This window comes from Battus philenor, unplaced genomic scaffold (genome assembly GCF_028537555.1).
Source record: "Battus philenor isolate CCGP_79_NKW_IND1 unplaced genomic scaffold, ilBatPhil1.0.hap1 SCAF_5, whole genome shotgun sequence".
NCBI lineage: Eukaryota > Metazoa > Arthropoda > Insecta > Lepidoptera > Papilionidae > Battus > Battus philenor.
In genome coordinates this window covers 14,252,945-14,325,033 of record NW_027181715.1, presented here as the reverse complement: position 1 = coordinate 14,325,033, position 72,089 = coordinate 14,252,945, and the positions used below count along the sequence as shown (strand labels likewise).

The 72,089-nt window shown below is 32.0% G+C and overlaps 2 protein-coding genes and 4 non-coding genes across 6 annotated transcripts; 4 read left to right on the top strand and 2 right to left on the bottom strand.

Moving 5' to 3' along the window:
• Positions 1 to 21,562: 21,562 nt before the first annotated feature.
• LOC137929930 (cytochrome P450 6B5-like) lies at positions 21,563 to 23,053 on the bottom strand. The gene has a single exon (XM_068773069.1). It carries the CDS (start codon positions 23,051 to 23,053, stop codon positions 21,563 to 21,565), a length of 1,491 nt encoding a protein of 496 aa, XP_068629170.1.
• A 6,694-nt stretch (positions 23,054 to 29,747) lies between these two features.
• On the bottom strand, positions 29,748 to 31,777 carry LOC137929776 (cytochrome P450 6B5-like). The gene has a single exon (XM_068772882.1). It carries the CDS (start codon positions 31,709 to 31,711, stop codon positions 30,212 to 30,214), a length of 1,500 nt encoding a protein of 499 aa, XP_068628983.1. The 5' UTR covers positions 31,712 to 31,777; the 3' UTR covers positions 29,748 to 30,211.
• Positions 31,778 to 40,904: 9,127 nt separating this feature from the next.
• TRNAR-UCG (transfer RNA arginine (anticodon UCG)) lies at positions 40,905 to 40,977 on the top strand. Its single transcript has one exon. It is a non-coding gene; the product is annotated as a tRNA-Arg (tRNA).
• A 1,465-nt stretch (positions 40,978 to 42,442) lies between these two features.
• Positions 42,443 to 42,515, top strand: TRNAR-UCG (transfer RNA arginine (anticodon UCG)). Its single transcript has one exon. It is a non-coding gene; the product is annotated as a tRNA-Arg (tRNA).
• Positions 42,516 to 45,819: 3,304 nt separating this feature from the next.
• On the top strand, positions 45,820 to 45,892 carry TRNAR-UCG (transfer RNA arginine (anticodon UCG)). Its single transcript has one exon. It is a non-coding gene; the product is annotated as a tRNA-Arg (tRNA).
• Positions 45,893 to 53,389: 7,497 nt separating this feature from the next.
• TRNAR-UCG (transfer RNA arginine (anticodon UCG)) lies at positions 53,390 to 53,462 on the top strand. The gene has a single exon. It is a non-coding gene; the product is annotated as a tRNA-Arg (tRNA).
• Positions 53,463 to 72,089: the final 18,627 nt, after the last annotated feature.

The window sequence follows — 72,089 nt, the reverse complement described above, 5'->3', positions numbered from 1 at the left end:
AACCTGTAATTGCTTTATTTTTAAAATTCGATTCCGAAATCTCGAAATTAAAAAAAAAACAAGTGTACACGTTCATAATACATTTTACAAAGACAAACATATGACAGTATATGACATCATCCGTAAGAAACTAGTATGCTAGAAGGACTCTAAAATATTTGACCACAGTGATGTTTAAGAAAAAAGATTTCTTACAAAATTTTACAAGCGTTAAAACTCTTAAGAACATATATAAGAGACATAAAAAAATTATTTATGTAAAGAAATAAAAACATTCAATTAACTTTTAACTAACAAAAACTCTCATCCTAATTTAATATTTTTTTAAATTTCATATAACATATAACCTGCTTGAATTAAAAGGCTTGAAAAAGTTTCTATACCTTTTAAATAAAAAGATAAAACAGTTTGAGCGAACCAATTAGAATACAGATGCACAAGCACCGACCGATAGAGTGAACAAGCTAGATAGTGAACATTGTCTATTGCTTACAATAGTACATAGTTTCGTTAGGCAATTTAAATTCAAACTGAATTAAGAACAGTTAGTTAAAGAATTACTGGTTTTATATAAATAATAATACACAGGGTGACTTATTGTAGCTGTAAAAGCTCTTAATGGAGAAATAAGGTACACTCTTTATCAACCAAAAGGTTTTACATATATTCCAAGCATCCTGTATAAAGATATAACTCATAAATGTATTAAGTTATTTTTTTATATCGGCATGCGGAAGACATAACTTTCGGTAGTTAAAAATCTACACAGACAAATAGTAAACAATAACTACTATAAATAATTAAAAATCGAATTATTAAAAGTGTTTTCTCACTGCAATATCGTTACGTTATTTAACAGCAAATTACCCGTACATTTACCATTTAATAATTTTTATTTCTATAACCAATCATCCTGTATATTACGAATATACATAAAAAACACGATTTAATAAATAAAATACCACTTTATTAAGAATTTTACCTGTATAATTTATTGAGCGCCTGCAAATAATTAATAGCAAAAAGTTTTTTAAACATAATGTCCCAAAGTACCAGGCGATAAAGCATAATTATTACTTACAAAAAAGTTTTTTACTTCGCTTTCTTTTATCTAATTGTTTTTTTTTTACCGTATTGTTACGTTTTCTAATTAAAGTTTAGTTGAATGTTTTAAAACATTAGTTAACAGCAGTTAGTTAGGTTTATATTATTTTGATTAATATTTCTATACTAATAATTTCCTTTTTAATTTGCTTGTTTCATTTTTGCTTGTTTTTTTATCTGTATTTTATTGAATGTATAAATAATCTGTGAGACATCGTTGCGGCTATGTAAATCTACATATATTGTTTACTTATATTCGTTTCAATCACATTTTAATTTGATGTGGTCTGATTTTTCTTTGTACAATGTTGTATATAGCACATTTTTAATTTTGCGTCACCTATAAAAAAAAACATAACAGAACGATTGTTCATATGATAAATTTTAATAAGCTTTTGTTACTTATATCTAATAGATTCAGGCGTTACCTTGCAGAAGTCCATCATAAGTAAGAAAGGAGCTAATATATAGCTACTTCCGCTGTGCAGCAGTAGTTGTGCAATGAAGGTGTTTGGCACTGCTCGGTGTAACATTGCTCCTAAGGATGACCCGTGGAGGGGTGAAACACGTGTTGAGTGAATTAACGGTGGTAGTTGTGTAATTCAAATTGTTTGCCACACGCGCATTTATCAGCGGGCTGGCGAGCGGTGCCCTTCATAGCACGACTACTGCTGCATAGCGGAAGTAGCTATATATTTGGCCCTTTCTTACTTATGTGTACTGCAGGTACCTATATAAATAAATAAGTCATACCGTAAACAAATGTTAATGTTGTTTAAATTTAGTACAGGTTAGTCTTAAATCTATTATGTATAAAACTTTCCTTTATTATATAACTGTGAACAGGCAACATTACGTCAAAAGGGGAATTCCCTTTTTCGATGCGCCGCTGACAATGACGTAATGTTGCTGCCATAATACCGATTTAAATATAGAATTATATTACTGTGGAATTCCCCTTTTTGATGCGCCGCTAACTATGACGTGATGTTGCCCCTACAACTGTATGGTAGTATAATACATATATTTATCTAAGTTCTAGTAATAAAAGTTTACTTTCTTAGAAATATGTGAAAAAAATATAGTAACTTGATCTAGTTACGCAATGATTGCACGTGCTACATCATAAATCATGACATAGTCAATAATTTGAAAATTTTTCTTAAATATATCCTAAATAGTGATTGTAGGGAATTTGATATAATTTTAAAATGTAAGCTTATAAAACATGTGCTGAGCGTAATTCCGTTTTCTATTTCATATTTCGCAATCTTTATACGAATCAGCTGGAAACCGCGCCAGACGATCTCCCGGCAGCTGGCAATTTTGCGAGTTAATTCGAGGCTTTGTCAGAAATAGCGGAGAATAATATACAGTTTGAAACTTACACGGTCAAATTAAAGTGGGATTTCTTTACGAAATTGTGGGTTTACTGTCCTGGATAACGTTGACTTTCGTCCAATTGAATAAATACGGGATTGTTTTATTGTTTCTATCATTTATTATAAGGTCATTGACCTTATTACGTTTGACATTATTGTTTGTTGCAATTTCGAAAATTCTTAATTCAAAAATTAAATAGCCTTCTAAATTTGGATACACATATAGGTCCTTATTTATACTAAACTCTGGAGTATAAGGTCAAATATTTCCAATCAAGTAAAATAAATGTATATAGCCTTCAAGCACTCGTGATTCGCTACCTTCAAAGATATTTAGACTAGGCGCCCTCTGCATCCTTCATAAACATTTACATAATCTTTTTAAGTTATTTACACGTACTTTTGAATCATCAATTATATTTAAATTCATTGTAACTTTAGTGTAGTTACTTCGCAAGAGAGCTAGCACCAGCTCATAATGCTAATTTGTTGAAAAGTCGGCCAGAAAAATGACAGTTGGTCTTTTTAAACGAAATATGACATAGTTGATGTACATACGTGATAATATTAACCATGCAAATGTATCACTAATCTAATCATTACGATCAACTAAAAACTTTCCAATTTTATAATAACATTTATCTAATAAATTACCTACAATTTTAGATTTAAAACTAAGATATAGAAATTGTAAGATATTTTATGTAACGGTATTATATACGTGCACTCCTACCTATGAAGGCTTTGTTGACTTTTTAAAAACAAAATTTAGGCTTTACATCCCTATTTTTATATTCTGTAGTTATCGTGTATCTGTCTGTTTTTATTATCAACACTTTTTTATAAGGTTAAAGAGGTTTGCATTAATTTTTCTTGACTGAAACTTGCTATTGTAGGTCGCGAGTTCGGTACTTGGGATACAATGTTATATAATTCATGCTTTGTGTATTAATTATAAAGAATTGTCACTGCTCAGAAACAAGTTTCCTGTGATCGCCAAAGCGCCTGCTAAGTGTGGCGATTATGCTATATCCCCTAAGGATATTTTTGGGGAGTCCTATACCTCGCAGTGGGTGTCTGTGGGCTGAAACTACAACCTTACATGAACAAAAAACAAGTACAGGTACTGTATATAGCTGAGCTTTCTCAATTCCAGTGGATCTATTTAAGACCGCAACCAACCACAGCGAAACCAAACCAATCTGAAACACGAGAAGTAACCGAATGTCACTTTTAATTTTCTTAATTACGGGAGATTTTAATTAAAAACATTTAACTTTTATGAACACAATTATCACAAATAAAACAACATGAAATTGATTATGAACTGTACAAATTATTAAATTTGAAATATCTGCTCTATAGAGGGAAATACATGTTACAGGGAAATCGTATGAAATCGTGAAGTATACCTTTGAAGGCTTTGAATTATTAACTCTGATTTGTGAGTAAATATGTTACGCTATGTATACACCTCTATGACGTTACATTGATATCAAATTGTCATGTAATAAATTAAAGAAATTACTTCATGCTTCTTCTCCACAACCGTAACATCTTGTGAAGCAGAAAAGAGACTTAAAATAGATTTTAAAAATAAATAAATGATGAATTGACAATCATAAGAGTTCTGTTAAATGTTCCTCATTCAATAAACGAATTTAATCTTTATTTTTAAAGAGAAACTTGTAAAAAAAGAGTATAGTTTTAAAGATGTTTTGAGTTATAATAAAACTTACGAAACAATGACTCAACTACTGTTTTAATAATATTGTAAAGTGATTATAAAAACAGTCTAAATTTGTAGTGGGCTCTTTTCAAATCATGGTACGTTTAGATTGTAGTTTTTATTAAAATAGGCATCAATAGAATTATTTTCGTGGTATCTCTGAAAATGATCCTAATTGGACAATGATATTAATGAATTAATATAAAAACGCGTCATAAAAGTAGGGAATAAGAAGAGAGAGGAGTAAAACACGAAGAAATAAAATTTATAAGGAACTAAATCATATAAGTCGAGTTTTATTTTTAACCGGTCGGTTATCTTTGGAGAATGAAAGTTAGTGAACTTTATAAAATACTCGCAAAATGTCTGCCAACTCAATTACGCGATATCTCTACTTGCATTACAAATTCAATGTAATCTCTTTCTACAGACGTACTGAGCGACTCATTAAACCAGTCGTATCTCAACCAATCGTATTTAGAAAACAATAATTGATTTTATAAATCTATTATAACAAGGCTTTAGTTAGAATATCTAAATTAACGAACAATTACTAAGACAATTTAATATACGATAATTGTTTCTCTATTTAATTTCAAGACATAAAGCGCAGAACACATACTCGCTGGTGTCTTAAGGTTGTAGTACTGTGTATACAAAACCTTTTTAGTGCCATGCCCCACCACACCATTTCTAAAATTCTTATGCCCTCCTATGTAAGATACTATTTTTTTAGGGTTATACTAACGCTTTCAGAAGTGGAAGTAATGTAAGCCAGATAATACCTACCAACCAAGTCAGGGTTCTTTTTTTTTATGGTCCCCGCTGTTGGGGACCTCTCGTTCCCCTATCTCGTGTGGGACAGGGACTTTTTAATTCTAGTAATTTATTCATTTTTTTTTAATATTATCATTCTTCTATTATATCATCTTATCTGTCGTACTGTGTACCAAGTCAGGGTTCAGACCTCTCAAGCGAGATGTCTTCGATGATTGACACCTCTAGTCGAAGTCCACTCGTGGATATAATCATTCCATTGAGCGTCCACCAAAGAGCTAGGCAGCCTTCTAATTCGGTGAAGTTGTAGTATGTAGCGACCTGATCCGAGGTTCCCTAGGAAACCCTCGAGTATTTTAAAAGACGTGTTGGGGTTACAAATTTGGCGCCCTGCCCCCTCGCACTCGCGGGAGCACTTTTGGGCAGCAGTAACTTTCGAATTGCTCTCCTGTGAGGCGTGGGCGTTGGGAAGCACTGTTGTAGAGTGAATGCCTCTGATATTTTACTTATTAAATTCAACCATGAGATACGACAACTTATCTAACATGAGATACAATATTAATAAAAAGGTTAAAACGAGTGAAAACTTTAGTAAATGGAAATATAAAAGACAGTAACACATGCATCATAAGAGTAATTCATCATTGTCTAACCTGTATCAAAGAAAAAGTATAAATTTTTCATAAGGGCATCATAAGGTAAAAGTTTCGGCTTCAGTTATATGTAAATTTGGCGAAAAAAAAACTTCAGTCATTCTCGGTAACGTTGTCTGAGAAATAATAAGCTCATGCCTCCCTTGTTACTTTAAACTTTTTCACGAGTTCTCTCCTAGGAAAAATCCAAGGAATGTACCGCAGGATTTTTGGCAGTTTCAATTTAGCTAAGCAACAAAATTTATTTTCTAACTCTCGTAAACTATTGTCTATTAATCATACGAAATTCCATACGGGAATACTCGTAATGTACTTAAACTTTTTTTAGAAGATCTCTGTCGTTAGTGTGATGTAATAATAATTTTGAATTTCAAAATCGTCCCCATCTACTGGTTTTACCCTGCTTTCATGATACACGTAAAAGCATATATATTTAATAGTTATCTCAGTGGCATTTGATCTAGATTCAAAACAATTAAATTCGTATATTATCGCTAGCACACCAACAACTCTAAGCATTTTATTAAATTTTTAGATTGAGTTTTATTTCTTGTTACTACATGTGAACAACTGTGAAGAATGGACAAAAATTTTCAAAATAATCAAGCTGCTTATGGTATGACTAATTTATATAACACCTTTTTAAATTATTTATTTTATTTTTGTTTACATCAGTAGGCTTTTCTCGGGATTTTTCTCCGAGATGAAAAAGTCCGCAGACAAAATAAAGTCACCAATATATCTTAGCAAATCAGTAGAATTGCAGTGGGCACGTCACATAGCGCATCGCTGATGGCCGCTGGAGCATAAATGTTCTAAATTGAAGACCAGAGACTGGCAATTGCTGCGTAGTGTCCAATTACAAGGTGGACGAAAGAACTTGTTAAGTGTAATAAAAAAGCTTTAGTAAGAAAAGGACCAATATTTAGCAGAGTCAACTCTATGTTTGGCACTAATCGGTGTAACATAACTCCTTAAGATGCCCCGTGGAGGGGTGAAACACGTGTTGAGTAATTTAGCAGTGGCGGTTGTGTGATTCGCATTGTTTGCCGCATACGCATGTATCAGCGGGCTGGCGGGCGGTGCACTTTATTGCACGACTACCACTGCATGTGCGGAAGTGGCTAAATATTGGTCCTTTTCTTACTTAGGATGGACTTCAGCGCCTTCAACGCCTGATTCCATTAAAAAAAATAAAAAAGCCTGTAATAGAAATTACATAACAATTAATAATAAATAAATTGTTAAGTGAATGATAAAAGTAATAAACATAAAATTGAAGAACTAGGAGGAAGGCGGAGGAAGTTAGGAGATGTGTGGAAAGGATTTAAAGTTACTTTAAAGTAAATTACAGGACAGAATGAAAGACGTTGAGAAGGACGAAATAAAAACAAAAATAAAAATACTAAATAAACAAAGACGCTGCCCACCCATAGGGGTCGAACAAGGGACCCCAAAAAACGAGGTCAAAAAAGAAAGAGACCTTTTAAATGTCATTGGATGGCTAAATGATGTCCTGATTCAACCGGTTCCATTAAAAATCGTATGTATGTGCCTTACCTCCAGCCGTGGACTTCTTGATATTTCAATGATGATAATTTCATTTAAATCAAGTATTTAAATTAATTACGAACTTTTAGATGCTTAATATTAATTATTAGGCTGTATAAAAGTACGAAATAAAACTAATTTATTAAGAACCTTAAAATACGCCGGTCCACACGAAAGGTCAATGTCTGGGAGGAATGAAACAATCTGTACAATCCCGAAAGGGTCGAAATTAATTAAAATTACTTTTATTTTTTCATTCTCTATTAACTTTAAAAATGGTAGATAAAATTCAGTATGAATTAAATTTTATCATCTATAAAACTGTTGTTATGAATCGAAAAGAAGTGTGAAATTGTTTCTCGATTTTATTAAGTCAAAAATGTTAAATTTTGATTTGAGAAAATAAGACTTGTAATTTATATCTGAACAGTACAAGTCTATCAATAAATTACTTTTTTTAAACCAAATTTTATACAGAGGGTTTTTTATCCATTATAACGATAGTGATTTTTAAACTATTTTGCTATAAAATTTTTCAGAGTCTACAACGTATATATGTAGATAATAAGTCGTAAATTTCATGACAAGAATATGGTTTTTATTCAGCGGAAGGAAAAGCTGTTGTGCAATCGCAATAACTCGATCAACTCTGCGTATGTTCTAAAGGAGGTTTACAAGGGCATTTAGTTGTCCCAGGAGCATATTTTTCTGGATCACGTGAATATGGTTACAATATTTTATCTTTACGGCATAAGATTGTAATTCAATTATTTAAATTATATTATTCACTTTGGATTTGGATTTCTCATCTACGTACATCTAGTCCAACTTTTTTCAAAGAGATAGTGCGCTCCCTGATTAGGAGTCTTTACTCTGAGGAATATAACCTAAAATAGAGAAACATACTATACCTAACTCACACACAAGTCGATACAAAAAATCTCATACGCAAGACTACTCTCTGGCTCAGGGGCTAAAGAGTGAGGCGGTCATCATTGTCAGTCGAATAACAGACACTCTCGGGTTGTATAACAGTGTTCATTACGAGGTGCCCATCCTTACTCTGTGGAGAATCATCACGAACCAGAGAAATAACCTGTACCTAACTCGCAAACAAGCTGATAAACGAGTTCTCAGCAGTCAAGGCTATGGTACAGAGACAGGTTCAAGGACACTCACCATCCACGAGGCTCAGGGACTAAAGATCGAGGCGGTGATCGTAGTCCGTCGAACAACAGACACCCTCGGGCTGTATAACAGTGTCCATTATGCAGTGGTAGCAATATCAAGTCACACGAACTCGTGCGTGTATTACACGGACGAGACTCAAGTGCAATCGCAAGATTCATCGATGTGAATACGACAACCGCCGCACAGATACTGGCGTACAACCTGAGGATAGCAATATGGAGTAGGAACGAGGAAGTGGTCGCACGAAACGCAATTTTTAAAACTTGACATTGTTAGGATGTCGTTAAAATGTTTAATGGAATCAGGCGTTACCTCGCGGAAGTCCATCCTAAGTAAGAAAAGGACCGATATTTTGCCACTTCCGCACATGCAGTGGTGTTAGTAGCAGGAGTTATTGTTACACCGATTAGCACTCTGTGTTTGGCACTAATCGGTGTAACAATAACTCTTGAAGATGCCCCGTGGAGGGGTGAAACACGTGTTGAGTAATTTGGCGGTGGCGGTTGTGTGATTCGCATTGTTTGCCGCATACGCATTTATCAGCGGGCTGGCGGGTGGTGCACTTTGTTGCACGACTACCACTGCATGTGCGGAAGTGGCTAAATATTGGTCCTTTTCTTACCTATTAATGAAAACAATTTGAAGATTTTTCGTACTTAACCATACAAAAAAGTAAAGTTAATAATTAAAATTAAATCTATATTAGGCAGGTTCTAATAAAGTACGTAACGGAGCCACGCGATGTTTGCTTTCGATTTTAATAGAAAAAAAAGCGTTGATCTTTTTATGCAAAGCCTCGCTTTCCCTTTGTGAAAACTTTTTTAATTATGCCGTCCATACAAGACGTGCCGTCATGTTCTTTGATAAAAATCACTAAGAAATATTTCCAAAAAAATTTGCTACATTTTTCTTAAATAATCTACGATATTTTCGACTACTCAAATTCACAACAGATAATATATTTAAAAATTTTTTTTCACTCATAAATATATACAATCAATTTTTTTATATACGCCTTCATAATCTCCTGTGTAAATGCTTTAAAATGATATATCAAAGCTCGTTTGTCAGCGAAAAACTTAAAAACTATTGCATCTATTTACAATCATCTTGTATAAATTGTTCATTTCAAAACTCATTTGTAATTAAACAGGTACTACTGGAAATACAAATCATGCACAGACAGATAGACAATAAATATATTTTTTAAACAGTCATTCGTATTTTTCAAATGCTTTTTTAACTTTAAATTTTGAATAATGTGTTCCTTACATTTATTGAAGACAAATGAGCTAAACATTCACCCACTTAACCTTTACACTTACAACCTATCATCCAGTATAGAACCCGCCATTATTTTTTTCATTTAGACTTCATCGTATCTCGCCAGGAGTACCTCAAGTTGCCTTGTATACACCAATTAAATCAATTTATAATTATTATTTTCAGCTTGCATTAAATTACGTGCTACGACATACTAACTACCGCTACGTTTTATTGAAACGAAACAGAAGATTATATCATGCTACGAATGTGCTACGATACAGTTTAATTTAGCAGTTGCCTTGTATATACCAATTGAATCAATTTATAATTATTATTTTTAGCTGGCATTAAAATATTTGCTACGAGATATATTCTAACTACCGCTACGTTTTATTGAAACGACACAGAAGAATAAATCATGCTACGAATGTGCTACGATATAGTTAAATTTAGCAGTAACCTTGTATATACCAATTGAATCAATTTATAATTATTATTTTCAGCTAGCATTAAATTACGTGCTACGACATATATACTAACTACTGCTACGTTTTATTGAAACGACACAAAAGTTTAAATCATGCTACGAATGTGCTACGATATAGTTAAATTTAGCAATAACCTTGTATATATCAATTAAATCAATTTATAAATATTATTTACAGCTGGCATTAAATTACATGCTACGAGATATATACTAACTACTGCTACGTTTTATTGAAACGAAACTGAAGATTAAATCATGCTACGAATGTGCTACCATATAGTTAAATTTAGCAGTAACCTTGTATATACCAATTGAATCAATTTATAATTATTATTTTCAGCTAGCATTAAATTACTTGCTACGAGATATATACTAACTACTGCTACGTTTTATTGAAACGGAACAGAAGATTAAATTATGCTACAAATGCTACTATGTAGTTAAATTGAGATAAAAATTGTTTTTTTTATGAATTGAAGCAACGATTTCTTCCGATATATCATAAAACGGCAATCACAAAGAAATATTGTAAAGGAAAAAATCGAATAAACATCAAGGAAGAATATAAAAACGTTTCCTAACGTTTAGAACTCGATAGGAAGTTAAAACTTTTTCTTCCCTTATCACTGACATTTATGGGCCGAAATAAATTCGAATTCACCGTTAATACAGGAAAGGAAAAAGGAAATTAAGTTTATCTAATTCGACTTTATTACATTCTTTTTGTCTTTTAAAATAAAAATAGGGAAAACTTAATTTTACATCTCCATTGAAAAGCATTTAATAAGTTTTTATTACTTCAATTGAATAAATCATTTTATTTTATTTCAGAACTAACAAACACATATCGCCTCCTATATATACACAATTGGGAAAAAGCTTTCTATTAGAACGCATGGACCATTACACACATCACTTTAATATGTAGATTCGTGAATAAATTTATTCACTTCATTTTATAACCATTTTTGAATATTAATTTTTATTACTTATGTACATACATAGGTCGGAAGTAGCTTGAAAAGTGACTCTTTTTAAGTGGCATTAGGCGGGGAACATTGCTCGTGCAACCCTTGGACGTTGGGGCCGAGCTGTTAGGCTCATGGTTACTCAGAGAGTAATGGAGAGGGCTATGCTTAGATATAGAAATGAGGAGATCCGCATAAGAATCAAAATCACCGACGTAGCTCAAATAATGGCTCGCTTGAAGTGGCAGAGGCACATCGCTCGTGCAACTGATGGCGGTTGGAGCCGAATGGTTCTGGAGTGGTGACCTCGAACCGATAAACACAGTTCGGACACGACCCCCATTACGTAGACCGACGACATAGTCAAAGCCGCGGTTGCTCGCTGTGGATACGAGAGGTGCAAAAGAGATTATCGTGGCGACCTTAAGGGGTGCCTGGCAGTGGGCGTCTAAGTTGAAACGAAAAAGAAGAAGCTGTTTGTTATCCTCTGAAATAAATAAATATAAAACCTTTTTAAATAATGAACCTTGTACCTTGCAGAAGTCCATCCTAAGTAAGTAAAGGACCAATATTTAGCCACTTCTATTAGTGCACTAATCGGTGTAATATGGCTCCTGAAGATGCCCCGTGGAGGGGCGAAGCACGTGTTGAGTGATTTGACGGTGGCGGTTGTGTAATTCGCATTGTTTGTCGCATACGCGTTTATCGGCGTTCTGACGGGCGGTGCACTTTGTTGCATGACTACCACTGCATATGCGGAAGTGGCTAAATATCGGTCCTTTTCTTACTGAGGAATCAAGTGAAAACTCCCACTTGTTATAACAATAGATTCATTAAAAATCTTTGAAAGAGGTTTATGACTAGCAGTGGGCGTCTATCGACTGATATGATGTTGGGTTGTGTTATATTAGAAGATAGGGCTAAAAAGCCCACTAAGATATTATTCAAGTACTAAATTATTATTCCTTTCATTTTCGCTCTTTTTCAATTTCCTTTTGTTCTAATTGTTTTTCACAATTTGTGAGATACGGTCAACAATTGTTTCTTTACCGTTAAAAAAAGTTATTAAAACTTAAAACATTTGCATCAATAAACTAGACTTATAAGGTTTTGCAGGTAAGACTAAGAACTATCAAGCTGATTAAAAACATTTATGTGTGTATATTTTTATGTTGTTCTTCTGAATCGGCGAATTTAAAATTAGAATAATCAAGCGACGTCACTGCCAAGGGTTCTTGTCATTTAAATATTCGTCAATTGAATAATAAGCCTTTTCAGTCAATTTACTTTTAATTTTCCTTTTGAATTTAAATGGTAGTATTCCAATAATGTTTTTAGGAATTTAATTAAAAAATCTCTCTTTGCTGTTGAAACTTTGGTACAGCTAGTTTTACTCGGTGCTTTGTAAATACACTATGGACGGTCCATACTTTTTTTAATTTATTAAAATTATACGTACTGGATATTATAAATATATTCTAAGGCCACTGTAAGAATATTGACTTGATTGATATGATTATATATTTTTTGAGAACGTTGTAGCTTCGGGTTGCGGCGATAGATGGCGCTAGTAGTCGATTGCATGTCTTCTGGCATGACGCGAATAATCTTTCTCATAGACCAATGTATTAATTAATTCCACTTTCAATCAAGCGATCAAAAAAATTTGACAGTCATAAAAATCAAATCAAGTGCGATCATCGTGGCGATCAAATGTGAGGCAAAAATATGTCTTGCAATCGGCAAAAATGATCAAATAGGGTACTTGCCAATAATATGATATTTGTCATTTAGAAAAGATGAACTTTGTCTTATGTATAGAATTAACACGAATATAGTCCTAATAGGGAAGAAATAAATATCATCGATATTTATTTAAACCAATTAAAAATGAATCTGTACTAATGACAAGAAACTCGTAAAAATTCTTCATACAATTTTTATTTACTCCACATTTTACTAGTTTAAAATCAAATACCAATAAACTTTAAGCAACTTGTATTTAAAAATTTTAACTATCGAAAAATCAAAATCTCTCTTTTTTAGAAATTTATTTTAAGCTCCCACCGCCAACTTTAAAGTTTTAACAGTCTCTGTCTGTTCCCGTAGATAGACGTCGATTTTTCCCAACCTAAATTTCTAAAATCTGAAAGCGGAAAAATAAAAAGTTTATTAGCCCGAATTTGCAACAGAAAAACCAAAATAAGATATAATTAAATACGGTGCCTCTGACAAATAGATCAAATTGAAAACGATGGTTGTAAATATATGATACAAATGCGAAATTATTAAGACAGACGTTATCTTGTCTTAGCTATGTATAATCGATTTGTAACATAATAAATAAATGAAAAACATTTGGACCAACATTGTGTTTTCGTTATGCTTTCTGTTATATAAAATTAAATCTACGGGTCGTTGTAAGCCAAACATATACCAAGACGGTCTGCGAGCAAAATTTCAAGCGGGTTAAATAACTGACAAACTTGCGCGACGATTTTAAAAATCGCGTACTTAAGGTAACAAGCGAAAAATGTTATCGAACCACAAGCATGCGTACTTACTCGAACGTTTATCTGTCGCTTAAAAGCCGAAACTATTCAACATTTAATAATATATAACAAAAATGCTTGTCATATATTATATTTAAGAGTTGTAGTTAATATATTGTATTATTATAGGTATCTAAACTTTTAAAGGGTCAATGTTTATTTCATTTGTTAGCAAAAGATTTCAAGCTTTTGTGCGCTTTTTATTTATTTATTTACTCTACCTTACAAATATTGTAAAAGTAGACTTAATGCTTTTAGACAATTTCTACCAGTTAACCCAAATAACTAACCTCTTTTACTATTTTCAACCACCTGTATAAAATTATTACTACGCAATATGTTATATTAATTTATTTTTTCTAATGGAATAAGACAAATCAATGCCTTTACGTTTGCTGACATGGTGCGGTGCCAGGTATGTTGAAGACGGTTATCTTTTGGTTTTCCTTATGGTTTCAATATTTTACAATTGAGTTATTGAAAACGTAATTTGGAGGAATAAAAGTTAGAATTAATATAACATCATATAAGAATATTAACATAAAAAAAAATAAAGTATAATTGTAAGTATCAAAATAGTATATAATAATATAAAAAGCAAAAGAAAACAATGTATATTTAAAAGTAAAATGTGTGATAGAAAGAAAAAATAAATCGTTAGAATAATAAATACGTTGTGATGAAAACCCTGAACTGTGATAATTGAGGAGAAGATGGGAGGCGATGCAAAGATCTAAATAAAGAATAAATGAGAATGTTATATTTTGTGAGGTATGATGGAAAATTAATGAATGATAATATGAAGAACGATAGAAGAGAATGACAATGAAAAGAAAAAAAAATATTAAAGACCTAAAAGACCCATTCCTAAAAATAAGATAGGGTCTACTAGATGTCTCAAATATTGGAGTCATAAATAAAATATTTTACAATTTACTCAATTATTTGTCACAAAAATATTTGTATCATTTAATCAACAAAACCAGTATAGTAATCCTTAGATACTTAAAACACAATGATAACATGTTACGTAATAATAAAAAAGATTCCAAAAGCGACAGGAGTTTCGTGAAATATTTCCGTCACGATCGTTTCATCCCCCAATTATTTTTATCAATTGAAATAACATTTCATACGAATGTGTTCACATGAAGGTTAAATCTTGCGGAAATAGAAATGTATATTATAAGATCTTTTCTCTAAAAATTGTTTATAAGACGGTACCTTATATGAAGCCGTTGTAAATATATTATTTATATCATCATCTTCATTTTAGTCATAGGATGGATAGCTGAACATAAGGATAGATTCTCCCAATGATTTCTAATATGATCAGTAGGAAACGGACTGTATCCAGCTTCTTCAACCTTAACGAAATCGTTCATCCATCTTGTGGGTGGACATATGACGCATGCCTGTCGCTATCTGATGCTATCTGTTCTGCGTAAGAAAAGGACCAATATTTAGCCACTTCCGCACATGCAGTGGTAGTTGTGCAATGAAATGCACCGCCCGCCAGCCCGCTGATAAATGCGCATGCGGCAAACAATGCGAATCACACAACCGCCACCACCAAATCACTCAACACGTGTTTCACCCCTCCACGGGGCATCTTCAGGAGCTATGTTACACCGTATTAGTGCCAAACACAGACTCTGTGTGCCTGATTCCATTAAATATCTGTTCTGCGCTCTATGCCCTGCCCTATACTACTAACTACAATGAAAGTACCAAAGATTTTATATCGTCTGTCAATACTTAAGTACTATATTTCCCTTAAAATAATAATTGCGATTGTCAAAGCTAACATGGTAAACCGATAACATAATAAAGGTTGCAAGAAATCTTGGTGATCTTTAAGAAACACCTATGCCTTGCAGTGGGCGTACATCGGCTGAAGACAAGAAAAAGAAAGCATTAGATCCGGTATACAAGGCGTGGGTAAGCCTTCTACTAGTTGGATCGACGACTTGTTAAAATCGCGGGGACTCGATGAAAGCTGGCAACGCACGACCTGTCACCGTGGCGATCGCAAAAGAAGAAGGGCTTAAGTTACACTGCTGTACGTGGGCGGGTAAGGGTTCTCATTAACACCTCATCAATCATATTTATCGTGGCTATCTATGGAAGAAGCGTATGCCTTGCAGCGGGCGTCTACCATGATATGATGTTAAAAGCACTACCGTTTGTCGAAGTTAGTACTTGTACTTGCAACTTGCGACACTAAAGCACTAGCGTTTGTAAAAATACTTCCCCGTTGTTTGACGCTCTAATATCTATGTTAATTAGTTAATATCTCTATGTAAGAAAAGGACCAATATTTAGCCACTTCCGCACATGCAGTGGTATTCGTGCAACAAAGTGTACCGCCCGCCAGCCCGCTGATAAATGCACATGCGGCAAACAATGCGAATTACACAACTACCACCGTTAAATCACTCAACACCTGTTTCACCCCTCCACGGGGCATGTTCAGGAGTTATGTTACACCGATTAGTGCCAAACACAGAGTGCTACTGAGTGCAAGTGCTAAGTGGCTAAATATTGGTCCTTTTCTTACTTAGGATGGACTTCCGCAAAATAACTGATTCCATCAAATATTTAATATGTTATGTTAGCACTAGTTTTTGATTGTTAATATAACTTATGCCTATATACTAATTCTTACCAAATGAGACTTATCTCACTTTCTTGTTTTCAGCCCATAGACGCCCGCTTAGGCCTGATATAAAGATATCTTTGTCCTCATCGTCGTCGTTTCAGGACAGATGCCGACTGCAAGATGTAGGCAACCGTCAAAGATATTAATAAAAGGATGAACGGTAATCCCCACGCTTGGCAGGCGGGTTGACGATCACTGTGTGGTATTATGGTACACAGAGGACGCTGCTGTCTATTCTCTGGAAACTAATTGTGGGCAGTGGCAATCCTATATAATTAATGCACAAAATATGAATTATACGTAAGACTTTATTTTCGGAAATAGAACTTGGGACCTAGGATCGCAAATCTCAGTCCATGCCACTGGGCTACCATTGCTCAACCCCACCTTACTTGCGAAATACTTTTTTTCCAGTTGGAGAATTCAATGTATCGATTACTATGCGACAATAGAAAGCCAGGGATCGAGTTATCCGTAAAACAGGTGGGCTGACTGGATTGAAATCTCCCCGCAACACATAGATCAACTGCCCTTTTCACTTCACCGACACTTATTGCTTTTGCCGCGGCCTTCTCGGATTGTGTTGACTGCTCCGATATAGATTCCTTTTGTCGTCGTATTGGAATTTATAAGTTTTTTGTCGGGAATAACAATACGTTAAGAAATTCTTTTTCTATGAAATATATATTAACTTTTTTATATATTTCGTTACTCGATGATCCATCTTAGCACCTTTCCAAGCCCTAAATCGAATTTTAAACGATTTTATATTTGCCGTTTCATAACCTCTTATAATCCAAGTATTCATCTATTTATTTATAATTTTTAACATATGCAATGATGGACTAATTGCCTTGTAAACATTCATTACCAGTTGATGAACGTACAGACATTATCAGTAGACAAGTGTGTAAATATAAAAAATGCATCGCCTTCACATATAGCCTTCGTTCCTACCGTCTTTTCAGACCGGAGACACCTGCTGCAAGTCATAGACCTCCCCCAAAGATATCTATGGGGATATACTATAATTTCGTGGCAGCGAATTGTGATATTACGTAGAGGGCGCTACTGTGCACCTTCTGGAAACTTCCTTATGAACTGTGGCAACCTAATATAATGGTTAAATATGGCATATCCAACTTCTTCCTACCGCCTTAACACGTTCACTGCGGGCCCAATTTTGAAGAACTTTCAGCTGGTGCGGCTGAGGTCGAATCAGCCTCAAGCTGAACTTCTTAGTAGTGCGGTTGGGGCCTTTTCTGCCTCATGTTTCAATCATTTTTTTTAAATATTGAGCCAATGCTTCGCAGACATAAAGAAAGCTATATTTGTTTTTGTCATACCTCATACGGTTGAGTGTAAACAGCTGCCGCACTAGAGAGAAAACACGAGTTTTACGCGCCGCACCAGTGCAAAGTCTACCATGAGGCTGAATCGGCCTCAAGCCGCAGTGAACGTGTTAATTGGTTCGTCTGTCCTCCTTATAGGCGGGATCCCTACGCTGCTCTTACTGGTCGGTGGTCGTCACTCACACACGTCTAGAATCGCATGAACCCATTGACCATCAATTGCTATTCAGCGCCATCTGACTTACGTTTATATATACCCAAATATCTCTTCAATCCTTATCCTAATCAATGCAATAATATAAAAATCTATAAACTTGAAAAAATAATTTGCCCTTGTTAACAAAGTTCATATTCCACGTGTGGGTATGAACGAGTGGTCCCCAAAATCGAGTGGCATTAAATAAAATAAAAAAGTCTAAAAATGAAAACTTTCTGAATATCTGTGAATATATCGCAAAAAGGCATACAACTCGAAGAAATGTTGAAGTTTTAGATATAAAAATTTTGTTCTTTATTCTATTATTTACCTTGTGCGTTGTTCTCATTCGTGCACTCTTGTTTGAGTGGTCCCCTGGTGCCCCTGCTGCTCTGGCTAAGCGTCGCCACGTAGCTCGACGTTTGGCGGAGTGAGAGCATTCATTACAATGCATACAATATATTTTCATACTAATATTAAGAAGCAAAAGTCAACGTTGTGTGCTTCAGATGTAGCATGAACTCATGTTGAACGCAGAAGATTAATGGTGGAAAAAAAAATAAGAAACCCTTATGCGATGTTTGAAGAGTATCATGACGTCATATGAAACGTATCGAACGCAACAATACCATGTGATACGGTGCTTGCCATTTTGAATTTGTGCAGCTTCGTTGAAATTGAGGTCACGGAACCAAACGTCCGTGAGTTCTGGTTGATCGTATCCCACGACGTTTGCACAAAGAGGTTCTATACCCGTGTTGGTTTATAGTATTGTGACTAATTTTAGTGTAGATTTGCAAAGCGAGGACTGTTTGGTGGTCGTGAGCGATATTTCTCCTGACCACTCTCGCTTAAATGTGGGCGATACGCATTGCTGTTATCGCCAAGAAAGAATAAACTCATAAAGAATGCCCTGAAAGTCTGTTCGTTCATCTTTAATTTTGATGGTAATGACCATAATTGACATTATCTCTGAATATTTAATGTGATTATTTAGATATAATATCGGACAGGCGTTGAATGCGTGTTGTTGTGATATATGCGTATTTCTCTTATCACTATTTATGTGTTATAGGTATGCGTAATGAGTTTGGCCTTGACAATTCAAAGGGGCTTATTTTTATTATTTCATTTGATAAATATAATTTATACACTTGATTAGATTATAAACATATATGCATCGTTATTGTCAAGCCAATTTGTCCAAAAAAAAAACAATATTTTTTAATGGCCAATTTTTTTTTTCGAAAATGTTAATAAGTTAGAAATCAGTAAAAACATGTGCACGTACATTTCTGAACGGAGTACAAGAATTTCTTTATATTTTTTTGGATTTATTTGCTCTTATATCAAACCTTGAAACTATTATCATTTATATTTTTGTGTAGTCCAGCGATCGTAGGTCTGTATGAAACTTGCGATCGTAGGTCGCGGATTCGATTCCTGGGATACCATCTTATATAATTCACACTTTGTATATTAATTATATAGGATTGCCACTGATCACAAACAAGTTTCCAAAGGATAGACAGCATCGTCCTCTGCGTACCATAATACCAAGCTGCGATCGCTAACCCGCCTGCCGATCGTGGCGATTACGGTATATCCCCCTACCTTTGGGGGATATATTATAATCGCCACGCCATATGCCTTTCAGTGGGTGTCTATACACTCAAAGGGACGTCATATGCTAATACCTAGTAAATAAGTCGTATATTATTAATATACAAGTTGGTTGATTATGGTTTTAGGTAAAAAAAGTGAATATATAGCTTATTTCCTGTTAATTAATGGATGTTTAATGGAATCAGGCGTTACCTTGCGGAAGTCCATCCTAAGTAAGAAAAGGACCAATATTTAGCCACATCCGCACATTCAGTGGTAGTCGTGCAACAAAGTGCACCGCCCGCCAACCCGCTTATAAATGCGTATGCGGCAAACAATGCGAATTGCACAACTGCCACTTTCAAATCACTCAACACGTGTTTCACCCCTCCACGGGACATCAGGAGTTATGTTACACCGATTAGTGCCAAACAAAGACTCTGTGTTAATAGAATTAATACATGTTCTATCAAAAATCAATTTCAGGTTTCATCAAGGTTTCACAGATAATAAATAATGTAATGACAACATTATAATAAAAGGGTTTTTAAAATTCGAATTACAACATATTAATGTATATTTTTGTTTACTATCTGTCCCTGCAGATTGTACTGCCGGAAGTAATTGGTCTATTTCATTGTAACAGAAAAAATAAATTTATGTAACATATATACTGCTCGCTCTGTATAGAGCAATAGGAAATGCTGATAAATGTAAAAAGCTTAAACCTTTTTGATATTTTTACATCTAGAACCAATTATCCTATTGTATTATATGTCAAGGTTGGCCACATGCGGCTCTTTGAGGGATTATTTGTGGCTCGCGATAAATGTAACCGAGTACAGTTTTCATTTTTATGTAAGTTTATTTAAAAAAAATTGTTATAAAATTACTTTAATTTTTAATTTCAATGCATATATTTGTGTACTTTTTTTTAAAAAAAGAAGCATTTTTGAAACATTGTTTGCATCTCGTAAAAAATTTCAAATTAGGAATATTGGCTGTTATTATCAAGGCACTTGACCACCCATGGTATATATAGTTCACATATGTATTTTACAGATTTCATAGTAACTTATTTAAATGACCTTGTAAACTTTTCAGGTTAGCAACCTATCATTATCTATTCTGTTAACATACTACAAAGATAGGCACGAAATATTAATAATACTTATTATTTATCATATGAGATATGTAACGAGTTCTTTGACCTGAAACATAATCACTTTTATTATCATATAATAACATAACATAACAATACGTGAATCGTAAAAAAAATTATATCCGTACAGTCTACTAGATAAAATAAAACAAACATTTAATTCTATTTTTAAAATTAATTTATTCTAGAAGCTTCTTGCAGTCATTTGTTTTACAATGCTCTTTTTAAATTATATAGAATCATTGATTGTTTTTCTGTGGCGTCTTGTACATCCGACTTATAATTTTTTTCGAAAAACATTAAAACAATTTTACTTACAGATCTTACTGTTGACAAAATATACGTCGAAATAACAAATAAATACTAAATAATTAATTAAGAGGTAGAACAGAGAGGTACAACAGCGAAGTCTCTCTATAGTGCAGAAGGATTTAGTACTGTTAAAAGCGAATATAGGTTAATTACTGGAACGAGCTTCTAAATCACTATCGGTAGGATCATTAAAAAATATTTAGGAATAGAAAGTAGTCTCGGTGCAGATAAACGCTAGTCTATATCAAGGAGGCCTTAAACCTTACTAGTAATCGACCCCTCTCTCTACAACGCAATGGACTCTGAACCCTCACAGTGAATTTGTGGAATTATTTTTTTTTCTAGAACCCTAAAACGTAATAGCTTATGAAATCCAGTGCTTCTCTAGTTTGAATTTCTATAAAACTATAAAAGCCTTAAAAATATAAACAAGAGCAATCAAAAACAAATGAATAATAATGAATGAATGTAAAGTATATATATGTTTACAAGGAGTGGACAGGCTACCTTGTCAAAGTCATAAATGCTAAGTGTGGAACGCTCCCAACTGATGCTGTTAGAAATCTCTCTATAAGAGCAATGACAAAAGCTATGACGACTGGTATGAAATACATCACGAATCTCTAGGAATAAATTCAATTCTTAAATTACTTGCTCTAACTTGTACGTTTTGTTTAGAGTATTTAATTCCACTTCCAAGCACGTGTGTTCTAACTGAAAAATTACGAAGTAAATAAAATAGTACAGTCTTCACTTGTAAACTAGCGTACCTCGTACCGATGCAAAGTCTTTTACCTCTACCGAAAGGCATGTAAGTGTAATCAGATATATTTGTCCGGTTCTCACTTGAAAACCTCTCCGGATTGAAAACTTCCGGGTCCGGATATATATTTGGATCGTGATGATATTCGAAAATAGGTGTAAATATCAATGTGCCTTTATCAACCTTTATATTACCAACTGGTAGTACTGTATCGTTTGTGCATTGTCTAGATAGATATCCGATGGACGGGTATATTCGCATCGATTCACAGTGTACCATATCCAAATATTCCAACTCCTGGATTGTGTCGAATGAGATGCTGTTACATCTCTCAAACGTATTATCGATTTCTTCTTGAGCTCGCTTCAGTATTTCGGGATGTAATCCTAAATTCACTAAAGTGGAAAACATGGATGCGGCAGTTGGTTCGACGCCTGCAATAAAGAACACGAATGCTTGAGCTGCCAACAACTCATCAGTCAATTGCAGCTCGAATCCCGTATCCGGATCCTTCAATAAACCTTTACGTTTTAAATTAACACACAAGTCGGCGTAATCGTGTTTTTTCACATTCTCCTCTTCTCTCTTACGTATCACTTGTTTTATCACTGTGATGAAGAATTCCTCGTAATCTTTAAACAATGTTAACCCTAAAAGTTTATATAAAAATGTATTAACAGTACATAAGACAATTTTCATGTTTCGTTTTAGTGTAGGTTTTAAAACTTTCATTGCCATGGGTAGGAAGGGTGATTTGAATATAGAATCGGATCCGATTCCAAACACAGCTGCACCAGTTGCTGCACAAGAAAACGTACAAAGTGTATTAAGAACGTCGTCTTTCATTTTCCCCGGATTCTTTTTTAAATAGTCAACTAAATCCTGAGCACTTCTATCTATGATATAAAACATATTCTTTAATTTTGCTGAAGTGAACAGTGGTGTCATAGTCTGTCGCATGAGCTTCCATCTATCTCCCATCATGAATAGTATGTTATTTGCGAGGTGATCTTCTTCATTCATCTCTACGCCTCTATGATTGAACGAATTGAAATCCTGATTCAGTACATGCTGTACATTGACTGGATCCTTCACGTAAAGTGCCTTTGTGAATAATGCTCCGAATCCAACAGCTGGTTCATCAGGATGTGCCTTATATATATCGTATATAATATCAAATAAAGGTCGATCCGTCGTCAAATACTCCCCTAAAGGTCCAAAAACTCCATACTTCTTATAGAATTTCACGCCACGTTTCCTCCAATATATTTCATTATACAAACGCACGAGGTAATAGATCGCACATAGCGAAATACAGAGAACTAAGATTTTTAATATCATTTTTTTTTCTTTAGGCGATGTGCTCACAGCCAAAGCAAGTCTACACTGCAGCGCACTGCGTCGACGTTCGGTCTTAAATAATTGTCTGAGCTTGATCAGTGAATGACTTTCTGTGTTTTTTTTTTCGATTACTGGCAACCAAAAATTTTAGTAGTGACAAAAGTTTTTTTTTTAATAAATTTAAATTCATAATATTCTTTTTTCGTTTAATTTGAGTTCAAATCTTTGACGTCTTTTTAATAAAATTTAACAATACAGATTTACACATATACACTTCTTATCAGATATATCAAAATAATCGCGCGTCATCACTGACGTTTCGATCATTTTTAAAATATCGTTGATACTGTGTTTAGATCAATTCATTCCCCAGCTTTATTATATTTCTAAAAAAATCTGTACACGCTATAACGATTTTTGTTGAATAAATTTTTAAATCTTTTTTGATAATTCAGATGTTACTCGAGTGTGTATTGCAAAAGAATTACTAATTTTAAATAGATATAACAAGATAATAAACTAATGTTTATAACAAAACCTATATCCAGGTGGAATTGTAATCCTCAGGTCACTTATTCGTTTAAAATAAATGCAAGAATGTTCTTTTTCCCAACCTACTATTTTCTCGAAACATGTTGTTAACACTTAAATTACAGTTTGTCCGAAAATAAATTTACGGAACGGAATGGTCAGTGAACTTTTCAAAATAAAACTAGATAGGCGTATTACAGTTTGAACTATGACGATTTCCGAAGATAGAAACACGAGTTAGTGTGTAGTGTTATGGATGTGAATATGCGGCTTTGGAGAGGAGCGAAGACCACCCAGCAATCTGACGTAGAATAGGTACTGATATTACCTCGAATCGCCCTTACTGTCGCAGAGGTTAAGACTGGAGGCTGCCCCAGAAAACACATCGGTTTATATATTGTACAGTGCTCCATTTTGTTGCATCGCACGCGTTTATGTATACAATGTGTCGTCATAGAGTAGATGCTAATACAATGAGAACGACGCTTACAGAGTTATGGGTGTTTAAGCGTGTTGTGTATAGCAGTTGGATTGTGGAAACCCAAGATGATGTAATTGATGATGTCTTTAGGACGCCTCTTGAAGGTCTTGAAGGAGATGCGGAAGGTATAGCGAGACGCGTCCGCTATGGGAGGGATTCTCCCAACCAGCTATCCTAAAATTGTTAACACAAGATATAACATGACAAAATAATTATACAAATAATTGATCGATCCTGCTTAGCGACAGAAATCGCTGAAAATCATTGTCAAATGTTAAATAACTATAACATAAAATTAATGGAAAATCAGCAACAACATAACATATTTAGGATAAAAAAATTAGATTGTTACGTGCTAAACTTTTCCAATCAAGTAGGGACATTTCGTTAGGTTTTTTCCACTTTTACATACTGGCAACCCTTTTATATTTTGTATGGCAACGTCCGAAAAAAAAAAAAATTGTCACTATTATGGGATGACATTGTTTATATAATTGGAAATTAATTATCACATCGTAAATAAAGGAGTTAACAATAAAATACTTTTTTAACAAATATTTAAAAAATGTAAATATTCAATATGAATAACATAACATAACATTTTAACTTAATTTATTCGCTTCTAACACAAACTTCAATACGTTCACACATCAAAACATCATTTTTATAGTAAAATTAAAAAAAAAACACTCGAGTAAATTTTCCCCACTGCTGGGACTCATGTCCAGAGATTCACATGTCTATACGCCACGCGGGCCGAATGAATATTAGATAAATTGATATGTAATACGCGATTATAGTTCCTATTTTGCGCAATATATGGTTCAATGAATTTGTTATCAGATTAATTACATACATAGTCACACATACATCGTCAACTTATATAGTCCCGAAATGTTCGTTATTTACAGTAATTTGTATATTAAATATACATTCAAAAGCAAGCGTTTTTAATTTATATAAAAATTTCTTTTAATTATTTATATTAGAGATAAAACGTTAATAAAAATAAAATGTTTAACACACACAACACACCATTAAGTAAAAGTAAATGAAATAAAAATAGAAATTAAACAAAATAAATTAGTCCTAAAACTGAAATAGAATAGCCTTTACAACAAAAGACCGCAAAATATAACGATGCCGATCTTTCATAGGCGCTTTGTGTTGAGTGGTCACGATTGTGTTTTAATACAATAATAACATGAAAATTAACAAAAATAAAATGATGTAGGAAGTATGCCATTGGATAACAAAAACTATAAAATAGATATAGATGAACCTACTTTTAAATTTTGGGAACGGAAGCGGAGGCAAAGAGACAAGTAAGAACGGAAATAGAACGGGGTAATGGAGAATAGATGACGAATGAATGAAATATGTATAAATGTGTAAAAATATTTAAAAAAATGTGAAAAACATTTAAAAAATTAAAAGATCCGGTCCATCACTGAATAGGGGAGAACGAGACGTCCCCAATAAAGGAGGCCACTATAAAAAAATACAATAATAAAATACGTATTAAGCAGGGAAACATCGTCTCACTAGTAAGTAATAATGAAAATCGCTAGATCTTCCAAGACTCAAAGAGGGACAATAGGACATTCTATAAGAATCAACAAATAAAGAGTATAGGTCATTGAAATAATTTAAATGAAGCAAAAAAATAAAATTAATAACAAACTGTGACAATTTTAGAGGTCGTATAAAATAAACTGTGATGGAGATAATAAAGAAACAAAATTATATTAACATTAAACTAAGGCAAATAAATGTAAAAAGCAAAAATAAAAGACAATGTAAATGTGTCAAATAAAAAAGAGTAATAATGTACTGTGACAATATTAAAAATCGACTTAAAATAAACTATTATATAGATAAAAAGAAAACAAAATAATATTAAAATTAAACTAAGGCAAATACTTAAATGTAAATATCAAAAAAAAAGAAATGTAAATGTGTAAATCAAAAAGTAAAAGTAATAATAAACTGTGATAATTATAAGTGTCGACTTAAAATAAACTTTTACATGGATAAAAAGAAAACCAAATAATATTAATATTAAACTAAGTAAAGTAACTGTAAAAAGCAAATAAAAAGAAAAATATAAATGCAAGTAAAATAAAAAAGAAAGAAAAGTAATAATAAGCTGTGATAATTTTAAAAGTCGACTTAAAATAAACTGTTTTATGTCTATAAAATAAGAAAAAAAATTATTATATAATATTTAACTAGCTAAAAAATAAATGTTAAAAAATAAACAAACAAAAATTAAAAATATAAATGTAAGATCCTGCAGAGAAGGCAATGGAAGTGAGGCGATGTACGAAAGCAAAGGTTAGAAAAAGAAAGCAAGATATTAAGATAGAAAAAAAAAGAGAAATGAATGGAAGATAGAGAAGGATGAGAAAGAAGCATGACAATAATAATATTCAATATAAATAGTCCCTGCTTTACAATGGTAAGGTAACATGAGGTCCCTGAAAACGATGGCCGTATAAATAAGAAAAATCTAATATATAAAATTCTCGTGTCACGGTGTTCGAACTTGAACTCCTCTGAAACGGCTCGACCGATTTTTACCAAATTTTATATGCGTATTCAGTAGGTATGAGAATCGGCTACTATCTATTTTCCATACTCCTAAGTGATAAGGGTGGTCCACCCCTAATTTTTTTTTTAAACAAATTTTTTGGTTTTTATTTTATTATGATACAGCATACCAAAATACATACAACCCTAAATTTTCACCCCTCTACGATTAACACTTATTTTTTATTGGTTAATTAAAAACTTTAATTTTTTTTGCAAAACAACGTTTGCGGGATCAGCTAGTAGTACGATAATAATATACTACTTCATAACGATAATGAGTTAAAGAAAAATTAGAATGTAAAACAATTGTGATATTTTAGTCACTGTCAAAACAATTACACACTAGAGCTATTAACTGAACCTTCCTCACATACGTAAGCCAGTGCCTAAGTTATGCAAATGCACAGAGGCTCGAGCGCGCCGTGGTACGTACGTATTTAAAATCTACACGAAGGCATGGAATTACCAGATCGACCTGTTCTAGAAAATGACACCGATCGACTCTGCCTGACATGTTCAATTCCATGCCCACTAACACGACACAAAAAATTATGACATATGTAGTGCTACACTAGAAGCTACATACAATTGCATAATTATCGCGAGCCACGACTGATGGCATGCTTTAAGTGAAATCAGAACAATTATTATCATGTAACTTCCTTTAACGCTGCTGCAACAGATGATGAACTTCGATTAACATCACCGTAACACCGCGTTGATAAAACTCGCCACAAGCCATATGCCACAAGATTATCGGGATACTTCATAATATTAAACCTATGTACAAAAATATCCATTTTATTTCATCAATACAGCATTCCAAACGGAACATAATTTCATTTAGGATAGGGAACTACTCTTTTCCTAAAGTATACCAAAAAAAAACTTACAAGTGCGTAATTGATGACGTTGTCCACGGTTTATGTATATATATATGACATGAATATATATATACATAAACCGTGTGTGTAATGAATGATATTACATAATTTAAAATGATCCAAGTATAGCTTATTTGGTATCAATTAATGTATGTTAGAGTGTATCCAAAACCAAGTTTCAGAAATAATATACGTAATGATAATATAATATGAAAAACTTTTTTCAAAATTCGAATTACCACAGATCAAATTTAATACTTGCAGATTTTAGCAGACAAATGTTATTGGCCCGTAGCATGCCAATAGAAAAAAATAATTAATTTAACATATTTCTGAGCGTACACTTTATACCGGTTAAAATGAACTGCATACATTGAACCTTTTAATGCTTTTGACGGCGATAAAAATATATAAAGAAATTCAACCAAAAAATTTCGTGTAATCTAATAAAACATGCACTGTAGAATTTTCATTTCAAAGCACAAAACTATCATTTCATTTTAAACCATTCTTAATAACTATACTCACCAATGGCACAGTAATGTTGATAAAATTAAAAACGAGACAGAAAGAAAAACTTTTATTTAATAAACATAATGTAATTGAAAGAAAAAAAATAGTATTAACAAAACTTATACAAACAATACAACAATTTTATTACTAATGTGGAAACCCCTCATAAACCAAAAGTCCCGGGATAAGCATAGGTGAGTAATACAGATGACTGTACTGGTTATGTGAGTGAGACAACAATACTTAACTTTGAAGTATCTCCTTTTATTAATGTTTATTAGTAATGTATTAATCATTTCCATAAATTTGTAACAAAAAATACTTTTAAAGGAATAAATAAATAGCTCATTAGCTGTCAATATATAGTACACCCTTTCCAAAAATATAATAGTTATATAAGTAATAAATATTGTAGCGATAATATACTTACAAAGTGATATTTCAAATTTCGAATTGAAATTGATTGTCATTTATTATCTGTTCTTGCATATAGTACTGCCAAATTTACAAGCCTTACTCATTTTAAAATTAAGAAAATGTAACATGTTTAACTAAAACTTTTTTGTGGCCTATGTTTATATTCACTCCTTTAAAGCCAATTAAAATGTTTATTCTTTTTCATTTTTTTTCTTTTCATTACCTCTAGCTAAATTGAAAACGAAATAAAATAATAATGAACCAATGTCTACATTCAAGTTTTGGGAGGTTCTATTTCTTTGTTACAACTATAATACTCTGTTAAATACAGTTTAGTTAACATAGAAATGATATAGGTTAACTTACTCTAAACTTATTATTATTAATACATGAGTAACTTAAAAAAGATTTAATTCTTTTTGTACTAATTTTCACTGAAACAGCTTGGCAGAATACTATTTTACATGCTTCTAGACTTGTGCATTAATATTACTGTTATAGATATAGATGGCAAGTTAACTAATATATAAATATTAGGAGCAAACAAAACGAAAAATTTGTTATAAAATTACGTATATGTTTGTGTATATACATATATTTATCAGGGGGACCGGAAAGTAATGTCGCTTTCTTAAGTTAAATTTACTCAACTACATTTATAACAAGGTTTTAATTTCTAATCAACAATAGATTCACCTCCTTTTGCCATCTAGTACACAAATATACAATGCTGGAGAAACAACATTACTTTGAGGTTCTGTAGCATACTTATATACATATATATATACATATACCTATATATATATATATATATATATATATAATAAATATTTATATATATATATAATAAATATTTATATATATATATAAATAAATATTTATATATATATATATAAATAAATATTTATATATATATATATATAAATAAATATTTATATATATATATATAAATAAATATTTATATATACATATATATATAAATAAATAAATATATATATATATATATATTTAAATGTGTATATATATATACATTTAAAAAAAATTTATAATTTTATGTTTTATCACAATTTACACTTAATGTTACTTTAATCACAATCTTGTTTATTTGAAATTGTATCATTAATACATATATTTCAAACCTACCTACATTATACATCACATACGTATAATACATGTCAGGACATGTTACAAGTGCTAGTTATTTTTTTTAAATCATACAGCAGATTAATGTTTAGATAACTAACAATACTTTATGACTATTTACGAAGTTTTCAATGAGGTAAATAACGTATACTGCAGATATATCAGAGGTAGGTAACATAGGAGGTATATCTTTTAAGTACATGTAAGTTAAACCAAAAACATACAACATATTACTAGGTCTCAATAAATTTGTTTAATATATGTTTCTAAATTTATTTTAGAAAATGAATGCCTAAACTGATTATCACAATTATTTTGTTGAGATTTAAATATTCGTGTATATTATAGTGATAAAGACTGAAGAACTGTTTGTCAGAAGTGACAGCGGGCAGTACACATTGCTCACAACAGACAGTCGAAAAGTTCTCTAATGGCGATCACAAGCTTGGAGACCCGGAGTGAGAGGACTTCTCGCTAGGCGAAACATTGACATGTAAGACCAATTAACATAACAGTTGTTGTAGTTTTATGACGATGATAGATAGATATGTTGTGTAAAGTATTCAATATAGTCCTTAAATTGGAAACTTATGATTATTTTTGCATAATATTCCGGGGGATCAATTCAATGGTAAGATTACTTGCTCTAACTTGCATTTGTTGCTTGCTGTACTTAATTCCACCTTCATGTATGTGTGTCTTCACAGTGAAGTGACGTAACAAATGAACAAGTCCAGCCTTCACTTGTAATGTAGCAAATCTATTGCCTATACAAAGTCGACCACCTTTACCAAACGGCATGTAAAAATCTGAGATACGGCTGCGGTTCTCGGGTGAGAATCTCTCAGGTTTAAAAACTTCAGGCTCTGGGAAAAATTTTGAATCATGATGTATAGCAAATATTGGTGTAAATATTCTAGTGCCTGCATTTACTTTTATGTTACCAACTGGTAGTACTGTGTCACGAACACATCCTCTTGTTAGGAATCCAATAGGCGGGTACATTCTCATTGACTCATTGTAAGCCATATCTAAATATTCCAATCCTGAGAGATTATCATAAGTAATTTTATTATTATGCTTTTGAAAGGTAGAATCAATTTCTTCATGAACTTTCTCCAACACTTCAGGATTCCGTCCGAGTTCAACTAGAAGAGAATACATTGCTGTAGCACTAGGTTCAACTCCAGCAACAAAGAAGAAAAATGCCTGCGCTGCTAATAATTCATCAGTTGGTTGTATTTCAGTACCAGTGTCTTTATCTATCATTGCACCATTGTTTTTTAATGTCATGCAAATATCACCAAAATCATGTTTCTTGACATTTTCTACAGATCTTTGATTTATTATTTGTTTGACAGCAGTTACAAAGAACTTCTCATGGTCTTTAAAAAGCTTTATTTTTAAGAATTTAAATAGGGTTGAATTTAGTGAAGCAATAGCAAAGTTCAGGTTGCTTTTGAATGTAGATTTCATGGCATCATGAGCCATATCAAGAAAAGGTGAATCAAAAATGGATTCAGTACCAATACCAAAAACAGCGGCACTTATAGCAGCACAGCAAAATGTGCTAAGTGTATTAAACACGTTATCTTTCAACTTCTCTGGTCTCTCGTTAAGGTATGCGACAAAATCTTGAGCACTCCGATCCATAATATAAAACATATTTTTTATCTTGCTAGATGAAAACAATGGAGTCATGCTTTGACGCATTAATTTCCATCTATTACCATTCATAAATAGAATATTATCTGCTAGATTATCGCCTTCATTTATATCAAATCCTCTATGGTTAAATGAATTGAAATCTAACTGTAATACATGTTGCACATTACTTGGATCTTTAACGAAAAGCGCAGGAGTTACAAGCGAACCGACTCCGATGGCTGGCTCCTCGGGATACATGTTGTAAATTTCATCAAATATATCGAACATAGGCCTATTCGACATCATAAACACGCCGGCTGGGCCGAAGACCCTGTTCTTTGCGTAAAATTTCACTCCTCGTTTCTTCCAGTATAACTCATTGTACAACCCTATTAAATAGTATATCGTACCCAATGCACCAATTGAAAACAAAATTGCAGTAATCATATTGTTATTTAAATTGAATTGAACAATACTAATATAAATATAGTAAAAACGCAAACACACGCGCACTCGAACTGTCAACCTGACAAATACGCCTAAATTATTGCTAGCATAATGTTGTAAAAATCAAAGAATGTGCTACAAATCTAAAATAAATTGCATAGAATATTTAAGATTGAAACTGAAAAATTTAGAAAAATGAAGACTTTTTATATTGCACTCAAAAGCTAAAAATAAAAAATAGGATTTCGTATTATATAACCCTGTATGATATTGCGTTATTAAGAAAACACTTTATTATCAGCCAGTAAGCACTCTTTGTGAATTTGGAATATAAAGTTTTAAAAAAATAATTGAACAAGATTAATCACACACGTGTAAAGGTTACGATATTCTAACGTTTCCTTTTAGCTTTTGCCATCGTTGGCAAAATGCCAACAACACGGTTTCCCTTTTTGTTTCCAGCCTATTGAAAAGGGATTTGCTGAAAGAAAAGCCGAAGTTCAATTTAAAATTTATAGATAACACTTGGTGAATTCTGTTAAACTTAGATTTTTGTTAATAAATTTTACGCTAGCAATACAATTAAAACTATAAATGATTTACCTACTTTTCAAAAGCAAAAAAATCTTGGACATTTAAGTAATCATTAATTTTTTTGCTTTCTTGTGAAGGTTAATTTTCAATTATGTATACAAAGCACTATATTGTACATCAAACGTTACAATCTGCAATATATTTAATGAAAATATATAATTTAGATAACACGATGGATTCTGCTAATACAAATAAACATCATTCTGAAACACAGTACTTAAACGGCTAGACAACTCGAGGTCACGAGACAAATAAAGTTTTTTTTTCTAATAAATTCATCATAATTTTTATTAATATTTATGTATCCACATGTCACGCCATTTTAACTTATGAGGTATTAATATTTTTATAGACACTCCTTGATATCAATAATGTGTTTCGATTATTAATCGATATCTTTATCTAACAATACAGAAAATAAAAGGAAAAATAAATAGTGTGAATTCGTTTTCATTAAAATAATTTAAACTTAGATAAGTGACATACTGTTTATCTTACAGAAAAAAACTTTTGAATACTTATCCTTCTTTGGCGGAAGAAATACGCATCACTAGTTGTAGATATAACAAATAGTTAAATATCACATTTTACGGCATCAATTCTAGACAAATAAAACTGCAAGATAATATTTAAATAATTTGCTTGCCTGTTATTGAATTTATTTATAACTATATTTTGATGACCTGGTCTTGCGCCGCCCGCTTCCAGCGACTTTCGGAGACCTAGATATGTCAATCCACCTAATGATGGGCCTTTCCACACCACCATTGTTTATTGATTCGTACATATTGATTGATATTAATTTTCTTTTAATTTACCACTGTGCTAAAAAACGTAATTAAATTATTATAGTATTTTTTATAAAATATAACATTATTATTTAAAGTTATAATAAGGTAAAATACATAATAATACGTTATAGTCTTCGATTATACTGAATATGATTTTTTTTCCTTATTATTACGTCGTTTGTGGTTTAAAGAATGCTAGTGTTGCCAGGTAGGTTACGCTTCATGTTCTTTTACATTTTGATAGACACAATGTAAATAATAATTCTATGTATTTACATAATTACATCTAAAGACTATAATAAAAGTCAAATATTGATAATTTACAAAAAATTCTGATAGTTATTAAACGCAATTTCAACTCAAATGTATGTAATGTTTTTTTCTTTTTAGAATTATGGTCTCAAATAGAACGTCATTTAAAAAAAACATGCATCTTACTAAGTTCTAATAACATTAAATTTTGTTAATATCTCTGCTTAAGTCTAAGCGTGTCTATATAGTACGTAAAGAGAACTTCAAATTAAATTGCCATTTACTTGAAACATCATTCACGTCCCAAGCGCATTCCACGTTTATTAGAATTGGCGAATTTCCAATGTAGTAATGATACTTGTTAATATAAATTGCAATACATATAATACATACCCTAACACGGAAGATAGTTTCGTGTTTTAGGATAATTAGGTGTATGGATAATTTCGTATAACGCGTTATGTACAAATAATCATGTTTGTATATGTCATACAATTGACATTATGTTACTTTAGCAGTTATGATTACTATATATACATATATAATAATACTATAAAGTTACAAGAGAGTAACAAGTAACATCTGTGCAAAGTTATATAATTTCACGTATATTAATTCTGCGCAGTTCACTCTGAGATAGTAATTATACTTCAAGAATTTGTGAAGTCACAAATATGCAGTGTAGGTATGGAACGCATATAATTTATTCTAGTGGAATCTTGTACGGTGTAATGTAATATATATTATTACTCTGCAGTGAAATTTCTAATTATGTAAAACACGCATGGAAAATGGCTGTCGTGTGTAAACCAAATGTCAGTCCCAAACGATCATATTTTTAAGTTATGCATATATTGTCAAAATCATATAAATATTTATCAATTTGCGAGAATATCACCATTAGAAATAAAAGCTAATCTAAAATAGTAATATAATATTAACAAAAAAAGAATTTACACCAATTAGACCTAGTATAATAGTGATAAATAGAATAAGTGGTAGATATAGAATTAAGATAATAGAGAAAGTAAATTAATGTGTTTTTAGGAGAGCCTAATATATTAATGGAGGTCATCATCTATAATTAGAAAAATTATAAAAGTTCAAGGAAAGATCGCGGGAATATCAATAATAAAATAGATTAAATACTTAGATTAAAATACTCTGCCATTACGCGGTAAAAGGCATGATAAATAAAACTACTTCAATAATTCTACATTCGCGCGTCAATAAATTCAGAATATTGTAAAGAAAAAAATTTGAAATGAAGGGAAGGTATTTAAGAAGTATAAGAGAAGAGTATGACAATAATAATATTGAGTGGAAATTATTAATTGTATAAATAGTCCCTGCTTTACCATGGTACGAAAGAACGAGAGATCAAATCGGAGGCAATAAAAAAACGTTACGCTTCGTATGAGTTGCGCCTTGTGGGCACACTTGTCAATCCGTGTCCTAAATAACTTTTTTTTTTAATGGCTCAGTTTTTGAGGCCTCTGGTTCACGAATGATAGAGACAGGTTATTTATTTGCTTTATAGAATTTTTTTAAAATTTGTTTTTATTTTCGTTTTCATCTCTAATACTTTACTTTGTCTATATTCCATCGTTCATATAGACCTGATGAGTTCAACGCATGGCAACGGCCACGTGTTCGAAGTCCATCCATTTTTCCAATGATCAAAGAACTTTAAAACTATACGCCGTCTTTTCTCCTTTTGTGTTTTGCGAGTTTCATCAAGTTTCAATGCATTGGTCCCAACAGTCCACGAAATTTGTAAAATTCGCCTCCAGCACTACATGTCAAATACGTTGACATAAAATCAGTTCATTTTTCTTAAACTCCAAGTCTCAGCAGCATATAAGAATATGGACAACACCATGGTGGTGATAAATCCTTCATTTACTCTCTTACTCAATCTCTTTCGTAAATATCCTTAATAAAATCAGATAAACTCGTATCGACAATGGCTGTATAGATTACTGCGCGCTATAGATCAAGGAGTTCGTAATTATATAACTGTCTCTGTCGCACATATCTTCCGTCGCTTCAGACAGACTACACTTGTGATTGGTTGTAAAATGTAGGGATGTGATTGGTTATTTAAATAAAGTTAGTTTTAGCATTTATTAATGCAATTTCAGGTAAAGTATAAATATAGGGTTTCTGTAAATAAAAATATCTGCAATTACCTTCTGTTCACTGCCCTTGATTCTTACTTTCAACTTCAAGAGACAGTCTCTTAAAAATTAAATTAATATATTTGCGTCTCTTTGAAGGATTACTCGTAGCTCGCGATAAATGTAACCGAGTACACTTTTCATTTTCATATAGCTTTTTATTTTTTAAAAAAATTGTTATCAATTTTAATTTTAAATATTTATATTTTGTGCTTTATTTCAAACCTTTTTGCGTACCTTTTGAATATGATATTTTTTGTAGCACGCGAAAAATTTCAAATTTCGAATATTGGCCTGCACTATATCGTACCAACGAAATAAGGTAGCGGGTAAGTTTCAATATCTACTAAGCTTATATTTCAATATTCAATATTTACAATACGAATATTGGAAATGAAATAAAATAAAAATGGTTTTAAAAATTCAGTTGCTGTAGTGCGGATTCGGGGCGGTGGGATTTGCATTTAAATTAGTTCAGCTCTAGTCGCGATCTAATTTTTTCGTCAAATAATATATATTGTATACTTGGTCCACAATAACAGAAGACCGTCTTTGGCTACGTCGCTCCTGCGACTGATGGTTGAAAGGTTCTCGTGTCTCGACCACGAGCCAGTAGACTCGGCGTGGGTACCCCAGGGTCCTAGGTGGACAATTAAGGTTGCTAGAAGTTTCTGGATGCGAGCAGCGCACGACCGGTCATTGTAGCGATTATGGGGGGGGGGGGCTATGCCCTACAGTGGGCGTCTATCAGCTGACATAAATTAATGATCGATTACAGGTGAAAAAAAAACACAGAGTAAATTATTTATTTAACATATCGATTATTTTTAATTGATTATACTACCTTTGCCCACGACTTCATCCGGCTGGATTTTAATAATAAAAATATTTAGTTTAGTTTTTTTTTAGTTCAAGTTCAACTTCTTATTACATCAGCTATCTCCCAGTATAAGTCCTGTCAAAATCGGTCCAGTTATTTCTGAGATTTACCGGAACACACCGACAGACATAAATTTTCATAAAATGTCACTTTGATATATGTAGCGTATATATGTTCATATGGGTGTATTAAAAAACGGTTATTTTAAAATTACATATAGACATTCCAATTTTATTTATTTGCACAGATAATTAATAAGAATTAAATTATTAGAAGAGAAATAATAATATGCAATCATAATATAATATTTAACTATTTGTTGCATTTGCTTTTTGCGATATAAACATGATTGCTGACGTTGTACAGCGGCTCATTAAAAACTTTAAATGTCCACCACAAACGTATCCCCAGATGAATTGGCGAGTTATTGTTGCAACATTGTTATTATGAATAATTTGTACAACGTTTTGCATTTTATATATTTACGACTCGCATTTTATAATTAAATTTAATTGTAATAAAAATAATGTTTTATTTCGTGCAACAGTTTTAATCTGTTTATGATAGTAGACGCATTGTTAACCCTTTCCACTACAAGGCTGTTATGTAGCATCCATAAAGTTTAATTGAATTATAGTATCTTGCGATTCTAGAATATGTTTTATTCATTCGTGATTCAAACATTTTAGTAACAAAAATCTTTCCTGTTTTAAAATTTTCTGCAAAAAGAAGTATTACACCATGTCGAGTATCACTCGACAGTGGAGCTTGTGGACGAAATCAGTGTCGAGTGACACTCGACATTCGAGTGGAAAAGGTTAATATTAAGGTTTAAAAAGAACTAAATCCGCTGATGTAACTCGAAGAATCGCCCGTCTAAAGTGGCAGTAGGCGTGCCACATCGCTCATGCTAACGATGGTCCCCCACCAGGTGGGGCGAAAACATAATAAAGATGGGAAGTCGCAAGAAGATGCTGGAAGCTCACAACACAAGAAAGCTTCTTATGGCGTTTTTGGGGGAGGCGTGGACATGAGCGTGTATACGCGGAAACCCACCAGCATTCCACGTCTGAAGAGATTACGATGACCAGACCAGGTGACGATAGCTCCTACCAAAGCGCAGGCTAAGGTAAATGAAAGTAGAGACTTAGATCCCGTGTCCACGCGCATTCTCTCTCAAATACGGTACCTTGTAACATAGCATAATTAATTGTTGTATTCATCACTTATTAGCGTGTACTTAAACCAGTAATAATTGGCAAGTTTCTTTGTGTATTTTTTCCTCGTATCTCCTATCATATTAACGAGGTAAGGACTTTTATTTTCTTTTAATAAGTGTTTCAATTAATAATTTTATTTTCGTGCTCTTCTATCGTTTCTCCTATGATCTTTCATTCTTTTATTTTCTTTTTCTCTAAAATTCTTCTACCTTTTCCTTTCATCTATTTTCCTTTCATTCTACCATTCTTTCTTCTCCTTATACCTTAACTATTACAACTCTCGTTTTTTTCCTATTTTTCACTCTGACTATTCTAGATTTACATTTTTACAATATTGTTTTATTTCTTTTAACAATTTTAATTTTAAGTCTTAACTCTTATTTATTTTTATCGCATTTTTTGCAATAATTCTGCACATTTTTAGGAATGTTGGTTTTGTTTCTTCGTCGTTGATTAGCGACGCCATAGAGTCCCCGCCAACCTTTATGCCTAATCGGCATTCGGAGTAGACTTGGAGTCCTCAGAATGCGGGACAGTAGTCCACGCCCAGTTCACAGAAGCACGAGGGGTCCTATCTTTACTATGTTGTCCTGCGAGTTTCTTTTTGACAAGTTACCCCTCGTGTCTCGCTACAGTGTATTTAACATCAAACTGTAAACGCCTCTGTGGAAAGCAGCGCCATAAGCCAATTTAAAAATAAAATTAGAATTCTAATTTTGAAATTCGAAATTAAAACTATTAACTAATCATCATGTCATTTTGACATTTATTTTTATAAATGGAAGGCATCTTAAAATCACTTTTCGATTTTAGTTCCCGTTTCAATCAGTAAAAAAGTCTTGATAGTCTTCGGTTATCTCGTGATGATAAATATCCATACCTTTAGGTGTCTTTTCGCTGTCTCAACCATGCGCCATGCGCCATTTATTTATACCCAAATAAAACAAAACTTCGCGGAACACTTTCAAGATACCAAATACCATATTAATTTATTCAGGTTATAATCCACATAAGATCAGTTAAAATAACCACATTTGTCATACGTAACAAGGGAAATTCGACAAAAGCCTAGTTTATTTGAAAATAGAATAAGATCAAACTCTTCTATAATGGCATTATTCAACTTAAAGCTAAATTCCAATCGCGCTCTGAACTGAGAAATTATCAAAATAAAATTATACAAAGATTGTTTTGTAGCTACCTATACAATTACCTTAATATAGTTGCAGAAAAAATCTTATCCATACTTTTGTATCACTAAAAATACTGTACTTTACATCAAGTCTTATGGTATATCTGCCCATAGATATCTTTTAAAACCTATGCCTTCCAGTAGCTTAGAGGTAGGGGATTGAAACTTGCGATCATAGGTCGCGAGTTCGATTTCTAGGATACAATCCTATAATTCACACTTTGTGTTTTAAATATGTAGGGTTGCCACCGCCAACATAATAACTTTCAATTGGATGGACATCAGCATGTTTTGCGCAACATAATACTTTACTGCGATCGACAACCCGTCTGCCAAGTGTAGGGATTATACTATATCCCTATATATATATATATATATATATATATATATATATATATATCTTTGGGTGAGACCTATGCCTTTTTGTTTAGTTTGCTATCTATGATTTTGAGAAGATCGAACTGTAGTAATTTTTAGTAATGTTGCAATATTTCACATGTCCACACTAATAAGTATAAAATATACCACAGATAATAAATGTATGTAGGCGATGTACGCTTGCAAATTGTAAATCTGTCGAACAATTTAAATCCTATCACGTTCTACCGCAATGCAATACTGAAATCACGGCGAACCTCAATGTATTAGTCAGGATTTCTTCAATTCAGATCACGCATCGATACTCGATCGCCTACTAATGAAAATTACTATACTTTTTCCAATGTTTTTACTGTCTATAATTCAAATAAATAGCCCACCGTAATTTATTTATTAATTTTAAATAGCCACGCCATCAGCAAAACTCAATATAATTATTTAAATAATAACATTACATTAGTTTTGTATAGTACAAAATTAAATATAAAAAAGCCTGCTTATATCTAAACCTTAATAAAAAAGAAAAAAAAGTAAAAAACATCTATTTAAATTAAAATAAAACAAAATACTAGCAATTTCTGTTAAATTAATCATAGCATATAAAGATAGATAAGTAAGTAAGTCATTGCACGACTACTGCTACATAGCGGAAGTAACTATATATTAGTCCTTTTCTTACTTAGGGTGGTAGTGGTCAAGCCCCTATCAATTCTGGTGCCCACGTTGCTATAGCTATGTGTCGCCATGTAGCCCGGTTTTACCAGAGTAAGAGCATTTTTTTAGGTTTAGTGGCAGTTTTAATAACACTATCCATCTTTTGGATGTCAATGATCGCGACCTTGGCTATGTCGGTCTTCGTCTACCAGGTGGTGGTTGCCACTCAAGAAACTTTCGGACCCAGCTTGCTTGATGTGCTTGCATACTACTACTTCGTGCAACTACGGTGACTTGATATCAAATGAGAAAAGAGATCCACAAAGATTGCGAAGAAGATCTGAGCGTAATCATCTGTCACGCTCTGGTACACAATTGTAACACTGGAAAATCTTATTCTCATCCGTGCACTTTTGTTACAGTGATCCTGGTCATGCATCTGTCGGTTTTGGTGGTTCGTTCTTTGACGGCGTCAGAGCTTTCATTAATCGTGTCTTTAGTAGCAGTCTTAATGATGCATTATAACATATAACATTAATATAACTTACTTACGTCTTAATAAAACATTTGGGAGAGCTACGACGAGATCGCTTTTCACACCACAAAACATTCCACTGAGTTCTCATATCTAAGACAATACAATATTTGTCGAGTCAGCTAGTACGTATCATTCAAGTATGTTAAAACAAAAAAATCTTTATTAACTAACCAACACAATTGATGTATTATTTTTTAAATAAATATGCTTATATGCTATAAGCTTTTATTTTTTATAACGCATTTTACCAAAACCCTTCTGAAAATATACTTATAGGTTGTAAAACATTTTCATGCTAAAATTTTTATTTCGGAATTAATTAAAAGTCGAAGTCTATAATTTTCAAACCGCCCTAAGAGCTTTTAACCTACGAGTGAGCTTATCAAAGTTTGAAAATAATCGCACACGAGCCGTTGAAATCATTTACTTACAGCATGTGTTATGTTATGTTATTTTTTTAAATTTGTTAGAAGCTTTCATGGACTAGAGCTTATTTTTCGATAATACGTATATAGACCGTGTGGCCTAATGGATAAGGCGTCGGACTTCGGATCCGAAGATTGCAGGTTCGAGTCCTGTCACGGTCGATGGTTTTATTCATTTTACATTTGTTAATTATATTATTTATTATAATTTTAATAAATATAATAATTTAGAATAAATATATCCACATAACCTAACCTTAATGAAGTAGGCGGTCAATTATTTAATAATAATATCTACCAATATAGCACGATGTTTATTAGAAAAAAAATTTTTTAGCCGATGGATGCCACTGCAAGGCATAGGTATATATATATAGGTCTATATATATATACATGATAGACTAGATAAATTTTATCAAATTGGTGCTTATTTACAAGAGTGAACAGTTACATAGATTGTTGAAGATTTTTTTTTGCCTATAAGCTTGCGACAAGGATACTTAACAGAACAAATTAAAAACGGAACATTTCCATATTATAAACCCAAATTTAAGCGTCCAAAATAAATGAAACTGTACAAGAAACGATTCTTATTAGAAAGATAAAAGTTTTGCAACGCGGTATCAAACAGCATTATGTATTTCAAAGTCCAAAACCAATTTAATCAAGTCTTTCTATCCCGACAGACAAAATTATTATTATTTTTATACAGTTAAACACTAGTGTACGTTTGAATTCATTTGAGAGCTCTGAAATAAATAATGAGTAGTGGAAGTCCAGCAGTAGAGAACTAAGACTGGCGATAATAGGTCGCAGGTTTGATTCGGGATGAACAAAGTTTGTGAATTCGATGCCCTGAGATAGATGATATAACAGCCTTACATGGTCAACAATATTTTCAATATTTCAAAATAAAGATCTTGAACATCTGTGGAGTTCTTTGCAGAACAACGGACCAGAGGTCTCTATGATAAAATAAATAAAAAAGAAAAATTTAAATGTCGATATCGACATACACAGTAAACACTAAACAGTCTAAGTAAAACAAATTTTAATATCCAATTCGAGTCAAGTGTACGAAAAAAATTGAAGGGGAAATATAAAGAAAATGAAAATTTTCTAAGGCAGGTAGAGTATTAATAAAAGTCGCTTATGTTTACGAGAGCCAAGTGAGACTTTTATGTTAGAAGCTACCAAACCGACTTTCATTATGAGTTTCAAAGGAAAAATGTTCTAAAAGTTTAACGTTTTCAAATTAGTATTATACGTTGATGAAACAGGTAATAAAAAATATTATAACAGACAATCGAGTACATAGCATTCAGTGGAAATGTGAAAAAAAAGTTTGAAAATCTTTTTATACAACAAACACCAACAAAAATCACACATATATACACAAATATTAGGGGTACCGGAAAGTAATATCGTTTCTGTCCACATATTTTACAGAAAAACCGATTGAAATTTACATACGTATACTAAATGTCCCGAAATAGACGTTTAAAATAATAACTTGATAGATATTATGGACGTATATTATATTAGTTTTTTAAGATTTTTTTTAAATAATACAAAAGCGAAAGCTCCTTTACAAATCTATGTACAAATTTAAGATAAATATCTCGTAGACCGTGTGGCCTAATGGATAAGGCGTCGGACTTCGGATCCGAAGATTGCAGGTTCGAGTCCTGTCACGGTCGATATACTTTTTATGACTTAAAGTGGAATCTTTCACCCCGTTATATATATTACGTCTTACTCAATACCTACAATACTACGACAAAACCACAAACATAAAGAGCCATAATAAAAACTAACTGTATATTATTATCGTCAAGAAACAAATTAGTTGTCATCGCTAGAAAGCCGTGTTCACAATGACTAGCAAGCAAGTAGTGTCTTACATAAAGGCGTAATTACACTAAATTAGAACCTCTGAAAATGTTCTTAAAATAGTGATTTATCGCTATTTTAAAATGCAGTTAATAAATATTTTTTTGATTTTTGATTTTCAATTACACGCATACATGCAATCATACATACCTACTCATGTATCGCCTCCTTAATGAGGAAGGATGCATATCCCGCATATGCGTACCCGTTGGAAAAGCTTCTATGTCAGCGTCAGCTGGGATTGGGAGCCTCTCGTACCCCCTATCTAGCTTGGGACGGGGACTTTATTTACACATAATTTTTTCAGAGTTTTATCTTTATTCGATACTCACTTTCATACTTCTCAATATCTTTTATTCTTTCCTTTTATCCTTCACAATATCTTGCAATTTTTGTTCTTTCATTCCTTCTTGCTTTCATTACATTTACATTTTTATTTTCCAATCTTTATTTTTATTTTTTGATATCACAGATTTGTTTGGATTTGAACTTTTTAATACATTGCTAGACTTGTCTTATATTCTACTCTTATTTGATAAGTTCATTTACATGTGCATTTATTTCATTTTTGGTTTCAGGAACGATAGGCGAAGGTTGTCGTCGCCCATCATTGTCAAATACGTTGGACGTTGGTTACTGCCAATCGTTCCAAAGCGTGTGACACTGATTTGTTTTTTTTTCTACACAAATAAAACCTCTAATAATTTATAGATTGCTAGGTGACACGTGGAACGTTCTATCTTAGCTATAAATAAACTTAAATCTTAATAAATAAAAAAAGATTTTTTGTAGTTTACTTATCCCTCTCAGAGAGTAATGGAGAGGGCTATCGTCGAATCAGAAATGACGAGATCCGCAGAAGAAGTACGATCACAGACGTAGCTTGAACAATTGGTCATCTGAAATGGCAGACACACCGAGCCAACCGACGGCCGTTGGGAACAAAGGTTACCGGCTACAAGCTGGTGGTAGATTCGGCATAAGTAAGCCCCTTACTAAGAGGACCGACGACATAAATAAGGTCGTGAAACCGCTGAACACGAGCAGCGCAGGACCAGGCATCGTAGCGGTCTTTGAGAAAGATCTATATCTTGCAGTGTGCATCCATCGACTGATAAGAAGAAATAGAACTCTCCTTATTAGTTCTATTTTCTTGTGTGTAAAACCATAAATATTAACGTTTTTAGAATTTTATATATATATTAATGCCGTATTCACGTATGATATTAATCTATATATATCGTTATCGAATAAGGATCATATATACAGTGATCTGTTATATACCTTATTGTTGTTTTATAGCCCAATTTTAGCATAAAGGTGCGAGAATTTCAAACTTGACTCGTTTAATAAGAACCCATTAAACTTAAATAGTTTTTAAACGGTTTTATTTAGTTCGACCTGTACGGAATTTATTTGGATCAAAATTAGAAATTGAAATTTAAGCACCTTCCCGTTGTCAGATTGATCTAAAATTTGGTACACAAATTTAATTTAAATGACAATACAATATAATAAAATCAATAACATTATAAATCTAAGATGGCCGCCTATACAAAATGGCGGAGTACATATTTTTCCTTAACCCCCTCAATATGGGTATCAAATGAAAGGGCTACACTAGTAAAACACGATGATTATGTCGAAATTTAAAATTCAAGATGGACGCCGTTCCAATATGGCGGACTAGGTACATATTTTTCCACAACCACCACAATATGGGTAAGTATTAAAAAACCGTTTAACTTAGAAGTTTTTTAAATGTATTTATTTGTTTATAACTAATTAGTAATAATAACTGTATTTACTTTAAAGCTTTGATATCAATTAAAAATCTTTACACTGTAAAGTTTTTGCGAATATTTCTCTAATAAAGTCAATCAAAATTGATGTAAAATCAAGTTTAAAAATAGATAAAATAATATCAAAAGGCATTTGACTTAAAGAATTTTAGTTGACAAAAATATTAGTGGGACCGGAAAGTAATGTCGCTTTCATTAGTTAAATTAATATGGCTTTTTAACAAGATTTTATTTATAATCAAAAATACAGACACCTTCGTTATCAACAACCTTTTACCGTGTAGTACACAAATTTTCAATGCCGTAGCGGTAAAATTAATAGGTTCCGTAAAATATGCAGATAGAAACGACATTACTTACCAGTTCCCCTAATATGTAAAAAGTTATATTTCGGACAACAAAACAATGATCCATATATAACTGTAATAATAAACCATTATTTAATAAAGTATACGTTCTATTATTTTATAATTCCATTATTTAATAAAAATAATTGTAATAAAAATATAAAGTTTGTCTTTTCTGCTATTTGATTATGTTAAGAGTAAAAATATTAAATTTGTACATTGGAAATAAATAAATAAATGAAAGGAAAAATGTTATAAATGCCTCTAACTTTAGAATCGATTCCATAATTTTATTTTAAGCTATATAGCTGATGAAATTTCTACTACTAACTAGCTGACAGTGGAATATCGTGACCCAAAACAACGAGAACATACTGTCCTGTTTAATATAATTTATTTCATGGTTTTATTATAAATATAAAGTTTCCTATAATTTTAAGGGATATTTATTTGCTTTGCACTATATTGACTGTCTTTATATACAGAGTGATTGTTTATAAGTGTAAAAGAGTTATAAACGCAAGAATCTATAGTCCATTTATAAGCAAAAAGTTTTAAAGCACACATATCACCCTGTATAATGTGATCACTCTGAAACTTTATAAGAATGCTATATTTAAATTACTAAAAGCTTTAGTAATTTAAATATGTATTAATCGTTATTTTAGAAAAAGCTAAGAAAAAGCTTTTCTATCTTATTATATATACCTTTTTATCATTATGTTATTTATTATTTCTGAAATCGTTAAGTTTTGGATAGAGTGTGTATATATATATATATGTAGTGATTAGGCTAAACATTCTCCCCTTTTAAGCTTTTACTCCTATAAACAATTAGCATATATAATTAATTATATAATTAGTTCACAAACAAAGCATACTATAAGCAACAAAAAACCAAAATATATAAACACGAAAGCTTTAAGTTCTATAAAGTTGGAATTTATGCTATGTATTTCATAGACCGTGTGGCCTAATGGATAAGGCGTCGGACTTCGGATCCGAAGATTGCAGGTTCGAGTCCTGTCACGGTCGATCATTTTTTTATTATTTACAATTTTCTTCGTATACTTATGAATATTTCAGGTTATTTTAGAAAAACTAACTTCCTAGATTTAATATCTTTTCCTTATATATTTTGTAATAAATATATAAATTAGTTTAAAGGCTTTTTATCTACGAAAAGTTGTAACAATGAATTTAATTTCTAGACGCATTCAGTATATGCAAGAAGTTTTCGAAAACATGTATATAGTAACAATTTTTATTTATTTTTGTATTGTGTATATATTTTACTCAAGATTTTTTATTCATAATCATTTTTCGTATAAGTTAACATGTTATTTAAGTTTAAAGCTTTTTAATACATACATCCAATGTTTGTCGATGTCGATAAGGCCGCAAATTGTACTTCTGTGTTGATATCACATTTTTTTATGTTTTGTTAATAACATGCAGTATAGAAGTAAAACAAAGTGCAGTATTATTATTAATAAAATCTTATTACATAGTTCAAAAGTTGCCAAGCTCCTAGATATTTTGAATCATTTTTTAAAATAAGTAATATTTCGTAAGTCAATTGAAAGCATATTTTAAATATGTGCAAAGAGTTTTTTTATTATTATTAGGATGTATATTTCACAAATATTAGCGTCAGTGCCTTTGTTTTTATAGTTACACTTAATATTTCTCAAATTTTTTCGTTCAAGTTTTTACATGTTACAACTGTTTACCAAGTTCCATAATCTATTTTAAGGCCATCCTAACAATTACCAACGTTTCGCACGACCACCTCGTCATCCATACTCTACATTGCCATCCTGTAGTTGTACGTCAATATATGTGCGGCGGTTGACATATTTGCCACATTGATTGCATCTTGAACTCGTGTGATGCTGAAAGGTAGAGATGCTGAGAGGTGCTGAAACTATGACTTACTATCGTAGATCGCGGGTTCAATTCTTGAAATACAATCTTATTTAATTCATACCTTGTGCATTATTTCATAGATTTGCTACTGTTAACTAATAAGTTTCCAGAGGGGGTGGGTAGCAGTGTCGTCTGCGTACTATAATACCACACTGCTATCCCCAACCCGCCTGCCAAGCGTGGCGATTATGGTTTATCTCCTCATAGATATCTTGGGAGAAGACTCGTGCCTTATAGTCTCTATGAGCTAAAACGAAAATAGATGATATTCTTATAAATACATTATGATGTGATCTGTTACATCCTCTATCGCACACTTCTGTCAACTCTACCACTCCGCCGATTCAGTATCCTTCCATACTCCACATTAAACGGTAGTACTTTTTTAAAATTAATTTATTTACTCAAAGCTTTTTCTTATAATTTATATATTGTTATTTTTTTTAATTTAATTTTTTTTATTGTACACTCTGGTATATATTTAAATACAATAGTTTCATAATAATAAACAAAAAAATGGAATGGGCGGTCTTATCCCACGAGGCAATCTCTTACAGACAGCAATAACATGGAAAAGGTAGAAGTATAAACATTGTTAGTTAATGTGACCAAAACATAAATATGTACAAACATACATATATGTAAATAACATATATACTTATAATAATAAGGGTATAATACATATTTTAAATAAAGAAACAGAGGAAGAAAAAGAAGTGAATTAACGGATAAATAATCATAGCTCTAGTAAATACTTCTTTATTATTAAATGGTTCCTGAAAAAGACTTTTCAACGGGTTTTATAGTATGTCGCTAACTGAAAACAAAAATTCAGATTTATATTCTATGTATCGATAAAATTTTGATTAGAATCTATAGTGTGTAAGCTTATTACTAAATACGGAAAGAGATATGAAATACCGTAATTAAAATTCACAGGGAAATTATTCATCAATTGAAACAAAAGGCGCTGGAATTGAATGAACTTTTAATCCTATAATAAAGCGTTACTAATGGCATTTTTACACAAAGCGGTAAGTATAATGAACGGTATTCGACGCAAACTATCGAGAGGTGATTCATCGCGAAAGCCTTCCACTGCACCGCAAACGGACGCGGAATGTGAAATTTTCATTTGTCACCTTTTTAATTTAAGGCTTCGAATGATGTATTGTTCGTACAACAATTCTAGTGATATGATGTGCAATTAAAATAAATGTTTGCATATATTTCTAAGTAATAATTTACTTATATACACTATTTTGAAAAAGAAGGATATTGTGGTTTTATGGCCTTCTCTTTAGGGACCTATCTTTACCTGTGGTAAGGGACGTTACAGATTCGGGTGAATAAGTTTTTAAAGTACGTTTAAAGAAGTAGTGTACTCCCTAAGTACTCGTCCTTACTCTGTGGAGAATCATTATATCACCAGAGAAACACCCTGTACCTAATACGCAAACAAGCTGATAAACGAGTTCTCATTAGCTAAGGCTATGGTACAGACACAGGTTCAAGGACGCTCACCATCCACGAGGCTCAGGGACTTTATTTTTATGAATCATCTAATAGGGTTATTCCATACTCTCCTTTCTTCCTTCAGAATTTCTTTTGTAACATCCTTTTATACATCACAAAATCTACTTCGCCTTTATTATCTTCTTCCACGCTTCGACGTCTTTCTCTTATTTTAATTCCCAGATCATAGTTTTAATTGGTTATCACAGCTTTGACATTATCACAGTTATTGACTCATTTGAACATCTTAAATATTTTTATTAATTTTTCATAATTATATTTTTATATTTACATTCATATTTTTAAGTTACATTTTAATGGAAGCACCTTATTTAGTTTCTTTTGCTTACAATTTATTTTGCCTCTAGATGCTTTATATCTTACTTCCTATTACCTCAGAGTCTCTACCAACTCTTTATCCTATTTTTATTTACTTTATTCTAGTACAGAGTCTTGTTATTGTTTATCGTAGACTGCACCACTTTCCTGCAAACTTGTAGGAATGCTAAGTACATGTAGTCGCCTATAAGAGAGGCGATGCTACTTTCTATCCTCTTTCCAATCTCGACCCGGGTTATGGTAGTTACGTTTATCGCGTATGAAACGTATGCTTAGAAGGCCTTGCTAATAATGACCCATCTCGAAGAAGCACCATTACCAGGAATAGTATCCACGCGAGATCATTCCTCTCATCATTCTTCGATCTCATCTCCAGGTTAGCTTTGATAACCAATCGACAAATCAACAAAGACATCTTTCTATGATCTTAGCTCATTTCTTAATAAATTAAAACCTATGTGATTTCCGGATAGGAAAAGTATATATGCATAACTTGTGCCATTGATGATTTTTTTTTTTAAACGAAAACTTGTAGTAATCCGCTTAAATATTCTTGTTACTACACTTTACTATATATTACATTACTAGAAGTCTCAGTTGAAACAGGTTTGTAATTTCGATTCAAATGAAATCACAGGGTGATTAGTTAGAATTTACTTCGCCTTACATAAGTAAATATAGAACCTGTTTTGGTTAATATTACGCAAGAATTGATTCACTGATAAAGGTGTAGAAATCATTTACTCTATATATATATATATATATATATATATGTGTGTGTGTGTGTGTTATAGAGAAATTCATAGCGTTAATTTTAATTTTCGAACATTTTTAATTAAAAGTTCTCAGTAAAATATTATTCGTTACAAGAACTAATTAGAAATTAACTTTATCCGAAAAGTTGTTCATTAGTGAACAATTTTTCTGTTTCCCTTTTTATAATCCTTCTCCTCCGGCCAGAAACTTTATAATTTGATAATGCTGCCCGGGTTTTTGTGATAAAATTCGGCTGTGGTACAGTTTCTTCTTGTCGAAAGTTTAATGGGCCGGACGTAGACTCTAGGAGAAATTTATGTAGTCTTTTTAATATAGTTTAGACATTGATAAATTACTGTTTCACTCAACCACCGAGTCTTTTTCACTTATTGTTTTTCCCTTTAATGGAATTCGTTCATTTTGTTTTTTTTTTATTATTTCATTTAAGACATACTTAGAAGACCAATTTTTTAGATAATTATTTCTAATTAATACACGCATTAACAGTCGTGTTATAAAAGATTACTTAATTTGGAAGATTTTAATAATAACATAACAAAAAATTGATATCAAGAAAACGATAAATATTGCACATCCACCTTTGGAAAGAAACAATCGGCTAATTACGGCTTCGTAGAGCTCTATCTTTGTCGCACGAAATACAACGACTGACAAAACGTCACATAGGTAGTGTAGGACAGAGATAGTGCACCACGAAGCTGAAATTAGCCAACTATCTCTTTCTAACGTTTGATGTGCTATATTTATCGCCGTGTATTGTAAAAAAAGTCGTAGACGTCTACGCAGCGTCTACGAATTGTAGCACTAACAGCGCTGACCACGTGAAACGTTTTATTATTTTAATATTATAATTATAATGAAAACTAGTAAGGTGTATTTTTAATAAACATAACACTAGTGATTTAATATCTACACCTTATTTTAAATGAAAAAGTATAGTTATAGAATGTAATATGGAGATATAAAATAAATTAACTATTTATCTATTACTATTTACATATATAAATAAAAGGGACGATACTGAACTTTCCTATTTCGTTAAAACAAACCAAAAACAATTATTGCTATTTCAACCATCGTCTAACATCATGTTCGATGATATAATAAAAGGAACTATGGAAAAGCATAGAAGTGTTTAAATATTATTTTTATATTATATATTTACATACATGTATATATATATACATGTATATGTATATTATTGCCAATAGATACTTATTGATATGCTTAGATATAGATACATTTACCTACACGATTCAGAGATGTTGATCAATTCATGTGGAACGCTCTTGTAAGATAATACGACGATAAGACGTACTTACAATATATTTTTTTTTTCATTAATTAAAAATTACTTAATTTTAAGATTTTATTTAGCTTTCTTAATAGATTTTGCACTTTCAAATACTATTTTCCTTTTGCGAAATTGAATTGATCCTTATGATCACTTTATTTCCTGGTTACATATCAATAAACATTTATGTACAAAAATAATTACATTTTGTTCACTACTAGAATGTATTTTTTAATTATAATAATGCTTTATTATATACAATTAGGCAAATGTGTTAATTTACTATGCAATCTGTATGGAAAAAGGTTTCAGTTTAATTCCATGTTTTCTAATTTTTTCAATTTTCTTTTATCACTAGTAACTTATTCGACAAAACTTAAATATAAAAAATGGCCCAATTACTTAATATATTTTTAAGTTTCGCGCTTACCAATATATTTGACGTTATATTTTATTTAAATAGATCAGTTTATATGTGCGGTTGTCAAATGTTTATTTTATGAATTTCACCAACAATTCGTCAAGCGAGCTCAATTTTAAAATCAAATAGTATTTCCAATTTGCGATCGCGAAGTTATAGCCGGCAGTTCTAAAAGCAATTCCATCACTACGAGTGCGCGGGGGATTTGGAAAAAGCTTCAACTTAATTTGAACATTTTAACGATTTAGCGTACTTTAAAATTTCCTCTTTCAAGTTAAAGCAATTATTGTTATTTTAATAATCCTTTAATAAACGGTGGGCCATGGTAAAGTTCACTTTTTTAAACATCAAACAACAAAAATGATGCAATATTTTAATTTTATTGAGAATAATATCATCTATTACATTTTACTAATCGACTTTTAAGGTTTTCAAAAACATGCCTACAATTTTAAGCTTTTAGAACCTTTTTTTCTTCTCGAATGTTCTGCTCTAACTTAGCTAAGGTTCACTGGAAGTTTCAGAAGACTTTTCACTTCAGATGTCCTTATAAAAAATCACAAAGCGACTAAAAGTTAGATTTGAGTGGTCATTGAATATCACCCCTTTTCGATGTTATTTTTCTTTGTAAAATTTTCCATAAAATCTTCATGCTGCATCTTTATATGTGTAACCAATTCCTGATGGAAACTCATGATATGGTTGTACTTATTAAGATCTTGAAGCTTTTGTTGCAAGAACTTATTAAAAAAGCAAAGTGTTGCCCGACCTGTATAACAGAAGGTACAACAAGAAAAGACTATTGAAGGTTGTTTTCTACATTATGAAATTCATAACTTGAGAATTTATAATGGAGTTCAAAGTTATACCAACACTAAGTTATCAGTTAATGTAAAAGAAAAAGTTTTGGTTGCCTTTTAGAAAATAATTTAGAGAAATTTATTTAACAAAGTAAACCATATGTTTAATAAAATAACAGTGTAAAATAGAATATTAAATATATCGTGTGATGGCTACAATAGATGTCAGTTGCTTATATTTTAATTTGCTTGTTCAAATAAATACAACTCATTTTGAAAAGTGTTAGAGTGCAAAGTTGTTTTACATTAAGACAATGACAACTTCGCAATATTTATGCAAAATTTTCATTATCTAAATGTACATTTTCAATTTGTTTGGTTGTTCATAAATGGATAAAATTAAAATTTTTGTCTTTAATAATTTCATAGTTTCAACCAATAGATGCGTACTGTATGGCCTAGGCCTCCGTCAAAGATAGAAAATTGTGTGTGTTCAGTGGCAATCCTATATAATTAATGCACACAGTGTGAATTATATTTTATATGATTGACCTACGATCGCAAGTTTCAGCCCTCCACCGCTACCATACTGATAATGTATAACATTGTGATTATTATGTTGATATTTACATAACAGTAACAGTAATATAAATGTATATATTTAAATAAATAGGAAATAAATAACTAATAAACAGTTAAATAAATTTACTATTAAATTGATTTTTATTTTAACAAATCTTATTTTAAATGTCGTGTTTTCATGTCATTTACATTGCAATTGTTTCAATCCTTTAAAATTACTGCTAAAGTGTGAATGACCAACGACCTATGCTAGTTTCAACCCTATACCGCTGGGGTACCACTGTTTTTTCAATGTATATAGATACTTTATTTACCGGCTATCCATTTTCTTTCTACATAATGCATACATATAACAAAATAACTGAAAATTCATTCATAATAAATTATATATACTGGTAGAGGTATAAGTGACAAGTATATCAGAAAAATATTTTTGTAGCCTACTGAAATTTTAAGAATGATAACAGCGAATAAAATATATTATTATTTAAAACTTGTTTTTAAGTTGTGACGGGAATTTAGTAGGTGAAGGTGAATCCCAATGCATTGCAAAAAGGCCTCTTCAAACCTGCTACGCGGGTCGTTAACCTCGAACAATCCACTAGGCCTCTCTCGTACTTGCACTGTGAATACATCGAAAACTGTGAACGAATATACCGTCATTTTATATTACCATAATTGTATATTTTTTAATCTCTTAATATTATACAAGATGGCGTAAAATTATTGATTATTTAACTAACAAAACGGGAGAATTAAAACAAAGTAATTGATTAACTATAATCGTTATAATTCTTCTAATGTCTTCTACTTATATACAGTGAAACAATAAAATATTTAACCATTGGTTTAAAATATTAATGATTGTATGACATGACCGTGTGGCCTAATGGATAAGGCGTCGGACTTCGGATCCGAAGATTGCAGGTTCGAGTCCTGTCACGGTCGAATAATTTTATAACATTTATTCTTCCTTTTTTTCGTTGTTATTCAAAAAGCTGTGAAATTTTTTACATATTTTAAGAAAATCCTAGTCCTTAATAAATTCACAATTTTACAGTTTTGTTTTGGTAGCCACAAATTCAGAAGATAAGACAATAGTTTTATCTTGAGAGGCAAAAAGGTCAACAATAAAAAACATCCGTCGAAGGTTCCGTAAATATGTACGAAGTTGTTATAATTGTTGTTTGTTGTCTAATTATCAATTAATTATCAAAAAATAGAATATATTTACACGATTTAACATATTTTACAGTCTAAAAAAGCTGCATATATACAAACTGCTACTGACCTTTAATGCTACGAACTATGCTACGCTCGTAGCATTTTCGTAGCCTAAGTAAGCGTGGCTACTACGAAAGTTCTTTTATGCTATTTTTTGCAATAAAATATTATTACATTACAATAAATAAATACTTAATCTAAATATCATCATAAAAAGTTTTTTTAGAATGTTATAATACTGGCAGTTAGTCCTTATTGATATAAGAATTCTTTTTATAAAATCACAAATCTTTATCCAACGACAATGGTTCGATGGAAACCAGAATTTAAAGATGTTAAATTCAATTCAGAATCTAATTTGTCCTCATCATTTAAACATTCAAAGGAAGAGGAATAAATCATCGTTCATTTTTAAATTGAAAGTTATATACGCGGAAGGAAAAGGTGAATCTTAGATGTAATTTATAACTCGACAATTGTTACGAAGCTTCTATCATTATAAAATTGTTGTTAATAAATATATTTAGATACACATGTTATAAAAAATAGATTACGAAAAAAATATTTTTTTTTAAAGCACAGATTTTAAAATTAAACAACGATACAATAATTAAACTCTCATTTTAAGTTAATATTTTTTTTCCTCGCTGAATTGTGTAAATCCACCACTGAAAAAGTTTGCTGTTTGGAAAGTTTGTGGTGCGTGTATTACTTCAGCCACTGTAAACATAAGGCTGTGGCTTCGTTGTTACATTCCGCTTAGTCTTCCACTAATCAAAAGATTTTTAAAGCCTGTACTGTATTACACTGTAGGTGGTAGGTGAAAAGAAAACAGCAACTCGGTTACAGAAAAAAATATATTTAAATCAAGAGTAGTGGGCAGAAGGCCTGGTCTGATTTTACGCCGCAGCTCGGTACTCCACTGATGATGCAGCCATATGATGATAATCACCCAAGACTGGTCAGACGGCAGCAGGTCGAAAGCAGGGAGTGCCGGTTATTGGCAGGATGTATTCGTGTCGGTGCAAGTAACGAATAAATTCAACTTCATGGACCGTAGGTTATTTTTAGTATAAAACTCGTGCCCCTTTGGGATGCGAGGCGATATAAAGGTTGTGGCGTGAATTTGAAGATGCTCCGAGAATCAAAAGAACCAAGACGAGAATTCACAACGTAAATTCGGATTGGCCCGGCGCGTGAGACAGCGCCTAGCTAGTGAACGCGACCAAGGCCAGGTTCCTTCTCCCGGGCAATGGATGTAAACTGGTGTGGCTGGTGCGAGGGTGCATTGAAATGTTTGTTATAAAAACAAACGTTCGTTGAACCAATACCACGCTTTCACGATCCCACGCCAATAGAGATGTACCATTCCCCGCTAAGGGTTCCACAATTTGTTTGTTGTTGTATTGCCATTTATGTGACATGTCTCGCAAGATATATGGGACGCTGACATGCAACGTTACAAGCCCATCCTGTAAAACAGAAGGTACAACGGAAAAGAGTATAGAAGGTTGTTTTCTCAATCAAAATATATAACTTTAGAATTTATAATTGAGTTTATTAAAGCAACAGAAAGTTATCAGTTAATGTAAACGAAAAAGTTTTTGTTGACTTTTAAACAATAACTACAAGGTAATAATTTAAGAAAAACTTAACCATTTTTGACTCAACTATCTAAAGAAATAAAATCGTGATCACCTTCCATCTACACTCATGACGTCATTGCTTTTTGTATATATGTCTGTAAAATTAAAAATTCCTCTTGTGCATGCGGTGAGAAAACGAGAGGATATTTCCAGTTCCATTGCATATTAATAAGATCAATTAAAATCCACCTGCACCCAACGTCGTCCAAGCTTCTTAGGAAGGTCGTCTATTTAACTTATGGATGAACGTTCTAAATGCGTATAATTTTATGTTAAATATGTGCTCACCTTTCAATACTGTTGACTTCTATATTTTTACTTAATGACATTAGAGTCATAGAAAATATGTCAACAAAAAATTATGATCAATTACCGATTCTGTATACATAATTATTTTAATTTTGTATTTGGTCAATTGCAATGTCATTACTAGTGTTTATTTATTTAGTTATTGTTATTACAATTTTTTTTTGAGAGTCGTAAACAAAGTATTCTCTGCTTGCAGGCGCAGATGTGAAAATATCGATATATTTAAAGGAGTAATAAAATAAATATACATTACTATATACTACATAGATATTAAAAATACAATATCTTTTAACTACATATATTATATGAGTAAAGCGATTGTAATTACGATAATTTTTTCTCCGATATGTCTTGAACCTTCTTTTTAAATATTCTAATAGAGCATTAGCTAATAAAGAACTGGAACTTGCAATCGTAGGTCGCGCGTTCGATTCCTTAGAGTCTTATGTAATTCACACCGTGCAATAATTATATGGGATTGCTGCATACATAAGTTTCCAGAGGATGGGTAGCAACTTGTTCTGCGTATCATAATACCATACTGCGATCGCCAACCCGCTTATCAAGCGTGGCTATTATAAATAGATGTCAGTTGTACGAACGTGACCCATCTACTGCCATTTCAAACGGGAAATTCTTCGAGCTAACTCAGTGAGTTCTTCTCCATATCTCCTCATTACAAATGCGATTTAACTGCGAATTTATGATGTAATCAGACAAAACATATCTTGTACTACAAATCATTACAATGATATATTATTACCATAAGTCCTTCAGTGTACAAAACAGAATTTTTAATTTATTAACAGTTGCTATTTATTGTAAATATATTAAATAAATGAAAAAAAGTGATGATCATGAAATAGGCTTTCATGAATTTTTACTAATAACTTTTTTTCGTATTGCTTTTGGTTCAAACCTAGTTGCAGCATTTCTTTTCACTGCACAATATAAGCTTCCTCAAAAGACTGCCTTGGTAATCTGTACTAGGCTGCTCGCACTCAGCGACTCCCCGCTACCTTCATTAAGTCGTCGGACCATTTAGTGGATGCCTACCCACGCCTCATCTACTCGAGAACCTTTCGGCCCCTGCACAATAAAGTGTTGCAACATTTAAAAATATACATCCATCTCTCTCTTACAACAAAAAATAATTAGAAATGTATTTATATGATAATAATAACAAGTTTAATTTAAAAATTAAATTGAGAAATATAGATAAATAAACATTTCTTTTAACATGGCTAAGGAAACTGAATATATTTCAATGTTATTACACGAAAGGTTTGTACTACCTGACTATCCTTGTTTGTGATATAACGTAAGGGAATTTTAAACTTTCTTCCATTCAAAGATTGTTATATCTCGGTACTATAATGTATATTCTTGTGTAATCATTAACAAAAAAAACCTAATTTAATTTTAAATATTTTAATATGTACAAATAATATATGCGTGTAAATACCTCATTAATCGTTTACTACATTTAAAAGTACGTATTTACTAAAGTCTCTTCAAAGTTCTTGAATAAATTAGACTTAATTTCATTTGAGATTTGATTTCACGACGTTTTCGCACGATCCGACTCGATCAGCACCAATTCCATTCTAAGATCAATTACTATCTACGGCCGGCGAAGCATCTGATATACAGGATGTTCTATTTTATAACGTACTTTTATATATTATGATAATTAATAAAAAAAATTGTAGTGTAGCGTTTACGTCCAGTATTGTGGACATAGTGGCAGTCGTGGTCATCATTATACATGTGATCTCAAATCGATCGAGACTTTGTATTCACATATCTACAAAAGACATTTACAAATAACACGATCTTAACAGCAGCGAACACATAACTAATGGCTTCCAATTTCAAATCGGCGTTCGAATTTGAATTCGGACGTCCCTAAAATGATTTGACTTAAAAGTATGTTGGTCGTAGTGGCCAGTAATCTTTTCGTAGTCACCAATACACGATCGTGACAGTCTATTTACATATGTACAAAAGATATTTACAATTAACACGATCTTAATAGCAGCGAACAAATCACTAATGGCTTCCGAATTCAAATCGGCGTTTGAATTTGAATTCGACGCCCTAAAATGGATTGACTTAAAATTATGTTGGTTGTAGTAGCCAGTAATCTCGTCGTGGTTACAAATACACGATCGACACAGTCTATTCAAATATGTACAAAGATTATTTACAATTAACACGATCTTAACACCAGCGAACATATCACTAATGGCTTCTAAATTCAAATCGGCGTTCGAGTTTGAATTCGGACGCCCTAAAATGGTTTGACTTAAAAGTATGTTGATCATAGTGGCCAACAATCTTGTCGTGATCACCAATACACGATCAAGATAGTCTATTCACATATGTACAAAGATTATTTACAATTAATAAGACCTTAACAACAGCGAACAAATTACTAATGGCTTTCAATTTCAAATCGGCGTTCAAATTTAAATTCGGACGCCCTCAAATAATTTGATTTTAAAGTATATTGGTCGTAGCGGCCAGCAATCTTGTCGTGGTCACCAATACACGATCAAGACAGTCTATTCACATATGAACAAAGATTATTTACAATTAACACGATCTTAACAGCAGCAAACATATCACTAATGGCTTCTAAATTCAAATCGGCGTTCGAATTTGAATTCGGACACTCTAAAATGGTTTGACTTAAAAGTATTTTTGTCTTAGTGGCTAGCAATCTCATCGTAGTCACCGTTATACGATCGAGACAGTCTATTCACATATGTACAAAGATTATTTACAGTTAACAAGACCTTAACAACAGGAAATATATCTCTAATGGCCTCTAAATTCAAATCGGCATTCGAATTTCAATTCGAACGCCTTACAATGGTTTTACAGTGAAGTATTTCAGTCGTAGTGGCCAGCAATATGGAGCGTGAATTCTGTAGTAGTATATATTGTTTTTTTATGGCTCTCTATTGGAGACTTCTCGTTCTCTTATTTTAGGGACAGGGTCATTATTATAAATATTTTTTTCTATTTTAAATTTTTAATTTGACGCTCGTCCTTTCATTCTTAAAAAAATTCTCTCATTCTCCCACACCTCGCTACATTTCTTGGAGATTTTTATTATTTACATTTCTAATTATTACTATTATTCTTATTTCTAATAATATGTATTGTTAGAAGAGTAAAGTTATAACAATACTCATTATGTCTGAGTTGTCACGTAATAAGCTAAAGAGATCTGTCTTGCAGAGGAAGTCTATCCAGTGACATGAATAAATGAAAGAAATTTAGATTTTAGAATTCAGAAGAGAGCATACCATTATCTGGAAGCTCTAGATGATTCTAATCTATTTTTCACAGACATTAGCGTGCGTACCTTACTTTCTACATTTACGTTTAATATTTCCAATGTTTATTTTTTATGTTTTATCATGTTTCAGTGTTTACTAAGTCCTTTAATTTATTTTAATGATGCCTTAACAACGTCCAGTTGTAACAACGTCTTATCCCTACTCCATAATGCCATCCTCAGGCTGTACGCCGGTATCTGTGCGGCGGTTGCCGTATTCACGTCGATGAATCTTGCGATCGCATCTTGAGTCTCGTCCGTGTAATACACGCACGAGTTCGTACGACGTGATATTGCTACCGCATGATTGGCACTGCTATACAGCCTGAAGGTGTCTGTTGTATATATATAGACCCCGAGTCTTGTGGATGGTAAGCATACTTGAACCTGTTTCCGTACCTTGGCTGATGGGAACTAATTTTATAATATTATTTATTATTGGCATAGGTGTGACTTAGGTACAGGATGTTTCTCTGTTTCAGGATATACTCTCTAGAGTAAGAACGCCTTCTCAACAAGTGCATCATCTCCTTGGATAAAGTTGTACTCTAGTATATACTTACGTAAGTGATCCAAAGTAAATAATAATTTAAATAATTGATTTACAATGTTATGTCGTAAAAAATATTCTAACCCTATTAGATGATTCGTAAAAATAAAGTCTGCTAAATAAATTACACGTAAAAAATTTTTAGATATTTCTTACATAATTTTACGATACGATACGTTTTATGGAACATCCTGTATATGGGACACCTGCGCTACAGTCGCACCGATGGATCACGCCCTTATTAATTCTGCAGAATAGAAATTGAATTCCTTTATACAGTCAATGATTATTATTCGGTCCCGCCTTTTCATTCAGGCACATCCTAATTTATTCCGGAGTTTATTGAAGCTACAATAATACAGTAGTGACTCAATATAACCTTATTAAATAAAGTAAAGGCTAATCTATCTTGTATATTTACGTCACACACATACGTGAACTTAATCACATGAGGATATTAAAATTCAAAAGTCTAAACTCTATATGAAGGTAAGATTTTTCAACATTTTTATACGGAACTGAAAATTGGACGTTCTGGATCATAAGAAAATTGTGGTTTCAGGAGACGGACGCTTTGAATACCGTGGACATCAATCAACGTTTCGATCCTCAAAGAATTTAACATAAAGGAGAAATCATCATCGATTGTGCTCATCGAATGATCAAGTTCTTTAAACATATCACCCGTAATGATGACTAAGGCGATGATGGCAAGAAGGAATGAAAGAACAAAATTAAAAATATTGTGATGGAAATAAGGTAAGAATAAAAGAAATTGAGAAGAATGACAGTGAGTGAAGAATAAAGATGAAAAATCTGAAAAACTTAATTGTAAACAAAGACCCTGATCCCAACTAATTAGGGGTACGAGAGGCCACCAATAGCGGGGGCCGTAAAAAAATGATGACTAAATGGAACATTTATTGGTGCAAGGAAAAGTGGAAGGCAAGAGATGCCAGATGCTGTTACTAATAAGACAGTAAATGAATGCTCTCACTCCGCTAAACATCGAGGTACATGGCGACGCTTAGCCAGAGTAACAAGAGTACCAGAGCTGACCGGAGCATGAGCAAGATCACACAGACAAGAGTGTACAAATGAGAAGTTCTAGTCTTACAATTGCGTACCAGAGTGCAACAGTTTTATGGATATGTTCAGATTTTCTTCAAGATGTCTAATTAGAAGTGAGAAAATTCACAGGAGTACAAACGTCTCCGAAGTAGAACAAGAAATTGCTCATTTGAAGTAACAGTGGGCGGAAAATTTTAGAAAGCGCGGGTTAGCCTCACATGATATGGACCCACGACATAGTTAAGGTTGTGGAAAGTCGATTCGAGCAGGGGAACACCGATCACCTGGTGATTTTGAGGAGGGGGGGAGGGGCTATACCTTGCTATTTTTGGGCATTGGCTAAATAGATTATGATATTCTAAATTTAAATTATTTTTCTATAAAAATGCTACAGGTTAATAAGTTCTGGCAGTTAAATAAAGTATTAAAGTGTTTTTATTTAAAAAAGTATGGTTTAAATTATGTTCCGTATCAACGAATATTAAGTTGAAATGAGTTTATGAACACATGCGTATAAATCTCATTACGAAACGAACGATAATCACAATGATTGCGATTTTATAATTAATTCAACGCACCAATTAATTTAGGGTCCAATTGTTTAATGTCCATACAAAGTTTAATTAAAATTAACAATTTTGAAAGTAAAACATACAGTATATAGTACTCGGCATTTAATTTGGCATGATTTATATATTAATCTTTTATGAATAATAGATTTTACATAATCTATATTTGTTTCCAAAAATAACGTTCGGTATTGACGAAAGAACTGATGTATGAATCACGGTTTAAGTATGTATAAATTAACATAGCATTTACAACAGATGGCCGCTAAAGCCTTAAGGTTCTGGAGTATATATATATAAATATATATATATATGTACATATATAAGTGCATGTGTATGTGTATATATATGTGTGTATGTGTGTATATATATGCGTCATTCATACGTACACTTGTGTCTGTATTATTAAAACATTGAATATATATAAATATTGGAGTCAGACCAAACGAGTGATTTTATTCCTTATCACCTCCCAAATGTCAATGACTTGTGTGAAACGGATTTCGTTTTTTTTCTGAACCTTTTATCTTTAATCACGAGAATTAATATTAAAACTAATAAATAGAAGTAAATTGCTTTGAGTGTCGTTTCTTTCGTTTCAGGTAGTTTTGTATAATTGGTTTATTTGTATTATTTGTGTGTTGTACAGTATTAACGATAATAAAACTTCTATTTCAGAAACAATAACTGTGTTTGACTCCACAAATAAAATAAAGCGTGATATATATCCTGTGATCTCTACCAGATCTTGTAGTGTACAAATCACAACAATGACAAGCAATAACGGTTGGTTACCTAATGAAAACTGACAGATATTAAATCTTACTTACCGGTTTAATTCATAAAAATGTGGGATAACACAGTAACTTGTTTTTTTCATATGAATTTAATAAACGTAACCGAAGCTGCGTACTGTTTGCTCGTCTCCTCTCCGCAAACAAGTTAATACTCTAAAGCCTACTTTTATACTTTCGTGCTTTAACTTAAAAGAGTTTGCCGTTTGGAAAAAAGTCAAGAGACGACTTAGCAGAAGTTAAGCTTCGGCGGCGTTGCGTAATATTATCATTAGTGGAACTAAAAAGATATACGATATTGTAACAGTTTTACGATTTTTTAATTCAAATTTTCATTTGCTAACTTAATTTCATCTTCAAAATGTTGATAAATTCTTTATGTTTTTGAATGTATGCATATGATTAAGTTCCTAAAGACATCTTAGAGCTTACTTTTCTTATTTTGAGGAGATGTGTAGGTGAAATAAAATATTAAAAATAAAAAAATCGTAATTCTTAAATTTTATCTCCATAAAGTTGACAAATCCTTCATGTTATTGAGTGTATATATACATATTTGATAATATAGTTATAAATCATAAATTAAAAGTATACTATTAAATAAATCTTATAGTATTCATGATGATCAAAATGTGTGGTTGATTTTTTGACCCATTTACATGATTGATATATGTACATTTAAAAAAAATATTTAAAATAAATAATTTTTAAAAATACTAAAGAAGCTTACTATATATAACGTTGAAATTATCGACGATTCAAAAGCGCATGTATGCCTTCTTGAATAAAAATATTTTGAATGTTTTTTTATTTATGAAATAAAAGTTTTGAAAGTTTATTTACTTATTTATGTAGATACACCAGCAGTACACATAAGTTAAATGTACATTTAAAGTTATTATATAAATAATGGTTTTGTTATGTGTTCCTTTCAACGTTAACTTATTATCTATTTATTCATTTTTATTCTATTTCATTTTTGACTCTACTCTGCTACTTAGTGTTATAGTTATGAAAAAGAAGCAGGAAGAAACTCCTCAACAACAAATCTTTTAATAAAGTGTAACAATATAGATTTATGCATATACACTTTATCAGATATAGCCTGAATGAAATCAAAATAATCAGGCCAAGGATTTTTATCATTTAAACATTCGTTTATTTAAAGATAAGCTTTTTTCGTCAATTTATTTTTAACTTGCTTTTTGAAACTTGTAAATGGTAATCCAATAATGTTTAGCAGAATTTTAATTTAAAAATCTGAGTCCTTTATAAATGAATTAGAGAATTTTTTCCGGCGAAACTTTGGTACAGACAATTTTTCACGGTGCCTTATAAGTACTGTACAAAATTTTATCATAAATATATTGTGAAGCCACTGTAAGTATATTGACCTCTTTAAACCGATTTCCCAAAAAGATTTACGGTTCTAAGCCATAATACATAGTGTTACAACATTATAATTTTACTATATAAAACGTTTTACAAAGAAAGATCAAACCACATAAAATTAAAAAAAAATTGAAGAGAAATATGATCGCGTGCAAGATGAAATATCAGGCTTACAACTTTAAACATCAAAACAGGTCTTTATTTATTTTTTTTTCCTTCAGCGCGCAATCTTTAAGATTGTGTGGTTAAAAATACTCAATTAAAATTAAAAATCTAATATGAATACAGTTTTATTAACATGACTAAAAAATAGTTAACGATATAGCAACTTAAAATGACAGTGGGCATACCACATTCCTCACAGAATAGATGTTCTGTGGCTTTTAAGTTCTGACAGACGTACATACAGACAGACTAGATACAGGGTGATCAGAAGATATCATTAAGATCGTCGATTGTACTATCATGACGTAGCCTATCGAGTCCAATAAAAAAATGTTCACTGGAGTTACTTTCTTTACAGATGTCTTTATAACAGACAAAGATTAGGAATATTTTTTTAAGTTATCAATTTTTTAGGTTACGATTAACTACAAATTTATGGCAAATATAGATATTTTAATTTCGTGTATTTTATTCTATGTTCTGCATGGGAGAAGAGAAAATGTTTTCTAATATAAAACCCAAATGGTTGTACTACTGATTTTCGCTAACATTTGACGGTTCAATTTCATTCATATAGCAGATATTTTTTTCTATATACAATATTATTTGTATTAAGTATATGTAATTAAGTCAGAACTTTGCTTATTAAATAAGTAAGTAAAACAATAATCATTAACCAAGGGTTAACTTATTCCAAATGAAAGACAACCTCGTTTTTAATGAGAGGCGTAAGTCAAATAATGATAAAACAATCGCTCTAAAAGCACTCCGGGGAATGATGAAAAATGAAAACGTTTTAAAATGGTACTTCATTTTTTTTTCTTATAAAACAGCCAGAGTCGGAAGGCAACATTCGAAATTGGAACAGAAAAAGGAAGCAAATTAAATTACATCAAAACGATTAAAAGCAATATCAGTAAAAGGCGGCCGGAGCTGTTCTGTGCGGAAATATTAATATTTTCAGAACTCAAGTGACATTGAAATATCCTCTAGATATATATACGTGTAAAGAGTTTGTAGGAATGGTAGCCCTGTGGTAGAAAACAGATACTTACGATCGCAGGTAACACATTCAATTTCCGGAATGCAATCTTAGAAAATTCTCACTTAGTGCAATAGTTACACAAATTTGACACTGGCCACAAATAAACACGATACTGCGATAGCCAACTCGCCTACCAAACGTGGCGATTATGGTAAATGCCACAAAGACATATTTAGTAAAAGTGTTTACTTTGCAGTGGGCGTGCAATGTATAAATGTATTGATAAGTAAGGGAGGCAAATGTCGCCATAATTATCAGTCTTGCGCTGTACACATCCAGCGTTTCGGTAACCTTGATTATATCTCTGGGCTACCTAGTGGACACCTACCCACGCAGCATGTACCAGCTTGTGATCGCAAGCCGAAAACTTTTGGCCACAATGGTAGACGAACAAATCTTCGAGACTCATCGGTGATTTTGATTCTTTTGCGGATCTTTGTCATCTGATTTCCATCTTCTTCTTACTTCTAGCCGATGGGCGCCTACTGCAAGGCATAGGTCGCCTTCTAATATCGCTACGATGATCGCTACTGCGTTGCCTGCATCGGTTGACTCTTAAACCTTTAGGTTCCAATGGCCATCGATTTATTTTCTTAATTCTCAAATTTAACTGTATCTAGCAGTAAAGTTCTTTACCCACCCCCTAACATTGCTATCTGAGTGACCTTGAACAATCATAGATATATCAAGAAATTAATATTTACAAAAATCTGTCGTGAATTATTACCTAGTTATCTTTTCTAAGAGCAAACTTTTGTTACAAGCGTAGAATATATTATATGACTAAAACTAATCAGCGAAATGCTATTTTACAAGTGCCCAAACTTATTGTAAACATAATTAAAACTTTCGAGACTTTTAAGTTAACACTGCAGGTTTATGGAAGACCGTATTCCATGCATTTCTTTATTAATCAACGAGAGAGAAATCGTTTCAAAAATATTACTATTTTATTAAGAGGTCAGTGTACCAAATTTTATTATGTTCCTATATGAGAGATTTGTTTAGCAAATATTAATGTGTTTTTCATTAAAAGAAGGTCTTTTTCTAAAACATTTGATGTTAGTTTTCCATTATTTGGAACATAAAAAGGTGGTATCTATGGTTTGGTATCACCATTAAGGTCATAGTGTTCAGGATATATCTTTTAACCATCTTTTACGTATAAGGTTTTTTGTACACGTAAACTACTCTTTATTAGTACTTTTGCCTTTTCCATACTATGGTTATCTGTAAGAGATTGCCTTGTGTGATAAGACCGCCCATTGTACTTTTTGTATATTATTGTAAAACTTACTAAATGTTTCTTAACGTGTAGAATAAAGAATATTAAAAAAAAGGTATAAATATATTTGGTACAACATATCTATCTATATTAGCAGTGAAACCTTTTTAATATTGTAAATAATGACTCTGATTATATAAATAAAAAATCTCTTTTAAAAAAAAAACTTTTGTTAAGTTATATTATTTTCTTACTTAAAGGAGTCGTGTGTTAGATGAAAATAAACGTAATAAGCACTAGCGATAGTCCAGTGGTAGAGGACTGTGATTTGCATTCGTAAGTCGCGAGTTCGATTCTCTAAATACAACCTTATTTAATATACACTTTGCGTATTAAATATATATATATATATATAGGATTGCCACTACTTACTGCGATCGCCAACCCGGCTACTAAGCATGGCGATTATGATATATTTCTCCATAGATATCTTTGAGGAAGGCCAGTACCTTGCAGTGGATGTCTGTGTGTTGACACGAATGTAATAAGTTAACTTAAGTTTTAAGAACTATCAATACTATATCTCCTGTTCATGATTTCTTTGGTATATCGCTATGAAGGATCCGGAATAATGCCTCCGCTAACTTATTCGATAAAGCTAAAAAAATATACTAAAAATGACTTTATTTTTAACTACTATTTTATTTTTATCGCTGCAGTACATTAAAGTTTGTTTATTATCATCTTTATCATTTCAACCGTAAGATGTATTCTCTAATAATGTGATAATATATTGAGTACTTTCAATAAACAGATGAATCTAAATGCTTGATAGCTTTGTTATTACTCTAATTAATTTAGAGATTCTATTGTGTATTTTTTATAAATAAATAATACCAACAAAGCATCTAGTACGTAAGTATACTTTTAACACTAATTAAAAAGTACAGTGTATTTATGAATCGAAATAAAAATGACCGGAGAAAATGTTAGAAGAGAAAAGGCTTTTAACCTAATGATACTTAGAAATCGGTAAAAATAAATCGACTTGGTTTTCGTGCAATATTAAATGTTACATTTCTAAATATACAGTATTATGCTAATAATGTTTGACTTATTTATGCTTCCCGGTGTTATATAGTAAATCATATCGAAAATAAACTCTATAATATATTTTTCATTTCGTAAAGTACGGAAAAATTAACGTAAAAGAAAGAATAAAAGAAATATTTTGACTAAAGGCTTAGTTCAAAATATACATGGAAGGTTTTATATAAGTAAGGATACCAACAATGGGAACCCTTACTTAGCTACGTACAGAAGTATAGCTTAACCCATACTTCTTCTTCTTTTAGATCGCGACGGTGACCAATCTTACGTTGATTGCATCCAGCGACTCCCCGCGATCATAGATACGACGATGAAGGTTCCTACAATGACATGTAGTGAATAATGCCTGGTTCTATATTCTATATCTTGATCTACCAATATACAGGATGATTTTTAAAGGTTTTACACCTTTAAAAATTTTAAAAAACTGTAAAGGGATGATTGTATATCTAATTCGCTGTTTTAATCAACGATTTTAGTAAAAAAACGTAATAATAATAAAGTTAAAAAAAGCTTTTCAATGTGTTACTATTTACCCTTACAGACTGTACTGCCAGAACTTTTTGCCATTAACATTTCAATAGAAAAGAAAATATACAAAAGCGTTTTTAAAATTACAATAAATTCATATTATTATTAGTTATTTTTAAAATTAGTTATTTTTTGTTATCTGTCCCTGCTGTGACTTTGACTTTGTACTGCCAGAAGTTATTGGCTTGTCGTAATCAAATGGGAAAAAGGTAATGTAACATATTACAGAAAGTTTGCTTTATACAGGGTAATTTGATATAGGTGTAAAAATACTTGCTGGCAAATGAATAAATGCATTTACCCGTTTGAAACCTATTAATGTATACATATACTTTTAAATATATATACATATAAACGAATATATATATATATATTATATACATTTTACATTCACTAAATAAATAAGGATTTTGTGAACCCTTTTCCATGATAGCGCGACTATACAATATTATTTCAGGATAGATGAGCTTAGTTGCCTAAAATAATCTATAAACAGCTCTCAAGTCGGTTTTAATAAAACAACAAGCCATTTCAGACGGCTCGCATCTCTGTTGCTTGTTTACGCAACTACTAAGTTAAATCCACAGAGAAATAATAAAATTAACTTATTTATATTTATATGCACTTTATAGACTTAGTTTATTAGATTTACTTAACAGAAAGACGATGATAGAAATATGAAAATTGTCTTCCTCAAATATAGAGCCATGTTTATTTCCCATTAACCTATCAAGAAGCGGTATTGTTCCCAATCAAATTAAGAAAATTCTAACCAATAGCTGAAGGTTGTTTTGACGTTCGTACGTTCGTCCAATCACGGATCGCCAAAATCAAGAAGATGGCGCCCCTAATGGTGCGAGCCAGCACAACTTGAAAATCACTTGATGTCGGTTGCAAAACGCCGGCTTTTCATCAAAAAACTCTAAAGTACATTAGCTTACATATTTATCGACGCATATGTATCGTTTGAACTATCTGGACCGTGTGCAAAAGATGTAGTCATTATTATCAAGGATTTACCTCTTGCGGTATTGGATTCGCGAACTGTGCTGATTTGGCGTTCCATCACTGGTTAGTTCTCCCATTCCAGCTACTTTGGACAAGCGTAAGATATTTAGTAAGAAAATGACCAATATTTAGCCACTTCCGCACATGCAGTGGTAGTCGTGCAACAAAGTGCACCGCCCGCCAGCCCGCTGATAAATGCACATGCGGCAAACAAAGCGAATTACAAAACTGCCACCGTTAAATCCCTCAACACGTGTTTCACCCCTCCACGGGGCACCTTCAGGAGTTCATCTGAAAACCAAACCACTGCATGTGCGGAAGTGGCTAAATATTGGTCCTTTTCTTCCGGAGTTATGTTACACCGATAAGTGCCAAACACAGAGTGCCGACGAGAGAGTCCGTAATATCTTTAGTTAAGATTTCGATGGTTGCCCCCCATATTTGTTGAGATTGAACGCTCCGAACATACATTATTAGTTGTTACTAATATTTTCTCACTTGCAACTCTTCACATGCATCGTCTTTCTTCCCTCGTCTACATTCCCTGTTCACAATTTTACATTTCATATAACAGATTTTGATATATTGTTTATATACACAATACACTTATTTATAGTTTTACAAGAAGTTAAATGAAATGAAAAGAAGAATGGTTCTTCTTTCAATTTCATGATTTTGTTTATTTTCTGCGAGTCTGACCGACTTTTTGGATCTAGGGTTGGGTCTTATTTCTATTTATTGCGATCTGCGCCAGTTTTTTACAACATTCAAGAAATGAAGGCCACAGATATCTGCGAGACGATGCTAGCTCCCTCTATTTTTCTCCCAACCTAACCTTAGAATCAGAGCATAGTACCCGTATACTATTGGAAATATATCATGAGGATATCCAGTTGTTGACGTAGTCTAGAAATATCAATTTTCAACCTAACGATTTTTGAATGCGGTCCTGACAAGATGTTAATATATTTCTGTTGATCTCTGGTCTATATCTATCATTTGTTTGGCAGGAATGACGAAGATAGAGATATTACACATAATTTTTTGATTTTATATTTACTTACTTCTTTTAATCAAGAGAATTTGTAGATATTATTCTTGTTTCTCGAAAATGATATGACGTATTTTTATTATTTACAACGTAACGCAAAGAAAGCTACGTAATCATGATTTTGATTTGGATTCCAATACTTCAACAAAGAGAATTCTATATCGAAGCATTCGGCGCTGAGAATGCCGCGGTGGAAGCAATAAGTGTCAAGCCGTGAAAAGGGTCGGGGTATTGTGCGCTGGTGGATTTCAATCCAGTCCGCGCACCTGCTGTTTACCGCATTTGCGAAGCTATTTTTCAAATGTTAATTTATATAAGAATAGTCAAAAATCTTCAAATATCATAGCGTATCGGAAAACGCACGTCAAAATCTATGCCATATTTTGATAGTGTTTTTTTTTTTCAAGTTATCTAAATAATTACCTCAATAAATATACTCACAAACTATCAATTGAAGGCTGTATTTATTATAATAATTAATTAATTAGGACAATCGAAATATTTAATAAACTAATTATGGCACGTTTAATCAAAATCTTTTTTAATATAAAACCACTAGACCAGAGTTCCCCAAACTTTTTTGTGTCGTAGACCTCTTGCCATGTTTTTCCGTGTTGGGTAGACCCCCTACTTACCTGATATTGATTTCCTGTAAATTTCTAACTGTAGTGAAGTTTAGTGCTAAAAACTTAAAGTAAAAACACATGTTAATTTATACAATTATTAATTGAATTTAAATTAAAACTACTCAAAATAAAACTTTGTATCTGTTATGAAAAACAACACATTAAAAAAAATTTTTTTCGCTGACGTAGACCCCTTGCAGGTTGTCATAGACCCCTAGGGGTCGCTATAGACCACTTTGGAAATCACTGCACTAGATCGATATTATTTGTGATACATTTAACTGATAATTTGATCTTATTATTAAACTATTAAAAAACTATAATACAGTACACTTAAGTATGATACAGTACAACACAATACAAATGTTTTGAGTGCCTGTCATTTAAATTACAATTTGTCTTATATTATTAATTGTTTTTCATTTATATTTAATATTGTCAATTTTGTTGCAAAAGCCAAATGGAGTAACGTTTTTTCTATTAACATTCAATTTTAATTCAATTTATCTATTAATTTAAGTCAAGCTTTTAAATTTAAACCGATTTTATTTAATTAATATTATACTGTAGTAATAAAATTTACGATTGTGATAATAAAAACTTTTGAAATAAATTTAGCATATATATCGTTCATACACACTTACGGGGCACTATAAAATGCATGCTATCAATTCGTTTAAGATTCAACGTATAAAATTAAACATAAAAAGGATTTTAAATTCATGATTCGATGGAAAGGAATGTAAATACAGGGTGATTGATTTACTTGCTGAATCCAACTCGTATTGGCAGCGTTTAGAAAACTTGGAAAATGTTCAGCTCAGAAAAATGTTCTCATCCGAAATGCCGCAATGTCCGAAGACGTAGGTGTGTTGCCGGTGATGACTTACGGATCCGAGACGTGATCGCTTACGATAGGCCTTATAAGTAGCAAGCTAAGCTATCTGGCCGTTATATCTACTTTGCACAAGGCTGTTTCCTTAGTTTTTCGATCACACTTCCAGGAAAACCTTGGTAAAACTTTTGATCACCCAAGTGTCGGGTGGCCTGCGACCAGAAGGCGGGTCCGAACCACGCTTTTTTATTGTTTATAGGCAAAGCATTTGACATGTACCTCGCATGATGTTAAGCGATGAAGAAGTCTGAAATGAGTCAATGTTCTTTCTTGACAGATTTAAATACTTCAACAAATGTATGCGAAAACATTGGGTAAGAATTCTAATTTTAAATAAATTTTAATTCTTTTAAACTGGCCGGTTTGAACTTTTAGTGTAACGAATGTATAAACTTCATTTATGGGTGATTTAATTAAATACTGTGGATAAATTTGTTTGTTTGTTTCAAATGCCATTATAGGGGAGCTTAATTTGATTCTAGATTAGATATCTAGATCTCTTAACGAATAAAAGTGAACAATGCTAGTGATTCAAAGATAAAATAATAAAAAAACTAACTGTGAAATGTATGAGGGTATAAAAAATTAAAAATACATTTCCCAACAATACTGAACTCTAGGCAGAGGACTCAATTCCAACTTCAATTTTCTATTCGTAGCTATTCAAACAACCTGCTATCTGATATAGGAAGATATACACGTAGTCACGCCGTTGCAGCGGAGTTTCCTTTAATAGTAAAATAATAATAGCGAATCGTAATTTTTTTTATTCGGTTATTATTCGGTTTTTGCTACAGAAGAACTATATCAGAAGCACAAAACATTTTTTTGTAAAATGCATAAATTGAAGGTGTAAAACCTCTTTGCATTGTATCCCTCGGTATTAAGTATCTAGACACTTTTTTGAAAATTTGTCGCGCACCAAGAAACGTCCCCCGTCTTCAGCGGTGTGTATTGTTTCGTCTACTATGGTATCAAGTATTCTATAGATTGCATTTTGAAGAATGTGCGTGGG

Bases quoted from the DNA above. Each gene is read 5' to 3' on its own strand.
- LOC137929930 (XM_068773069.1), bottom strand. From the start codon at position 23,053: ATGATATTAAAAATCTTAGTTCTCTGTATTTCGCTATGTGCGATCTAT.
- LOC137929776 (XM_068772882.1), bottom strand. From the start codon at position 31,711: ATGATTACTGCAATTTTGTTTTCAATTGGTGCATTGGGTACGATATAC.